Raw genomic sequence first — 72,089 nt, forward strand, 5'->3', positions numbered from 1 at the left:
GGGTCCTGCAGGATTGTCTCGGAGCAGGGAGCAGCAGCACAGAGGAGCTGATGGAGTCCTGAGCCTGGAGCTGGTTTCTATTGTCCCTGGTAATTGGATTTGGTCTGGGAGGAGAGATGGCTGCCCGTGAGAGGCTGCGATCATTAGGTGTGAATGAGACGTGTGGTGCCAAGGCTGTACACACACACACACACACACACACACACACACACACACACATGCACACAAATTGATATTGTACTGTTCAGTATAAACCAAGTACACAAACGTGTCCACACTAATCCAAATTAATCTGAAATTGCTGTTTTCTGGTCAAACATTATTCTTCCCAAATGTGTCTTTTCCGATGATATTCTAAAAGCTCTCCTTCACAGTGAAATAACAACACAAACAGGTCAACAGCTTAACATTTTCCTCTGCAGCACCTTTAGTAATCTGCCATAATAACAATAAAGACAAAACGCACAGTAAAGAGAGATGTTTCATGAAGCAACATTCAGTTAATACAGACTAACTCGACGTTTTTGCAGGGAACTTGCAGATTTAAATAAACCTGAGAAAAATTACCATGAAAAGTTATTCCTCCAATGTACGGTAGCCTGGTCCTGTTCAGGTAAATTGCAGTTTAAAAGTGGTCTTTTTTTATTGGCAACATATTGTTACTCTCCCTCAACTTCGGATCAACAGTAAAACACAAAGAGGGTTTTACGTAAAAAAGAAAAACTTTTACTTTGGAAGAAATCCAACTCTGACCCCTGAAGCTTCATATTAACTTCAGATAAACTTGAAATGAGGTTTTCCACAAAACAGGGAATAGCTTTGCCACACGGGAAATGTATCATGTACCAGAGGCTTGCAAATGAGTGACAATCACAAGAACATGGTTAAATGTGGAACTTCCTTCCACTGACCTGCTGGTGGAACATCTGATTTTTAACTTTTTTTTTTTCTTCCGGAGCCTGTAGCATGCTCAATTAAGAGGCTAAAGAGAAGATACTTATATCATATGAAACTAGAAGATACGAGGAATTCAACGCATGTCATGATACCATGTCCAAAAGGGGAAATAACACACCAGAATTAGCATTAAAAAATCACCAGCATGCCTTCAGGTTTTCCCCCTTTTTACACACATGCCTACTTTATGATGATATAATACAGTTTTAATTATTTTTACCTCCTGTAATAAGTTTGGTTTAATTCATTAATTAAGTCTTTTTGAATTGACACACAGTGCTGATTAATATTCAGACGAGAAAAGATGCATAAACACAGAAGACCCATTTTCTATTCCCTTTCATTCTCCATGTTACTATCAAATAAAGCATGAAAATGCCACAAAAAATATTTTTAAAAAGTCAAATTACCTTTACTGAAGAGGATATTATCATACATATACAATAATTATCATACATCGTTCATAGCTGATGAGGACTCTAGATTTTTTTTCACCCATAACTTCCTTTAAAAGCGCATAGAGATCTTTTCATGGCTTGTATGAACAAAAGGAAAGATAAGAATAAGTTTCCAGTTTTAAACAGGTACTGAGGATTAAAAAATTGTGAATCTCTCCTTTAAATAGTGGGCGCTATAATAACAACAGCACTCTAGTATTTATAGTAGAGTTTCAATTATCAAACCTCTTTGTTTATACAAAGATCCACGATACAGCATTTGCATATAAAAAAATTAACCTGTGCTTTTGTTTGTGTGTGCGTGTACAACTAATCTGAGCGAGGGGAGAAACATTTACTGAAACACACACATCCACGCGCAGTGTTTCCATGGGAACGAAGCAGCCACTCTGCTCTTCAATAGCGGGCGAGTGAGTCGAGGTAGATGGCTATTGTGTCGTGTGTGTTTGGGGGGTCGGGGTGGCGGTTCGAGAGGGGTTAGAGGGGGCAGTATTAAACAACGCACTAGACAGATGAAAGCACTGCACATCCTGCACATCCTTAAATCTAATCATAATTTAGTCATCACTGAAAGATGGTATAATCAAAATAAAGAAGGAAATAGGCGAGACTGGCAGGACAGAGGGAGACCTGAGTGCATGAGTCAAGGGAAAGGGGATGTGAGATTGCTGTTAGATAGAAAATGATGAAGCCTCATGGACAGAGATGGTCTTATTCCTCAAGTTGATGCTTATTTGTTGCATCAATCCCCTATATCCAGGTACAGGCACTTAGCCTAAAAGGATTTCTAAAGCTCAAATGCAACAACGCTGCTGCAAAGACAGTAGAGCCAGTCATACCTGGACGTCCACTTGTGCCTTTTCTCATGTAAAATTATGACAAATCAAATTACAAAAGCATGTAATACAATTTCCTTCAATAATTAAAAGGTTTTCTGTGCTCACTGAAAATAATATTTGTCCATAGAAACTCTATGATGAACAGAATGAAAGTCAAATACTAGAATAAGAGGTTCGCATGTTTCGATAATTAATACATTCTGAATGAATGAAAGAAAAGAACAAATAAGAAGAATATATATATATATATATATATATATATATATATATATATATATATAATATATATATATATATATATATATATATATATATATATATATATATATATAATATATATATATATATATATTCTTCTTATTTAAGAGAAATGCAGGAGGAGGAAGAGGAGACCTGGCGAGGGTTTTCTCAAATAGACTCATGAAAACTGATAATTATATATTTTTGGATTGGTGCTTTGTGCTGATAATTGGAATAATCAAATTTACGCTTAACCTAACAAAAATCCAGAAAAGGTTTAGGTATTTGAATGAATTCATCTGAATTAATTATGCCTTTTATCATTTATCATGTTCAGGACCGCAGAGACTGTTGATGTTTTTAAAAGGAGGCTCAAGACCCACCTGTTTGGTCTAGGTTTTAACTGATTATTTTACTATTGATTTATTCACCTATTTATCTATTTACTTATTTAGATGCTCATCACATCGTTTGTATTTTCTTTCCTGTTGTATTTTAGTTTTTATCAGAACCTGTTGTCTTTTAGTCTTTATCCTGTCCTGTTGTCTTTTAATCTCTTAGTCTTTTAGTTTTTCTCCTGTCCTGTTGTCTTTTAGTCTTTTTGTTTTTATCCTGTCCTGTTGTCTTTTAGTCTTTTTGTTTTTATCCTGTCCTGTTGTCTTTTAGTCTTTTAGTTTTTAGCTCCAGTGTTCCCTCATGGGGGCCTCCGCACTGGGAGGTGTGTTGGGTCTGCCCGTGGGGATGTGGTCTTGGAGACTCCCTGGGCCCGGGGGTCTCGGCGACTCTGCACCAGGTGTGGAGTCCGCCCCGGTCTACCTGGGTCCTGGTGGTCTCTGTGACGGCGTCCTCTATGGCTCTGGGCTCTGCCCCCTCTCAGTGTGGATGCTCCCACAGGTTGCTATTTCCTCATCTGGATGCTCGGTGCCCTGCCATGTCTCTAGACTGTCATCAATATATGCTGTGTGTGAGTCTGAGTGTGTGTTTGCGTATGTACGTGTCTATGTGTGTGTGTGTGCATGTATGTGTATGTGGACATACAGATGTGTATGTGGGAATGGGAGGGGTGGCTTTTGTCATTTTTATTGTCCGTTTTAATTCTTATTTTTTGTAAAGCACTTTGTGTTGCATTTATATGTATGAAAAGCACTATATAAATAAAGTTTGATTGATGTTTTTCTATCTGAAGCAAAGCTGGTATGAATCATGTTTAAAGATAAAATAAGATAAGATATTCCTTTATTAGGCACAACGGGGAGATTTCCAGTGTTACAGAAGCAAAAAGTGTTTAGCAAAATTCGAAAGAAGCATCAGTAACATAACAATAAATACAAACAAGCAATATAACAAGAAATATAGAAGTATTTACACTTTAGACAACCAGAAATATAAAATTAGAAACACGACATGATGAGTGTCATAAGTAATTACACCCGTTATGTTTTATTGTTTCCAAGACCAGTGCTCTGTTCTTCTGGTGGAGTAATTCAGATTAAAATGTTGATTTACTTGAGTCTGGATTCCTTTGGTTCCTCAAAGATGGTTTACAATTAATCTGCAAATATTGTCAAAGCAACAAGTCCTTAAATCCAAACCTGTAAATGTGCAGGCTTAGTTACAGTTAGCTGGATCCTGACAAAGATGTTCTCGGTTGAAGCCATTACAATACATTTTGTCCAAACTGACATATAATATGCACAGTCACAACCACAGGAGTAAGCGCTAGATATAATCCTGGTAAAAACTGGTAGTGCATCGCTTTTAAACAAAGACATAACATCGTGTCCAATTCTACAGTACAAGTGTTAAGAAGTGCTTTGTTTTATAAGCCACTATCTATTATGAACCAACTGTCTGTGGTGGCATTCCCAGGTGAAATCACAAGCGTTGCAAGTAAAGGGTTACTAAACAAAGAAAGAGAAAAGGTAATTGACTGTTGACAAAGAAACAGGTGAAAGTGAGCTCACACCTGCAATTACCACTTTTTGCCATAGGACACAACAAAGAGAACTAAACAGATTTTCAGAATTTGAAACTTGATCCTAAACTGATACTGATACTAAAATACAAATGGCTTGTTTACTTGGATCTATTATTAATAAATGCAGGTTATGAGAGATCACTATATGTTCATCACACTTTTTTTTATTACCTACATTGATAAAATATGCAACAAAATAAACGTTTGTACACTAAAATTAGGTCTATAAAGCAGAAGTGACCTTACTCACTCCACAATGTATTTTGCTTGGTGGTTGGTGAACAAACAAACCTGCAACTATTCATATTTCCACAAAGTGATTTTAAGTTTTGAGGTGCAGCAGTGCAGCATACACACATGCATTTAGTTTAAAAAGTTTTTTTTTAATTATTTTTTTAGCCAAAGTAGTGTAGATTCTACCTGCAGCCAGATTTATTTCAGGTCTCGTTCAGATCTAATCAGTGAAACTTTGTGTCTGTGATATTGGAAGTGCCCAATATTGATTCAGAAATATGAGTTGTTAATGAAGGAACAGTCTTTTATTGGCCCCATATATATCGATTCAGCCCATGTTGGATTATAAATTTGAGGAGAATCACTGTGTCCCTGTTAAATGATGGTTCTCTCTGCTGGACTGACCCTCTGGGTTTTGGGGCAGCTTCAAGTAGCCCATTAGGGGGAAACTATTCTCCACCTCTGCTTTGTCCTCCACTCTGCACTCCTTTTCCCACCTTGGTCAGATTCGTCTGTGAAGACGTGTGTCACAACCTTTCTTTGTGAGACTAAATAAATGCGGCACCCCCTGCTATCAGCCGGGGTATTGATCATGTCTTTTCATGTCTCATGTCTTCATGTTTCAGATCATGTCTTAGGGATTTCATGATAATTAAAAGAATAGAAATGCCCTGTGTTTAACTGAATTGCCTTAATACAGAACATATTAGTTTGTGACACAGAGAATATGTGTTAGGAACTGTAAACAAACATCATATTTGGTGAAAGGCTTTTGATCTCTGTGTGGTCTACACATGGAAATGAAAAAAGTGAGGAATAACAAAATTTAACTAAACAAAGAGATTCCTTAGTATATTAGAAATTGTGCTTATAGCAGAATAATCAATAATATAAATGTTGTTAATTGTAGCCCCAATTAGAATTTGAAATCATGTCAATTTTTTAAAGATGTATTTAAAGAATTGCTATAAAATAATAAAGCAGAACTCCAGCATGCTCCACTGTGATGATAATAATAATGTCAGGTGTCACCATATGTGCTGTTTCACATTTGTACTTTGATAAATGACAAATAAATTATATATATATATATATATATATATATATATATATATATTAAATGCTACTTTTTGTAAAAAGTAAAAGAAACATGTGATGTGCAATATGTAAATGTATAATTAAAAATATAAAGAGTGTTGTGAGTTGAGTTTTATATAACTTATAACTTACTGACTTATTTCACGAGTTACTGGTGTATTCTGTATTTACTTATATCAGTTAATTACTGTACACAAAATACTTTATTATTTTTGAATTGGATTATCAATCCTTCTATAAAATACAGATTTTATTATTTATTAGTCAAAACCAGGAATAAGCAGCAGACAGTGCTCAAACGTTACGCGGAACCTTTATCCTGCAGCTGCAGTTGCGTTCAGGACACTTCACTGCTGACGGACTGTCAAAATGACTTAATAAACACAGTAAGGTGAGTCTCGATTTATGTTTTACTGCTAATGAACGGCCTCAGTTTCACTATGACACGACACCAGTACAGCTCCACTGACACATGATGGTTATAACTCGAGTGAGCGGACAGTTTTATTTTGTGTTAAAGTGACACTGATGAAGGATGGAGAGAGAGAGATGCTAGCGTTAGCTGCGAGCTAACTAGCACCGACTCACATCACATTAGCTGTGGATAAAAACAGGCCTAAACAGCTTTCAGGATAGTTGACCTGTATTATTGATGTCACTTAATATATTATGTGTATCGTGAAAAACATGACATAATAGCGAGCTAGCTCACGTAGCAGGTTGATGCAGCTATCGGAAAGGCTGACCGTGGCTTCACCTCTGTCATTGTTTACTGCTCAGCTGCTGACTGTGTGTTTATTGATACAGCAGCTGAGATAAACATAGGCAACAGCACTGAGGCTTCAACCCTGCTGTTTTTAATTTCTGGATGCTTCTAGTCTTATTAAACTTAAGTAGCATTACAGTGTAATGCTACTCTAGGACAATTACAATTTACAGAAACACTTTTTCATGATGAAATGGTAGTTTTATGTTTATTTGACCTGTCCTTATTAAGCTTTGTTGTCCTTGTTCGTAGCTGTCTATTTCTACCTTCCTGTAAATTGTAAATACTTTTCTGCTTAAAACCAGTTCCTCGTATCAGTACACAAACTCTGCCAGTAAAGATGATTCTGATTCATCTCTGATGCTGAGATAATTCAGTCATACTTCCATTGTCTTCATGAGAGCTTTCACTTTCTATTTGAAAAGTTTTAATTGGATTTTGAGGGTTATTGATCTCAATTTTATTATTCTTGATTTAAAAATATAGCTGAATGAAGCATAAATGCTATCAGGAGAAGGATACAAAAACATAAACAACACCTGACGAGATATAATATAATCTAAATTGCATAGATGGACATCCATAAATACCTGAAGCAAGACACAAGTATTTTTCGCAGCACTTCTGGTTGCTGCTAGCCGTATTACTCTTAAAGAGCAACATTTTTAATGTTACTGTAGGAATTAAAGATGAGATAAACACCCACTTCATGTATATACATTCAATATTGATGTCTTTTTGCATTATTTGTGTTGTGTACAGAAAAACTTTTTTATTAAGACATGATATGTCATTGGTCATTGTTGTTTACACACACCTATTTTTTCCTCTAGTTGAATGTAAATAATGGTTCTGTATTAATTTGCACCTACATTTGTTTAGCTTTGTTGTCCTTCTTTTGGTTGTATGTCTGTTTCTATCATCCTGTAAATTGATCTGAGCATTAGTACATTGCAACTTAAAACCGATCCCTTGTATGTGTACACACACTTGCCAGTAAAGCTGATTCTGAGTAAGCTTTCACTTTCTTTTTTAAAAGTTTTTATTGCATTTTGAAGTGTATTGACCTTCAAATGTGTTATCCAGCTTTAAAAGATACAACTGCATGAAGTGTAAATGCTCTCAGGAGAAGGATATGAAAACATAAACAACACCTATCACCTGACAAAATAGATTATGATTCTTTTAGATGTTTTCATGAGTGTGGACATCTGTACAGCATAGTAAAACCCTGAAGCAAGACATAAATACTTGTAAAGAAAAAGTGCACAGTGTAAGCAAGGTTCAGTGCAAATGTATTGCATTTATTTAACTTGAAACGTGTTGGATAGTTATAAGGTTTTCAGTAGCAATAAATTAACTTGAATTAAGCAGTAAACTGCAAGACATGACATGCTGCATTAACAGAGAAAATACACAAAGAATGGGGATTGTAGAGTTTTTGTTGAGAATGTGTACCAGCTTTGTTTTTTTTACTTAATATTATCTATATAAAGAAGGGAGAGATATTTGGGATATTTTTGGACTAATTTATTGTTGTACAGATATGTTTTGAAGTCGTATGTTCACCTCCATCCTACATTGTGCTCATGTTTTCTTTGTTAGTTTATCAGCATTATGAATAGGTAATATGAGTCAAGAGTAGCATTTAAGATAAAAATTCAATTTATTTTGGAAAATTTAGCTTCAGTGTTACCCTTCTTATACAGTCATGGAAAAAATATTAGACCATTGTTTTCTTCAATTTGTTGTTCATTTCAATGACTGGTACAACTAAAGGTACATTTGTTTTGACAAATAGTTGATAACAAAAATGGCTCATAAGAGTTTAATTTAAGAGCTGATATCTAGCCATTTTCCATGGTTTTCTTAATAATAACCAAAATCATGTTCAAGAAAACCATGGAAAATGGCTAGATATCAGCTCTAAATTAAACTCTTATGAGCTATTTTTGTTGTTATCATTATATTTGTCCAAACAAATGTAACTTTAGCTGTACCATGTATTAAAATTAACAAGAAATTGAAGAAAACAAGTGTGGTTGAATAATTTTTTCCATGACTGTACGTACAACAGATCCGTTAATTGATGTCCACCACTCAGATTTTCTTAGTTGTTGAAATATGTTAAGATAATAAGGTGAAACAAAATGTAATTTCAAATGTACCATTAAAGATCTCCATATTTAACTTGGGATAACAATATTCAACCAAATAAGCACTTAATTTGTTGTTGTTTTTTTTTTTTTTTTTTGCTGTTTTCCTTGATGACCACGGCCCCCTTATGGTATATAAGATGTAAAAAAGGAGAATTACGTAATGCTTTGTTCAGTTTGTGTCATCTCTGATGAAAAATATCTAATCTGTGCTTACTCAGCTTGTGTTGGCTGCATTTGCTTGGCAGCATGTGTGAGTCGACAGGAGTTCAGTGGGAAGCTCGATGACTAATTTGATGATGATGCTTACTCAGGTTAGATCAGAGCTTTATCTGCAGGTAGATGATGTCATGGTAAATATGTTACTATATTAGGGCTGGGATATGATGATATAAAAGGATATAAAAATGTCTATTGTATATGTGCTTTTCTGTATAATTTCTATTACAATGTCAAAAAACTAGTGGCATTACGGCCACCCACTTTTGTATGACGCTTTATCTTCTGATCCTGGAGTATTTATTTATTTATTGAATGAGCAGAAAATGTGCTATATCAATATATGAAATGACTTATATCAGACTAGAACATTTTGGCCATATTGCCCAGCCCTATAATATATGAATATACAGGGTGTAATATTAAAAAATAAAAATATACAGTGGTGTTATATTAAAAATATAAACTTTTATACCAAGCTTCTTCCCTGGTATGATTTAGAATAATGTTTCAAATGTAATTCAACAAATCTGACTCAGAAGAGGAAAAAATACATGGAATATTGGTTCAAATGTCATAAAGTTTGGCCCCTTTATTATCCAGACACACATTCTGTTAAGTTTTTTTTTTCATCACAACTAAATTATTTTGGTTTATCATCTCATAAAAATAGACTGGAAATACATTTTGGATAGAAAGTGACTTTTAAAAAGCATGTGATTGTGATTTTAATTCTGCAAATACAAAACATTCAAGCAAGTCAGCAGTTCAGTGTAATGTTGGAACTGTTTACCAGCACTGAATGTCCTGGTGCTATGCAGCAGTGGGCTGTAGCATAATACATATAAGTTAATGAACGGCCAAATAAAATCCATAAAATGAGAGTGATATCCATGATAATTTTTTCCTTTGTACCTTCAACAAATCATCATAGATAACTAGTGAATATTCAATGTATTGCCCGACCTGACTAGAAATTGAATTGCAGTGATGTAATGGCCTTTAAATAATTCATATGTAGAGAAAAGTAAAAGAGGCTGAGCTGTGGAGGAGAAGAAAAATCAATGAGGGCAAGAGAGTACAAATGACAGAGAGAAAGAGAAAGACGTACAGTGTGAGAGAGAGAGAGAGAGAGAGGAGAGGAGGGAATCAGAAGAGACAGGCGGTCAGGCAGATGGATGGAACCCCACCCAGGCCTGCTTCCTCTCTGCCTGCTCAGACCAGTGATAAGCAGCTGAGGAGGAAGTCGAGTATTATTTCATCAGGGCACGTGAGGGAGGAGTATCGTTTATATCTGCTGGAAGCTCCGCTCTCAGTGGGATGAAGATACTGTAGGTGGGTCGGTAGTCGGATGCTTAAAGTTGTTAAACTAGAGTTTTCATTGTCAAGCCTCTTTTTAGAGTTTAAGAAGGCGCCTGGAACACAAGTAGGGGTATAATTGAATCAAAGTATTCTAACTGTCAGCTGTGTTTCCATTCTTTGTTTATGTTCGGCATGCTTCCTCTTAATCGTTTCCTCTTTCCCTCTTCTGCTTTCACAGTAAAACCACCAATAGGTTCCATCCGATGACTCCGCAGCGACCTGATGGGCCAAAATAACCTGCCCTTGAACATCTCAGTCTAAGCAGTGGGATTTTACTGTTCTTTTCATGCCAAACGTGTGTGTGTATCTGGCCAAGTGATGTAGCTTGCCACCCAAAGGCTGCTGCCAGTCCTGTTTAGCTCTGGCATAAACCTGCAGTGGCTTTGCCCCCCGAGAGGAAGCCAACTTTCCCTCCAGAGCTCAAGGCACACCACTGAAAAACGGAAGACTGTTACCTCGGATGAAGGCCTAGTCTTGAGGAGGAGGGGGCCAGGGCTTGGCTGCTTGGATCTTCTTCAACCCTTGTTGGCTTGTCAACAAACCTACAGACTTTACCAGCTGACAGCTAATTTGCTTTGTTGGACATGTGGATGTTGCTAACTGGGTTTTTGTGCCCATTTTGGAAAACCTTCTAGTTGTGAGACTTGTAGCTCAGGGGAAGACCCAGCCATGGAGGGTCTTGAACAGCTTGACATGGTGGGCAATATCAGCCCAGCTCTTGAGGCCACTGAGGACTTTATCCACTGCATGGATGGGATACAAGGCCAAGGTCCGAGCCAAGCTCAAACGGGGACCCTGCAGCCTTCCAGGCAGCCGAAGCAGCTGCAGGAAGTGTCCAGCGCAGCGCTGGGGAAGCTAAGCTCCAGCGGCGTGTGGAGCCTGTTGGCCCGGGAGCAGCCAGAGGTGGGGCCTCTAGGATTGGCCTGGGCCGACAACTTCAGCGTTTTGGGGCTGGGGATGGGCCTGAGGCACGGCAAGAGGAGCCGAGCACGCTCCACCAACGACCTGGCGGCACATTCGAAGGAGTGCACCAACAACACCGCCAACTCCTCTTCCAACTCTGCCTTCAAAAAGGGACACAACCGGTCAAGGTCAGACGTCAACTACCGGCCGTCTGCGTACACAGACAACGGACTGCCAACTGTGGACTGCAACACCCTGAAGAACATGATCCTCAACCACCAGCCAGAGGGTGAGTTCACGTGGTATGATGTAGAGAGTGTCAGTCTAAATCTTCCAGGTCTAAGATAGAGCGGAACTTTTTGAGAGGTTTTGTTGATCCGACAAAACAAAATTTGCCATTTGTGATATTTGGCAATATAAATGAAACTGACTTGACTTGACTAGAGATGCCAAGGTGAAGAAATGTTCCTATTGTTTGATAATCTTATACTTAACAACAATGGTGTTACTGATCAAACATTTCACATTGATTGATAGACATTTCACAAGAAAATATATTTGTCCATTGGGTTTAAGTCAATGCTGATTCACTCAGATATTTCACATATTGACACACTGACTGGGGAGCCATAGGAATAAAATGAGATCCTACCTGACTGGGTAGAGGATTATCCAAAGTAACTGGGACACTTTTTTTTGAAAACACATTTTTCTGTTTTGCAGCTTTGAATGCTTTGGGCAACACAAACTAAAATCCCACTGACCTCCATCCATTTTTTTGAGGTGGTGGCAGAAGTTTTAGTTCCCCTGCTGTCGTTCCAGTTAACCTCTAATTGCAAAGCTAAGTGGGAAATCACATGTTTCCTAATTTGGGTGAACTGACCCTTTTAATCACATTCCCAGTCTCTACCTGTCAGAGACATGCACACCTCCCCCTCCCCCTCCTCCTATTCCTCCTCCCTTTTCGCTCTGATCGACCGTCCATTCAGCGGAAAGCTTTCACAGCCTTTGAGAGGCTTTCGGAGGACAGAAGTCTCTGACTATTTGTGCTGCAGATCGGGGCGTATGCTGTACTTATGTTGAAGCATCCTCAGAGAAAGCAATAATGATAGAAGATGATGATAACTTGAAATGACACAGCTGTGCTATGACAGTCAGTGTTCAGGCGGAGAGCGCGACACACACACACACACACACACACACACACACACACACACACACACACACTATTTGTTTGTGTGTTTTGGCCATCTGAAGGCCTAAGGAGATCCTAAGGGATCCTGAGGGATAATAGCCTGTAATCCTGTCAGCAAATGGACTCAAATGAGGCGAGAGAAGAGGCAACCCAATTACCCGGCCCCTGATACTGGCAGGATTATTTAGTATTAGCATATGTGTGAAAAGGCATCAGGCTATTTAGTTTGGCTCAATGTGCATTGAAAGGAGAGAAGTAGGAAAAGGACTGTAATAAGCAGAAGGCAGAGTGATTTAGCTCGGCCTTGCTATGTCTCTTCATTCACATTGAAAAAAAAAAGTGGCCTGTTTGCCTTTCCATTAGTGACAGCTGGGGATGTTTAGATGGTGAATGGAAATCATCATCATCATTATTATATACACAATATACATGCACATATGGGACCGAACAAGGTTATAGCTTTTTATTAAAGCTCCTGTTTTCTAACATTCCCACTGAAATCTATATATATATATATATATATATATATATTTGTATGTTTCTAGTAAATAATTGGTCTATTTGTGGTTGCACATGTCATTGCAGGCATTCCTCAATCATTTTATACTCCTAAAAGTTCAAGATCCGTACATAGAAAAGAGATTTTAATGTAAAAGTTTTCAACTCTTAAATCGTAAAGCATTTATTTATTTATTTTTAAACTTAACTGTGTCAATATAAAATGTGAGAGTGCTTCCTGGTATTTGAAAATGTTGACAGATTTTGATATTTTTCCAATTTTGGTGTCCCTCAGAGTGCATTGATAAATGATAAAATAAGTACAGGTGTTCCTTACTATCATGGTGAAGAAATCTCTATATATTTACTTAAACGTACACACATATCCACGTGTACAACATAAAACATTGGCCTATCATAATTAAAAATATAAAAGAAAAAGATGCATAAAAAAACTTTACCTTTTTATAGATATATATACACATGCATCCAAAGACATACATAGGTACTTTTGCCTCACAGCAAGAGGGTCCCAGGTTCAAATCCGGTTTGTGTCTCCTCTGTCTGCAGTTTGCATTTTCTCCCTGTGTCAGAATGGGTTCTCTCTGGGTCCTCCAGCTTCCTCCCACAGTCCAAAAACATGCAGCTTAGGTTTATTTGGTGACTCTAAATTATCCCGTAGGAGTGAATGAGAGGTTGAATGGTTGTCTGCCTCTATGTGTCAGCCCTGTGATAGTCTGCAGACCTGTCCTGGGTGTACTGACCCAAGTTCGGATAAGTGGTTATGGATAATGAATGAATGAATGAATCTTCATCATAATTTTCTCTTTCTTTCCTTCATGTTCATAGGAGTTTTTTTCTGCTGACTTTGAATGTTTCCTCTGTGTTTCAATTCCTGTTGATCTGAGCGCACTGAATGTATCATTCATGACGCACATGCTTTTCCCCCAAACTCTGCATTTACACAATGTGGGCACTTCTAACTGCATGCAGACCCAGATGACACACGTACACTCACACTTAATTGCAGCTTTTAGATCATGACGATGACTGATGTGTAAGTGCTTACTTCCAGAAAAAAATACCTCTAAATGAACATAGATGTAAATATGTGAAAGTCCTGTTAAAGCTTCACCCCATAGTGACCCTGAATAGGATAAGATATGTGCTTTAGAAAGGATGGTGCACCTGTGGTTGCTTTCTCATTTGCAGTCTCTTTGTATCCAAGAAGCCGTGGGAGTCTGTTAGATTGTAATATTATGATTTGAGACCTAATCAGTGGGGCAGGCTGCTTGTTTAAGGCTTAAGCGGGTGCTTGATTGACTCTAGTGCAGCGAGACTGGATAGTTTTGCAGCCCTGAAAAATAAAGTGTTAATTCCGGATGAAGGCTTGTATGTGTATGTTAGACTATTACTAGAGTCTGATGTCAAAACCTACCAGGTGGAGATGAAGGCTAATTGAGCAGAGCAGTTTTCTCGCCACAACGCCTAATTCTCATCTCGACCCTCCCAAGCGTGAAGACTGCCAATCAGCCAGTCTCGATTCCGGCTAAAAACTTATTTGCATATTCATTTGTTCCTTTAGCATAAAGGTTTGTTAACATGCAAAGTCTGAGACCTGGAGTGACACCATGTCGGCTGCTGTTTTGATAAGATTGATGAGGCTCTTGACTCGCCACCGGAGCTGTGGAGGATTTTCCTTTTGCCCCCTCGAGTGATTTAGCACGTTAAAGCAACAAAATGCAATATCTGCCAATTAGACCTCTCCTGGTGGGGGTTTACAATTAAAGTTAGTTAAATTAGTGTGTGGGATTGGTGAAGGCGATGGTGATTGTTGTTATTTTTTATGTAAGCCTGTCTTTCCATTAAAATACATCTAGATATTTAGGTCTAAACTAGGCTATATTAGGCAGAAAAGTTGTTGTTTTTTAGATGTCAAGGCACCATATAACCATTGTTTCAACAGCCTTATAGAAACTATTTCAAAGTGAAGTCAGTCCTAGCTGGATGTAACAGAACATTGTTCTAAAATTTCTATTCTTAAAACTGGAATACTGGTCAAAAATAGTAAAAAGCACAGAAACAGTTTAAAATAACAGGCCTCGAAATACTTATTCTGTGTGCATGCGCTAGTGCAAGTAACTTTTAAAATGACACCACATCTTTTTACCTGCACCAAAAAAGTAATTCTTGATTTTTGCCACTGCCGGGGTGAGCTGACTTTTCCTGTACAACTTCAGATTGCATATCGTCATAGCCTGGGACATTCACAAATGCAGTGAAAAGTTCAGACCAGGGAGAGGGTGTGCCTCCAGTCTTCAGATTAAGAAAGTGGGACAGTTTTGCCTGGTGGCCTCCTTCATAATATTGTTTCTTCCTGCTTTGGCGGCAAGAAACGTTCTCAGAGGAGCAGCTGCACTTGCCTGTCTATCTCTTACCAAAACACCAACACTCGACTCAGAGCTGCAAACCTCCAATAAGCCACCACAAGCAAGCCAAGAGGACAAATGATGCAGTTGATTCGGATATCTTGGCCAGGCGTCCCCTGAAAAAGAGGTCTTTGTATCTCATTGGGACCGACCTGGTTAAATAAAGGTTAAATAAAATAAAAATTAATTCAGTCATGATGTTCAATAAATGTTACTCAGTGACCCAAGCCATAGATGCACTTCAGTAAAGGGATAAATCATGGAAAATGACTGTAGTGCATCAACCAGTCTCTACCTGCAGTCTTTAAAGGTGGCTTTGTAAAGTGTGTATCCTGCTGCTTCATGCAGGACGCCAGCAGATTCATATGGAGACCACAAGTCATGGCAAAAAGAATAAACGTCCATAGATATTTCTCACAATTCTTGCTGTATATTTAGTTAACATTGATCTATATGCAAAGAATAGTCATAGCTTCTCCACAACAGACCTAAATACACTCCTTCTGTTGAGTGCTATTATGCCGTTTTAGCCCTGAAGCTCAACCGGAAACAATTTGCAATTATCTAAGCAGCCACTTCTGCCCTGTCACATCAAATTTGTTCAATGTATGTTATTTAACCAAGTCCATGTCTATGTGGAAGAAAAACAACAATTACTCATTTCGTACTGATTATCCCTGTCATGTTTATGTGTCAATAAACCATCAGAAGATGCATCATATTGTTCAGAAGGACAGATGGTGGAAAACCCCGTTAAGAGTACTCCTTTAAACGTGCAATATGTAATGTCCTGCCACCAGATTCTAAAGGATAACAAAATTTGGAACAATGCCGTCATTGCAGTCCGTGTCTCTCTGTTGGCATTCCTTCACTGAATTATCCACAGAGGTCTCTTCCTCTCCAAAACAAAACTGGTGTTTAAAACCAGTGAATAAAGCAATCTCACTTAAAAAAAAATGTTTCTATGACACTGTTCACTGGACCATTATTGTAAATGGAAACCATGTCACCATCTGGCTCTTCACCTATAACCACCATACAGTTTTTGATGCCCAATCATGACCATTTTTCTTGCAAGGGACACAACATCACCATCTGACCAATGTTTGCCTGGTTAAGATCCAGACGTGCCATGACTAAAATCCTTAATCCAGTTCAAATATATATAGTTAAAGATGATCAAAGGTGTGCCCTAAAAATGGGGCTTAAAACTGGATAAAAAAGGTAATTCATGACCACACCGCTGACACATGTGAAATGTTAGTAATTTAAATATATAAACCATAGAAAACAAAACACATGGGTGTACTCACTTTTAGACATTTCAATGCTTAAATGTTACTTATTATATTTTTAAAGCTTCTAACCAGTGACGAGATGTTCGCATAAGGATGATCAAAACAAACACATTTTTAAGACATAGTAAGAGTATCTGCTCTACTATTTGTGTCAACAGAAGATAAAATTAACTATCTGTTTGGCTTGTAAGAAAGTTTTTATTCAGAATGAATATAAATGTTTGTTGTCTCAAACACGCACATTACTTATCTGTGTCTGTTTACTCTGCATTATCCCTCTCCTCTGTGTCTCTGTCCAGCTGATAAAAGCAGCAGTAGCAGCGTGGTGAAGCAGGGTGAGATGGAGCAGCGTGAGGGGCCCCGGGGCCGCTGGGCGCCTTGCCACGTCGAGCTGACATCCTGCGAGCTCCGGCTGTATACTCTGGACAGCAGCGCCAACCGCCAGCTGGGCACCGCCTACTCTCTGTCACACTGCCAGAGCGTCATCTCACCAGCACCCTGCAGCCAGCCCGGCCAGATCACCCAGCCTGCCGATCAACGCACGCTCCAGGCTTTGTTCTTCAACAGCACGCGTCTCCAGCTGAGGGCGGCCAACCAATGGGAGGCCATGGAGTGGAGACGGCTCATGTGGGAGAAAGTGCAGGCAGCCCGGCCTCTGAGGAAGGAGAACCATCAGCGGAAGAGCGGCGTGGAAAAGCAGCAGGTCGTCAAGTTTCCCACGGCCATGTCGCCGTCCTCATCGCCCTCTCTGTCGGGGCTCGACACCCGGCCTGACGGTGAGAGTGACACCTCAGCAGAGGTGTCACTCCAGTCTCACTCTGGTGTCCTGAGCAGACCCACCACCCTCCCCCTGTTCAACCAGCGCTGCCAGGACGTCCTCAGAGCCGGTCTGCTCCACCAGCTGATGGATCAGAACAACTCGCGGGCCTTCACTTTCGTCCTGACCAGATCTTCTCTCCGGGCTTACCCCACAGAGGGCCGCGGGTCCGTGTCCCAACCTGTCCTCCAGTATTCCCTGTCCTCCTGCTCGGCCGTGCAGCACGATCCGGAGCAAGAGAATGGAGAGCCTTGGACAGAAATGGGGGACCGTTTCCAGGTAGTTTTCCCCAAAGAGGTGCTCAGACTTCGGGCGGATGATAGGGTCAAGGCCCAGGAGTGGGTGGAGGTCCTGCGAGAGGCAGTCGGAGCGCAGAGGCCTGCCCCAGCAGAAGGAGGAGAGTCAGGGGAAGGAGCTCCGACCCTGCAGGGAGTGCTGCTGAGATCGAAACCATTCAGGGAGAGGAAACATCGAGAGGCCATGAGAGCCAAGCGGCAGTCCGTCACCACCAGTTTCCTCAGTATTCTCACCTGTCTGGCTGTGGAGAAGGGGCTGACCGCTCAGAGCTTCAGGTGTGCAGGTAAATGAACTTCAGAACAGTATACTATTCTGATATTCATTGGATAGGTATTTGGTTTTCAATTTTGGGGTTCTGATATATGTTTTTTAATACTGTTAAATTGCAGAATACTTAAAAATTAATGCCTTTTAATTAAGCCAAAATACATGCGTTGTAGCCTATTGAGAGTGTTTACCGCATTTTGCTGTCGTTTAGTTTCTCTCCTCTCTGATAATCTCTGTGTTTCACTGAGGGCAGGGCTTTGCACACACATGCTCTGTGTGGAGCAGAGAGATGGGTGCAGTGGCTTCCCTGCAGTCCACTAACTTGTTGCTCCTATTACCAATATTACCTGCTCTGTTTCAACAATGTTTGACCAAAAAAACGTGCATGCCAACTGAATTTCATCTGTCCTCCGTTGGAAAAATACTTTGTCTGATTTGTGTTTTTTTTCCTACCAAAACTTAAATTCTTAAAATTCAACAATTCAGTTCAATTCCAAACAATCCAAAGAAAGCAGGCTGGCCTGCAAGAGAAACCCAATAACAACAGGCTGATGTACACCTCTGCGAATATGCAAATCATTTCAGATAAAATTTAACATCCATGAATGAAACAATCCTACTTATAATAACTTAATGAATGTGTTAAACATTGTTGTACCGTAACTATTTAACACCTTAATTCATTGAAAACATCATCCATATATATAATTTTATTTTCAAATGTCTTTTCCTCATTGAATTTACATGCATTTTAAATATAATTCGACAGAGAAATTAAAACAAAAACAAAAAATACCAATATACAATTTTTTTTGTTGTTTTCATTATCAGTGTAAATGTTATTTGATACCATTGACAGGGGAGCAAATACAATGCATAACCTTGAATAAAATGACAGTTTTCTCTGGGTTTGAACATTGTTTAATGAAAAAAATTACATATTGTACCTTTAACTCCTCATTTAATATGAAGCCAAAAAGGGTTGAAGTGGTTGAACAGACATGAGAAGAGTGCTGCCTCTTTAAATCCATCTACCTGTTCCTGTCAGTCAGCCATTGTGGTGTTTTTCAGTATTTAGACCCTTTTTCATGTCCTGAACCATTACAGCCTCCCTCCCGCCTTTATTATCACCCCTGTGAGTCTCCATACCAGCCTCTTGGACAGCCCCATAAATGGCAGGCGGTGCTTTTACTCTCCCTGGGTGTGAAACGTGGGCTTCCTCTCTCTCTCTCTCCCTTTTAGGAGGGCTTTGAATAATCACCGCTCACCTCCCTTTTTATTTGTAACAACTGGCTTATTAATGCAGGGGCTGTTTGAAAGGCCAGCTGAAACAGGAACAAGGACAGAGGCTGTCTGGGGGCAACTGATGATAATTGGTAGGCTTAAAGCACCGGAGGAGAGGAAAAATGGATGAATGAATGAATGAATGAGAGCGAATGAAAGCGGCCTGGGGATGCTACAGTGGTCAGGCTTGATCGTGGTTGTTTGATTGAAGGGTTTCTGGGTAGAGCTGGATGGGAGGGACAGCTGGATACGTCCATTTTCTATACAGAGCACACCTCAGCTCGCTCAATCCGTTTTATTTCCCTTCTTTTCCTCCCTTTCTCTCTATTTCCTTTCAACAATTCATTCAGACTCACAGCTTTTCCCTCTTTTTGTCTCCCGTTGTCCCTCTGCACCCCCTCTCATTTGTTTGACTGTATCCCTTCTTAGTCTCTTGCAGTGTTACTTAGCAGGTCCTAAAAAAGTATTCTACACCACCTCAATTCAAGGCCTTAAACCTGCATTTAAGCCCACTAATTCTTGTGTTTTTAAGGATTCATAGATTTCATTTATGTGGGTTTTTTTTGGTCTTTAAATTTCACTTTCACCAGCATTAATGTTAAATATTTATATAAGAATCTCAGATGTACCTGTATCCAACCTATCTCCCTCTTTACTGTTTTTCTTTCCACTGCTCTCCTCTCTTTGGTTGCATGCCAGTTTTTTTTATTGAGATGTGGGCTATTTTTTTTGTATTACACTTTAATTATTCTCTGCCAAACAAATAAACAATGGCCTCCAGCACGCTGCCGGGAGGGGGGAGAGAGGACTGAAAGAAGAGCCTGGCTGATATATTGGGTTAGTTATATATTGGCAGTGAAATGCAATATATCTGGTAATTATTACTGAAATTTTTCAAATCAGTCAAAGGTGTCTAAAACTTTCTCAACTGTGGAGAATTGCAGTTTTATACTGTTATAGATAGACAGACAGACAGACAGACAGATAGACAGAGACAGATGGATTATAAATTATAAACTATCGCCTTTTGCTTTTTTGGAATCGGGATTGTGAAATCAAACGCTGAATAAAGTTTTTTTAGGCGACCAAAATGTTTTCATGAACTGAAAACGCACTATGAAAGGGTCAAAGTTATAAAACAACAATACAAACAACACCCAAACACAAGTTCACAGCTATTAATTAATAAATCAATGTTCACACTGCCATAGATATGCACTGCTACAATGAATTGACCCTCTGAAACCCATGCAGTTTCAGGGTGTTTTTTGCTGATTGCTGTCACATTTTACTCACTGTGCCTTATTTTTCACTGTAATATTTTCTCATACACCTCTATGCAAATGGCACAATCATGACTCGAAGTTGGGAGAACTCAAAGATATCTTTTGTGCAGTATAACACAGTTTTAATACAGTAAATTACTAAAAAGCAAAGGTTTAATTTTTGGGCTTGTATTGATTATTATCTGCAGAACTGGACTGATGTGCAAAGTTTGGCATGGCTCGTAGATGAACCCTCCTATCAGCCCTTTAAACCCCACAGTTCATCAAAAACATTCATCCTTGATTGTTCACCTGGATGCATATATTATATTATTCATATATGAAGCCACTAATTTGAATAAGATCTCTTGATGTTGAGTGTGCTACTTTAGTCTCCACTCTGATTTGTCTTTGAACTTGTTTCAAGGCTGCCCTCTGCATATGCATGCTACGTCCATCCATACATACCCAGTGATTGGTTATTTAACATCAAAATGTGAAATGTATTCAACTAATTACACAGGGGGAACTGCTGTGTTTTTGATTCCTTTTGAAGGAAACAGTTAGTGTTCGTTTGAAGACCGTGACTCCCCATCACCCCTCATCTCACCCACACAAACACACACACACACATACATATACACACCCACACATTGTGTGAGTGTGTCCTCAGGTTTGGTGACCCCTGTCGTTGCACAGGAGCACATTCTCAGGCCCCCGACAGACCATGTGAATCTGTTGGAGGGGGGGGTTCGGGTGAAGTGGAAATCAGTAGATATGAGGGAAGTGAGGAAGTAGGAGGTGGGCTTACATCAAAAGATAGACAGTTTTTCTCTCTCTCACACACACACACACACACACACACACACACTCACTGTCTTACTCCTAGAACTCTCCATTTGTGCACATTTTCATTCGAGTGTTTGGTCGGTGTGAATGAGACACATCAAAGTTTGAGTTTCTCCTGTCTGTCTTTTCAGTTTTAACTCACACACATATACATCGCACACACACACACACACACACACACACACACACACACACATACACACTCTGAGGTGTGGTGGTGGTGGTTTAAAACCAGCGGCGGGCAGATGAAAGCGTGAGCCCCTTTTTTTTTTGCCCTGATGTCATCTCTCTCTCTCTCTCCTTCTGTCTCTCTGTCTGTCTCTCTCTCTCTCTTTCTGTCTCTCCACCGTACGCTCACCCCGGGGAGGTCAAAGTGACCCTCTCTCACTACAGAGAGCCGCGGTACAATCGGTAGACCTTTGAGCTACGTTTGAATTCCCATTCATCTTTTCCCTCTGTCCCTCTTTCTCTCTGTCCCAGAAAGACCCATAAAAGATCAGAGACGAGCAGAGAAAGCAGTTGTTGGTCTGTGCTGATAATGGAGGGGGTAGTTAGCAGCAGAAAGTGTTAATAGGTACACTAAAATTAAGAAAGAGGCAATTATGAGAGCTGTAGTAGACGGACATAAAAATAATGGGTGTAAACTCTGATTGTCGTTCAGTGTTTTTGCTGCAGCTTATTTGTAAGGTCATAAATGAAGGTGTTGTACTGATCCAAGGGTTTCAAAATTTTCCATTCACATACAGAAGTGGGGCACAATTTTAGAAACACCTCCCAATATTAATAGAAACTATTGACTAAAGAACTGGATGTACCCACTGTGACCTCACCCGCTGGTTTGTGGACCTCATTATTGAAGCTTTGAGTTTGCCATATTGGCCGTTAAGTCTTTCCACTTTTTTAACAACCATTAGCTCTGGTTTGGAAAAAATAAATCCTTAATTCATGGAATATGATGTAAAAAAATCCTCCATCCTGCTGGCAGGACCAGCCTGTTTGGCACCAGCAACCATGCCATGTTCAAAGTCTCTAAACTTTCTTCCCCATTCTAATGCTCAGTTTGAACTCCAGCAGCTCGTCTTCACCATGACTACATGTCTAAATGCACTGAGTTGCTGCCATGTGATTGGCTGATTAGATATTTGCATTAACGAGCAGTTGAACAGGTGTACCTAATAAAGTGTATGTACTGTATTGATTAGGGTTGGGCCGATGGATGATGCCACTCCATAAATAAAAATACATATATAAAAAAGGAAGCAAAAAAGCAACTTATGTTAGAAACTGTAAATAATACAAGAGAACAACACCCAGAATATTAATAATAGACGTCCCTTTTTTATTTAAAAAGTATATTTCTTTTTATTTTTAGTATATTTATTGAATTTTTGCTTTTACAGTTTAAAAAGAAATTAAAAACATTAAAAAAAACAGTCCCCAATAAAACAACATCCTCAGCAAAGGAAGAATAAATTAATTAATTACGGAAAAAAATTAACATTAAATAGAAGCAAAAACCCAATTGATATTAAAAACTGTAAATAATATACCCAGAATATTCAGAACCAAATAATATATAAAAATAATTAAATTAAATGCGTATTTATGCACACGGATATAAAAAGAACAGTGACTTAATGTTGGATATATTGTAGGTGCTGCAGCACGTCTTGTGCCATATGATTTGAGTAATTTGGATAACTTGCATCCATAATCTTCCCTCTTGATGTTTCACTGTAATCATCGTCATATGCCAGTTTGGTAACATCGCCCAGCCCGATTATATACACATCACACTCTGTCCTTGTTGGTTCGGGCTACTTAAATGTTCTCTCTTCAGAGGTTACTCCCCAAGGTTGTTTTGCTGCTGGAGAAGGTTTTGGTCAGGATCCGATTTATATGTGTGGTGTTATTTTATCCTTTGTCTTCTTCCGTAGTCCCACATGCATTATCTGTTGAGGCTTTTCTGCACTTTCTTACTCTACAGCGCTCATTACAGACTGCCTCAGCTCTGGTGGAAGTACATTTACCTCACAGTGTGTGTATGTGTGTGTGGGTGGGTGTGGTCTCTTCTTGTCTCATGATATAGAATTTGAGGTTAAGGTTAAAGGTTGTTATTTAGTTTGCAAATGTTTTCTGGCTACATATGTGTCTTTGTGCCTCTGGTCCCAACAGCAGCAGACCAAAATCGAGGCCACAGTTGGCCAGAAAGCCGGCCCGGTGGTCAGCTCTTTCCTCGAAGTGACATAGTGTTTCTCTGACTGTTGACCATCCCCTCTGCCTGCTGGCTCCCGACCGGTTGACTGTGGTTTTTTTGAAAGAGCATCCACCCCAACAACAGCATGAGCTCACTGCTGTAATTAGCCTCCAGAGCTACACACATGTATCCCAGCATGGGTCCTTCAATAAGATAAGACTTTGTTGTTTTCCAGCTTATCTACAAGCAGTAATTTTAAGAAAAAAATGTTTAAACTTTGGCAAATGACGAAATTAATGATTTATAGACGACTACCATGCTTAGCACTAAGCTCTAAAACAATGTGTCAGAAAGTATTACAATCAGAATACGATTAGAACCACCAGACCACATCTGGAGGTGCTCTGACTCACACTGACGGATATAAACGCAGTTTGTACAGTTTAGCCACATTGTAAAGAAAAATATTGAAGTTAGAAGGGAACCCAAGTCAGGCAGGCCTTCAAAAAGCTCCCAACAACCCCCTTCTTGGCAAAGAAAAAAAGTCAGTAGAGACTTTGAAGCAGCAAAGCGCAGCAAGATCCTTGGATGGGTGATGTGGGTCAGGTGACAGAGAGGGGTTAATAACTTAGCTCTAGGGATCTAATAGAGAACTTATTTCTAGTGACTGGTCTAAAACAAAACGAACTGGCGGATTTAATCCAAAATGGTAGGATGACCCTAGATTTAGCGGATGGCTATTTAATGTTCCGTTAGTTAGATTATTTACATTGCAGCGCACATAGAGAGTCCGGCGGCTAATGGTGCGTTCAAGGTCTACACGAATGTCAGTATTTTCGACGTTGTTCCAAGCTCCAAGCACTGACTTTCAGTGTAAATTAAACACACCATAAGGCGATACGGTAAGAACGTGTTGTCACAGACTGACCAACAAAGTATTCAGTCAAACTGAACTGAACTGATATCAAACATGCAGTGCAACGTTTGCTCCGGTGTGACTTTCATGTTCTGCTCGAGTCTAAAGAACGTGAGACAGACGCTTCCAGTCATCTGTCACACAGTGAGCCGTTATAGTCACATATGAATCTACTGCCCGCGACGTCCACGCAACACAAGTTATCGCAAGTATATCTGCTGTTCCCAAACTTTCCTCAACTTCAAGCTTTACTGCTGTGTATAGCTTTGATACGGCTGTGTCCGTGAAATAACGTTGCGACGGAGTCACATACCTGGTTCCAGTGTCTTTAGCATGTAGCTAAAACCATCGTTTCCACAACGTTGTATGGCCTCAAGTCTTTGCACATGAAGCAAGCAATGGATTGTGTTATTTCCTTTGCGCGTTCTGAATTGAGAGGAAGTTTTGTCGGCTGGTTTCTCGGTAGCGCTGATGTAGCATTGGCTTTGGCGTCATCAGTTAATGCGATCTCAGCATGGTGCCGAGTTAGATGAGCCCGCAAGTCCGTTGTATTCCCCGAGTATTTTATTTTCATGCGGCACTCCTTGCAAACTCCATGTGTCATTTCTATCTCATTCGTCCCTTCCTTGTTAAAAAAAATCCAAAATAAATCCACACGCTTGACATTAACGCGGACGGGGCTCTCCTTATTTATTATCTCCGGTGCCGCCATCTTTGTTGTACCAACTTCTTCTGTCACGCTGACCATCACCTCTACTGACCTCACCAGAATAATACTCAACAGCACCATCTAGTGGATCAAAAAAGCAATTGATTTCATTTTAAGTACCAAAGAATTCACTTCATTTTTTCCATTAATTGTGACAAAAAAATATCGATACTTGCCGGCCATGAATAGATATTATATCGCCACGCAAAATATCGCGATACTATGCTGTATCGATTTCCCCCCCACCTCTACAAAATATGATGCCTTAAAAAAAAAAAATAATAATCCTTATTCTCCTTTACAATAATTCATTAAAATATGCAATGATTAAGATGGAATAGTGATATTAGAAAGAATTTATGCTTTTAGGGCAAAAATGTTCTCTGGGGGAGCATGCCCCTGGACCCCCCTACTTTGTTTGGGTCCCCCCCATCATAGTCTCAGAAAATCTTGTGGGAAACACAGGTTCTAAAGGCATGACAGACTGTACAGACAAGAAATTGCCCAGCAGTATGTTCAGGGTAATGAAAGGATTAGAGATGTTTTGGGTCCTCCATTGAGTCAGCTTCCAGTCAGTACATTTGTTTGGCTGCACTGGGAATTTCCTGTATATATGTTGGTTGTTGTTTACACTACAGTTAATTTTTTTTTTTTTTTAAATAAAACATATTTGGGTTAAGGAATGGAGTGGAAAATAACCCATTGAGTTGAAATCATTTTTCTGACAGCTTCTACATTGATTGTATAAAGTTTAATATATGTATAGTGTTAAATATTATTTCATAAAGTTTTATGTTTGAGAAAGTAGTTCTTAGTTTTTAGTGGTGTAAAATTGGTGCACAATCCACATAAAAGTTCTATTTTCATTCCAGCTTAAAAAAAATACTTTCTGCCACCATATCTGTTATCAATTAATTTCCCCTTCTAAATTCAGTATCGGCCTCAAAAGTCCCATATCGTTTGGGCTCTAGTTCACATTCATAATTCAGGTTTAGCGTGCAAGTTTTATTTATCGAGCCAGCTGACTTTATTGATTAATAGCATGTGATGTTGCTCGTTGTAGTACGTCAGTTGAACACAAGAGAACCAAACTAACTACAGATCCCAGCAGCTGTCAGGTTGTGGCAGGTGGCGGCCAGGAGAACACGACGGGGTGGAAGTGAGTTCAGATCAAAGCAGCTCTCCACAGCATCAGCAAAGACAGTATATGTCAATATATAATGTACATTCATGAAATAATATTAATAAAGCTTCATGATAATAAATGTCTCCATCTGTCACTTGCAGCCCTCGCCAGTAGTTTCTCTTGACCAGGGACACAATATGTTTATTGATAAGTCTACCTAACTAATTTGCATAACAAGATTGGAAAAATAGAGATTAAGATGACTCTTATTGTTGTCAGGTTTAAGTGCAAAGGCCCATGACTTTGTGTCAAGAGGAGGTGGACATTTCACAGATCCAGACGATTTATCAGTGCTGATTAGACTATTGTCCGTCTGTTTCAGGCGTCAGATTCTCATCCATGATAGAACAGTACTTGACTTAACTTCTCTTTATTGTCCACTTTTATCTGTTCTCCTTTGATCTCACTCTTCTTCTCTTTCAAGCATTTCCTTCGTCCTCTCATCTCTCGATAGCCTTTTACTCATTCTATCTTTTCTTCTGTTTCCCCTTTGTCGTCCTGTGTTGTTCGTCTGTCTTGAAGCACCACTGACAAACAGGCCGACACACGTCTCTCTTCCTCCGTCGCTCTTCTTCTCTGTAGCTTTCTGTACCTCTGTTTTCCAAACCCAGATAACAATCTTCTGTTTCTTTTCTTCTCTGCCTGTCTCCACTCGCTGTTTCCCTCCAGGCCCCGTGTCCTTTGAGATTGTGTTGGATAAGGGACACCTGTCATGGAGCTGTGGCGCTCAGCTGTTTGTGTGTGTAATCACAGACCAGGTCCGGGTGTTTGGGTGAAGACTGAACTTTAAAGAGTCGAGAAGACAAAGCAGACAGTAGGGCAGCAATCAGGCTGAATAGAACTGAGGATCTGTTCGTCTTTTAGGTCTACAAAACACTTCTTATTGAAGTTTGCTGTGTTGTGACTACTGGAGGAATCAAGGCTTGACTATCTGAGGGATTATTTCAAGGGAATTTGGCAGATAGATTTAGGAAAACCATCACAGATGATGCACAGAACAAGAATTATTGCAGTAGTTATTGACAACACAAAGATTTGATAAAACTTTGTAGGAGGTGGTTTTAGTCTTTTTGAAAAGTTGTTGATGCACTTAACAGGAGATGGAAATTATTTTCCAGAGTTCTGACGTAGCGAACATTTAACTGACTGATCATGCTTCCACTCTGCTGCTCTTCTCTCTGTTTTCTCTTGTGGGTGGCCAAAGTTGTCTGATTAGCAACATCTTGTTTTTTTTTTCCTTGCATAATTTCTCCTTCTATCTGTAATACATTACACTGCCATCTTCTGACCACAGGACATTTATGCAGCTTTGTTTATTCGTTCTAAACCAGTTGATGGCAACATCCCTAATTTGCATTTTCCTTAATGCATCATTTGAAAATGTCTTAAATCTTAAATTTTGCTTCCATTTTAATGGAAACTTGCCTAGTGTTGGATATCTTGAAGGACGTACGTGTGGTTTCAGGAGTTAAATCTACCGCCAAAATCCGAAAGATCTGTTTTTGTTTTTTCCCACATCTCCAACAAATAACATCATGATGAAAGTGCTAGTCATCAGAAGCCAAATCTAATGTAATTCATGCACTTATTTATCTATATGATACTAAAAGTTGAATCTGGTTTAGTGGTCAGACTCCGTTCTGAAAGCTCCCAAACACACAAAGAAATCTGTTAATATCACAATTATTGATAACAGGAACAGGTTTGGATGTTTCTGTGTAACTCAGTGACTTGTTGTGGATGTGGAGCTTACTGTTTCAAGTTTTGCTCATGTTTTAGTCAGCATCCAACTATTTTTGTGTGCATGTTTTCAGTCACAACTGTCAAACTTGGAACATGATGACATTATACGCCTTGATATCAACAAACCTCTCCTTTTAAGGATTTCTCTACAATCAGCTCATCAGTGCAATAAAATAATATAATGTAGCAGTTCTTTTGTTCAGTTTATGTGGGCCATGATGCAACAGGTTATGCTATTGGGGTCAGAGTTCCCTTTTAAACTTTGACTATCTTGTTTATTATCCACAGGTTTACTCGGCTGGATTAGTGTGGTATTTAGTGAGGGGGCAGTAAACTGACACATCTTAACAACAAAGCATTTAATCCACAACCTTTGAGTTCTTCTGACCTTTACTGCAACAGACTATTAACACCAAAATATGACTTGTGTAACACCTTGGGGCACATAAACGGACACATCAGCAGTTTTCTACTATTATTTGCATAATTTGCTGTTAAATAAGTCAGAGATTTATTCAACACAGGGTTGTAACGCTACAAGATTTTCACAGTACAATAACCACCTTAGGAAGCTTCACTATATAACAGTATTACACATTTATTGTTTTTTAAAATAATTTTATTATAAATTAAACCTTATACAATATTTTTGTGGAAAAATGTGTGAAAAGTCTGTTTTTAAAGTAAATAAAATACATTTTAATACTGTAGATAAGCAAATATCCACAATATGATCATTTTCATTTTTATAACACATTTTTATACCAAAGTCAAACTTCAATTCCGTAATATTGCTGCAGTTCCACACAAAGACGAGTTTAATGGTTTGAATTCCAATTTTTATACTTTCTTAAAAGTGAGCGATATACACACATATATGTTACTAAATAAAAATCAAATAAAAATGGTCAGATATATAAAATATGATATTTATTTACCTGTACAGAGGTTTAAACCAATTCTAAACGAGCTGGGATAATCAAATTGTGTACACAACTTTTAGTCCTGCTTCCAAATTTTAAATGGTTTCCTCAAGAATTCAGAGACATTAAAACACTCTTGTGTATCATAAATGTGTTCATTAATAACATATAAACACACACACAAATACTTACCCAGTGACTTTCTCCTCAGGTTGCCAGCGTCCGGTCGGTCTCTCCAGAGGAAAAGCGAAGGTCTGCTACTACAGCGGCTGGTACTACTGCCAGAGCTGCCATCAGGACAACTCCTTCCTCATCCCAGCACGCCTGCTGCACAACTGGGACACCAGCAAGCACAAGGTGGGAGAACAACACACTGTACCAGCTTTGAAAGTATTTTAGTTTCTCTGTTTGAGAGACTGGAGCAGGGTGTCTTTGAGTTTTAGAAATCCTTCTTTTAGGATGCATAAAAACATTAGGGCGACATTAAAGAGCCACTGTTTCCTTTTTGGCTGTCCTTAGTTGCAAAATCATGTTTCTAAGTATTATAAACCTCCATGCAGTGTTTCAGCAGCTGATAAACCTTCAAAGTTGTGGGTATTTTTCTCACACTGGACTTTAGGTCATATTTTATTTCTTACTGATACCTAGAACAACCTGGCCCTCTGCATTGTTTTGAAGAAGGGAAATCTTTCTTGATTGATTTGCATATCGCTGCAGATGAGAAGAAATAGCTCAACATTTAAGAGAGTTAGATGATGAAATTTAATACCACTCAGGTTTGTCCACCAAATACGAAGTTACAACCAGGATGTTTTAGTTCAGCTTAGCAAAAAGACTGGAAACAGCAAACATAACTCTATCTAAATGTAAAGAAAATTAACGAACCAGCACCTCTGAAGCTCAGTATTTAATATGTTACCTCTGCTTTGTTGTCTCGGAGGCAGCTGTACAGCTTCTCAGCCCCACATCTTCCATTACAATCATGGAACATACAGCTTGTTTGATATTGTCCCTCCTATATCTGTTCTCCTTGATCCTGATGTACACTCTGATGTTCTCCTCCAGGTGTCCAAACAGGCCAAGGAGTTCCTGGAGTTTGTCTATGAGGAGCCCCTGCTGGACGTCCAGCAGCTCAACCCTTGTCTGTATGAGCACTGTGAGCCTCTCAGCACGGTGCTGCGCCTTCGTCAGCAGCTCCAGTCGCTGCGGGCCTACCTGTTCAGCTGCAGGGCGACCATCGCAGAGGACCTCAGGCGAAGGTAGGCCAGCGGTAAAGTCCAGCGTGGTGGAGAGTTTAGTTTCCCATCAACTCCTCTAAAATAGTGATACCCTCAGCTAGGTACCACTAATTCAGAGGGTTGAAACACAAATCAAACCCTCAGGACAACCATGATTACAAAATAGTTGGGACACTGTGCATGCATGCTAGAGTTTTAATCAGTTTGAACATAAAACATATCGTCTTTGTCCAGTTTACAGTTGAATATACGTCAAAATAGATAAGCATTTAAAGGAATAGTTCGGAATTTTGGAAATAGGTCCTCATTTCCAACTTAGCCGGTGTGATATAGGTCGGTGGAGACCGTTTTCAGCACATTTTATGCAGTCCTTATAGTTGCACAAGTCACTGTTGCTAAACTGGTGTTGAGCTAGCGCACGTCAATAGTAACATTCAGCCTGTCACTAAAAGCTTTACCTGCTCCGCAGAACACCCGAGACAAATGCATTATAACGTCAGACTATCGATGTACATGTCTGTGTTGATAGAATAATTTTAGAAATTAAACCAACCTTGCATTTTCAATGTTAAAACATTTTGAGGGACTAGTTTCTCAGCAGCAGCGGAATTTTACTTTGTGGGTTAGTAGTAGTGCGTCAAAACGAAACCAAACTGGTATGGCTGATTTGATAACACAAACTCATCTTCGTCGTCCTCAAACTCCGAAATCTCAGCATGGCTGGCAGTGGCCATAGTGTCCTGCTATCCTGTCTCCGCTATGACAGCACCTAAATAAACTCGCATGATTGTCAGCGAAACCGAAACCGTCTTCCACTGTAGCCTCACTAGCCTGGAGATAATATCACTCCGCCGCTGCCGTAGCCTAAGCAACAACAGGGAACAAAGTATAAGCTATTCCAATGCTATGCAAGGTTGGTTTAATTTCTAAAATTATTCTATCAACACAGACATGTACATCGATAGTCCGACGTTATAATGCATTTGTCTCGGGTGTTCTGCGGAGCAGGTAAAGCTGTTTTTAGTGACAGGCTGGGTGATACTATTGACGTGCGCTAGCTAAACACCAGTTTAGCAACAGTGACTTGTGCAACTATAAGGACTGCATAAAATGTGCTGAAGACGGTCTCCACCGACCTATATCACACCGGCTAAGTTGGAAATGAGGTCCTATTTCCAAAATTCCGAACTATTCATTTAAGCAATGTCCCAACTATTTTGGAATCATGGTTGTAAAACTGAATAAAACTTTATCAGAAAACAAACAAACTACATCTCGCAAATGTGAAATCAGAATTGTTATAAGGCTAACTAAGTATCGTTAGTGATACTTAGTAATCTAAATGTCCAATACAACAAATATGAAGAAAACAGTTAGCAATATTAAGGCAACTAACACACATATTTTACACATAAAAAATGGTCTTAAAAAATCTAAAACACATAGATAACCTACAATGAGCTAATAAAATCATCTCTTGGAGTCCTACTTATAGGTTTCCTGCAACTTCTGAACACTATGGCTGTTTTGTCTCTGTTGCAAGTTATTATAGAGACAAAAAGGGCTGCAACAATAATCCCTTTTCTCTCGTTGAATGGCAGTATCAATTGCCTTTTAGTAGGCAGTAGTGCAGAGGTTGGATGGGATTAGGACCTTTTTTTTTATCCTGGACACTTGCAAATTAAAAGGGTTTGTTCACCCAAAATCACAAAAAAGAAGCATCTTAAAAACTATCTGCATGGGAACTTCAATTCACCATAGACAAAGACATATCCAGCCATTTTTAAGATTATTTTCTATCAGCTACTTTGATCATGTTGCAGTCACACTGACTGATGGACTACAATATTTGTAATATTCCTGTTGATTGATTGATTAAACAGACTGTTAACATTTCCCCGGATGATCCGTGTTTACATGTGTGTGTCTGAGTGCCTGCATGTACATCACCATAACTTTTATCTGCATGCATTCCTGTGTGTATATACTATGCTGCATATACATAAAAAGATGTGTGGATGTGTGTGTGTATGTTCATGTGTGTGATAGTCAGGGGGGGATGACTGTTTATCTGAGAGGGGTCCCGCACTGAAAGCCTTGTCTGTGAGCTGATGGATGCTCCTCGCCCTCCTCCAGGTCACTAATACACTCTGATCCCACTTTTTCTAAAGGAGAATCGTACACCTCAGCAGACAGACTGGGATTTAATTAAAACTCTATCAGGATCATTTACAAAACATTACATTTTTGTTTACCAGTAACACTTTCTAATTATGCCAAGATGTTTGTTTATAGTCTTTTGGTAGAAGGTAGTTCCAAAGAAAATGTTCACAGCTGATTATCAGGAATAACAGTCTTTTTCTTAAACAAGTCTGTTGGATGTAAAACACTACAAGCACCTCTATATTACTAAAACAGCAGTAAAAGAAAGATATGCAGCTGGAATTTTGTCAACTATTTAGAGGTAGAAAGTGTAAAAAATGCTGCAAAATCTTAAAATGAAAGTAAAACCTGAAGTTTATTGTTAAGGAACAGCAATCAAGTAACTCATTAAGACTCTGAACTTGACATATTTTACTTTCATGAGTCATGTTTTTATATTTTTTGTTAATATACACTAATTGTCATTGAATCTCTTTGTGAGAAGCTTTAACTCTACAATCGGATCAATAAAACTAATTCTTTTTGGTCTTTTTGAAGTGTTTTAATGTCCCAATATTAAATGTTTTTCCTCTGGTTTGCCAAGCAGCTTCAAACTCAAACTCCTGGTATTCTTTTTTAATCAGCCTTTAAAAAAACAACAACCCATATTAGTCATACTGTGTTGCAGCACCGAGACGAGCAGCATCATGTCGTTCTATGTTTACTTCTGTCCCATTAGCTAGTGCCGGCTAGTGCCCCGCCACTTCCAAACACTGCAGGATTGATGAGGGCCGTGGCGCTAAAACCTTCCCCTGGTCATCAGTCTACTTCAGGGGAGGATCTGAAGAGAGATGTCTGTTGCATTCATGCAAGAAAGCAATGGAAACACAATCGCACACACAACCACATGAGACACTAAAGGCTGGGAGTTAGAGAGTGTCCTATGCAGCAGATCTCAAACACTGTCAGTGCATTACATCTTTCACAGCAAGTCAAGTTAAAAGCTGCCCTCTGTTATTAGATTGTTAAAGTTCAGTCAAGAGGGGATCTGAGTAAATAAACCTCACAGGTTATTGTGTTTGTGGCAAATGAGGCTATCCTGATGTCCATGCTTTCATGCATGTATTGCATTATGTTTACTATGAAATTAGTGCCACATTTACCATTGAAACAATGAGTAAGAACAGACTTCTCATTTGTAGCCAGCAATCATCAATTTCATTGGCTGAAATGACAACAAGGGATTTTTTTTTTTTTTTTTTAGCAATTTCTTTAACCTTCCTGTTGTCCATGAGTCAATCAAAAATTTGGGTTTCTTTCATCTAATTGCCTTAAAACAAATGGATAGTTCCTCACCATGGTCTTTGTTCATGATCACAACTTTCATTGAATTTTGGATGTTTTATTCAAATTTGTCTTCTTTGTGTAATAAGGCAGTTATAGGTGTGTAAACCTGATTTCATCACAACTTTTCCCTTAATGAGGACCGAAGCTTCCAAGCAAAACACACACACACACACACACAGACACACTATATATAATATAAGGGAGCTCATAATTTCTGCTTATTAACTCAAAAACTAGAGGTAGAATTTTAAACGAATTCCATGACAAATATGAAGCCTATTGACCACAGATTTTAAACAGAAGTGTAAGACTTGAAGAATGAATTGGAAAGAAGTTGGCCAAAAATGTGTAACACAAAATTGTGTTGATTGTCATAGTTGTGGTTAATCTCTTTTTCTGTAGAACGACAATAGCTTCCAGTTCAAAAACTTCATCCTTATCCAGCTCATGTGTGTAGATGAGGGTTGACTAATTATGAAAACATTTACACCACAAGTTAACAGCATCTAAAAACTTGTATCAACACTCCTGTGACACAGTGCCAACGCAAGTTGAACGTTATGTTTGGCAAAGATAAGATCTGATTTTTACTTGGCATTGGTTTGTAATATGTTTAGGTTATCCACCCCCTACACACACACACACACACACACACTTCCTACAACGGCTGCTTCACAACCACACACTCATGTCGGACCCGCCTTCAGTACACGATCGTAATCACTGAGTGATAACAGAATTTTAATCAAAGGTGTGTCTGGAAATACACTGAGGAGAGAAATATGGGATAAAATACTATCAGGTCTTAAACAAATATTATAATTTGTTGGTATGTGTGTGTGTTTGCATGTATGCATGGATCTGTTTGTGTCATAATCCTAAAGTGTAACAGTTCTCAAGCACTTTAATCAAGATTGGCACACTTTAAATGTGTGTTCACCTGGGCAACAACCGCACAATCAACAAGCAGCCAGAGTGTGTTTTATTATTGGACACAAGTGTGTGTGTTTGTGTGTGTGTTGTCTTATGTGTGCTCGTGTGGTAACCACTGGTAACGTACTAAACAGTGGTGCCTATCACCATGAGATGTCTGGATCACACACACACACACACACACACACACACACACACACACACACACACAGACACACAGATATGAATACATAGATACATACTTGTGTTTTGGTGACACTCATCACAGCTTAGACAGGATTTAACATGGTGCCATCCATCTTAGTGGTCTGAAAGGAGGCCTCACCACACACTCACACACACACACACACACACACGTGTCTATGTTTGCCTTAATATTATTGCTCTGTTTAGCAGCGTGGACTGAAAGGCCGGTGGTTAAACATTAAATCAGTGCAATGCTCATGTTTATAGTATGTGACCTGTATTTATATGTTTGAAGATTGAGCCTATTATTATTATTATTATTTAAAAACTGGCCCGTGCAGTTCCGCTTATTAAAAGAAACTTTGCATTTAAGCTTTTGCAGTTTGTGTGGAATCAAAATAACATTTATTGTGGCAGTTAGTCCACTCGGCCTGATAGGTAATGAATGGGGCTGTAAGTCACAAGTTTAATCACAAAGTCTGCCACGATACCATTTTGATTAACTCAGGGGCCTTCGATCAATTTGAGACAATTTTGAGATGTCAAATTTATTGTATATCATGGAAAATATGCACATCAGTATGAAATTGGTCTTTATTATTATCATACATTTAATTTCATCATATAAACACAACAAGAATCTTACCACTGTTTTATGCTGTTTTTGGGTTTTGTATCCGTTTTGAAATTAAAGTTTCCTGCCTTAGTGAGACAAAGTCTATTTGTTTTCTGTTTTGTGTACAACGTAGCAAAATATCACAAGTTGGTTCTGTAAGTTGTGACCTGCTTCACACAGAACGATGCATTAAAACTTTTTGTTGTGTCTTTTCACAGGATCTTCCCCAGGGAATACCTGCTACAGCACATTCACCTGTACTCCATGGCTGACCTGCAGCAGGTACACACACACACACACACACACACACATACACACACTAACACGCACAGACACACACGCACAGATAGTTTTTAGTTTCAGACCTTAGGTCGTCCAAGCTGGTTCTTTTATCTTCTGTTTTTTTTTTTATCACAATATGTAGTCGGGTTGTCCGCCAGTCTTATGAACACAACACTTTGAGGCAATTTCGACAGAATTGTCCACTTGGACTCAAAGGTGAACTGATGTTTTTGCAATAACTCAAGAATTTATACACTACTCATGACAAATTTTACAAATACTGTCTTAATCAGATAAAATAATGACGTGAGGCTATTTTATATCCAAAAAGTCAAAGGTCAACTTCACTGGCATCATTATCTTTTGCAAAATGGCCTTTCTGGCCATTATTTAATGCCATCACTCAGGCTCAGAAGGGAAGACATTTGTTCGGATTGGTGACACAAATCTTTGGTGTTCACCTTGAAATTGTGGTGATTGAAAAGATCTTCTGAGCTGCCGGGTTAATGAAGTGTGTGAAGCATCTAATTTTAGAATTTGAAGCTTTTTTGAAGCAGCATCCATTTTTGAAGTATTGTCTGCTGTCATGGCTACATGTGAATCTGGACAGACATGGATGTAAACTGCAGCTTGTCTGGTCTGTTGAAGCATACAACTGTGATGGGGTAATTCTAGTTTAAAAATAAAACTTTATATTTATGACCTGTTTATAAAGATTTTCATTCTTTGTGTGAAGTGTTTAGACTGGAGCTGAAAATGTCGGGAGACAAACTAAGTCATTGTTGGATTTGGACTTTTTATTGGATTTGTTGACAATAAGAAAAACATATAATAACGCTGGCCTTATCCTTTAAGCAAGCACAGCCTCTCCTTTGACTCTTTGGCAGGTGTCCATGTCATGACAGTGATAAGAGAGGGTAATACCCTCTAATAGCCCTATTTAGAACAGGGTTAGCTCTTTCAAGTGTCCTGATCCAAGAAAACAATGGTGTCGGTGGAAAGAATTCATATCTGGCATCGTGGAAACCTTTAACTCTGCCGTTATCACTTATCTAATCAGCATATTTTCTTAGCAAATGACGTATCTTTATCAGCCGTTAATACCAGTCACAACGCCCAACTTCACAGTGTTTAAATCTGTTTTATTTAATATGAAAGTAGAGGTTATTTATTTTTTAGCATAGATCATTAAAATCATCCTGGCCTTCCAGTAGTTCGGTATCTCGTCGTCGAACTGAGTTTGGGGGTCAGAGGAGAGCGACCACAAATGACTGAAAAGTTCTTTTGTTTGTCATTATGTTCATTATATTGTACCCTGCCCCATTTTTTTTTCTTTCAAGCCTCCCTCTCTGACTCAGAGCTCGGCCACAGACTCTCACGGTGAAAGAGATTGGACCCCCTCCTCCCTCTCCTCCTCCTCCTCTCACACACTCTGTGTCTCTCTGCTTCACTAATTGGTTACATTCAGAATCAACAGGCAGAAAAACAAAGCGTGACATCCCTCCATTCTTCCCAACATCCCCTTGGCCTCACACACGCTCTGCACACATGTGCACTATAAACGTGTGTGTGTGTCCTTTACTCTCGCTTTCCCTGCTAAACTCTGTGATTTACTCATAAACCACAAACTGGTGATTTAGTACTAATTTTAACAATAGTTGAGAGTCCGCACCGCTACCCCCCCCCCCCCCCACCCCCCCTCCTCTCTCTCTCTCTCTCCCTCCCATCTCTTGGAGATTCTCAAGCACTCTGCCTCCTAATTGGTTTTCCATATTAACAAGCTTGTTTCTTTTGATTCACCTCCTGAATAAAATGACGCTCTTAATCAACGTGGCTTTTTTTGTTCCAGCTCAGAGGTCAGTGAAGGCTAAACTCCCCTGGCTAAACCTTGGACCACATTAAGTCTATTCACCTCCCGACAAATAGCCTCCACCCATATCCCCCATTAGGAGCCAGTTCATTTGGAGAAAACATATGTGTTTGTCTAAGGACACTCTGCCCTTTTCCTCTGCTGGTTTTAAGGATTGTTTCTAGGGTTTTGTGTGAGGGCTAAAGTAGTGGGAAAGTACGTGTGTGCCGGTGTGTGTGTGTGTGTGTGTGTGTGTGTGTGCGCAGCAGGCTTCCCACAGTGATACTCTGGCATTCCCTCTATGCCAGGCATGCCTCTCCACTCACACTTGTCCAGACACACAGAGGCCTCTTAAGTAAATGTTAAAAGTTCTCAGAAAGATTTGCAGTTTCTGCTCATGGCTTTCGGGTTAGGTGGAGCTACCTAACCACTGTCTGTATGTCTGTCTGTGCTGCGATTTTCTCAACAACTGTTGATCCGATCTGACTCCACAGTTGGCGGGTGTATTGCTGAGAAGTTCAGTGTAGTCGCGAGCTCTCAACATCTCCGGGACTTTTTTTATTAGCAGTGTGTTATGTACACATTAGGAGTTTTTGGGCCCAACAGTTCTGAGAACTAAATACCTTCAAGGGATCTTTTTGTGTTTGTATTAACACCAATTACAGGAACCATAAAGTTACATAGGCTGGTCAGTGGTTGACAAGTCATATTCTCAGTAAAGCCTGGACTCCACTCTAGGTCCATTTGTCCATGTTTCTCTCCATTTTTTCGTTAAGAGCTGTAGTTTTGCCTTGTTGTATGTCTGTTTTTATGGCTTTTGAGTTCTTAAAAGTGGAGGTTGTCTGCACTGCATTGGCTGTTTTTGACAAATCAACATGCACTCATGTCATGCATGGTTCCCGTTCTGCTGGGAGAGTACCTTCTCTGAAAAAGGAGCTTAAGAAAAATCCTCAAAACAGTGTTATAAAAACTAAGATTGTCCCTAGTTCTTGCAGTGTGGACTCAATAATAAGAGCACACATCAACAAGACTTTCAGATTAACTTCTGCGTTATGAGGACTTCACATTGTGATGTCATCGAAGATTTTTAATTCGCTTTTCTCAGCTCACCTTCATGGAGCAAGAAATCCTAATAGAAGGAGTCATACTGACCTTGTTAGCAGTTCAAGGTGTCCTGTTAACAGTTTTACAGACGTCTCATTTACAATGGAGGTCTATGAGAGGCTTTTTGGCCTGCAGGGGGATTTTTTGCTGCAATAGTGACCACAGGCCAAAATTGGCTTGTGGCGCTGTCTTAAGTTCTATAATACAGCCATGACTACACTACAGAGTAAAAACAGCGATCGGAGAGGGATGACCCCCCACCTTGACTCCCCCTTTATTATTTTTCACAACATCCAGATTTAGCAGTTTTTTGTTTATTTATCAATTTAAAAAACAGGCATCACCACTACAAATTTGTCCATATTCTCATCTGGTAGTTTACTCAGAAATTTGGGGAACTCCCTGATAAGGCAGACTCCAGCACGCAGACACTGACAACCAACATTTATCAAGTCGTCTGTGTGTGTTTGTGTCTCAGAAAGAGAGAGAGAGGGAGAGGGTGTTATCCAAACAGAGCTGGTCTTTCCAGCCATGTAATCCCAGCTGGCTTTCTGGTTCCTCAATGGAGCTGCGGTAGTCTGTGTGTGTGTGTGTATGTGTGTGTGTGTGTGTTTCTGTGTGTGTCTGTGTGTGTGTGTGTGTGTGTGTGACAAAGAAAAAAAGAGAGGAGGGCAGGCGAACGGCTGTTAAACAGCAGTTTTAGGGGATTAGGAAGTTTTGGAACACAAAGACTCTGCGTGGAGCAGAAAAAGAGGTTGAACTGGAGGGGGAGGAGTTTAAGAGGATGGATGGAGGGAGAGGAGTGTGTGTTTGTGTGTCGGGTGTTTGGAGGGAAAGGAGGGTTTATCCTAGTCTGCTCCAAAATCATTCTGTGAATATGAACCTGTGATTATACAACTATTTGCAAATTCCACAATATTTTTTAATCCTGGGACAAATATGGCTGCTGCTGTTAATTTGCACCTCCTATGAAAGCTGTAATAGTGTAATCTGTTGGAATATTAAGGGTTTTTTGTCCTCAACATAGTGTTTTAGAAGTTCAGATGGATGCACATACTTTCTGTCTGCTCTGGTTTGCAGCTCTGGCTAACAATGCCAATAACTGAGTCTTGGTTGAACCCAAAGGAGAAATTTCAGACCGCTCTTTTAACCAAATAGTTCCAGGAACTATTGAACCACAGAAACTAAACTCAGGAACTAAACTTGTTCTTTGTTCACTCCTGTTGGTGTTTGTACCACATCTGGACGACCGCGAAGATTGCCTGCCAATTTTAGTGCAATGAGGGAAATTATGATTCAATTTTCACACACAACACAAAGTCATTCTGTTGTATTTTGTATTTAGTTTGGAGACTTTGATGTTTTAGTTGGATTTAATGAATGAATGAATGAATGAATGAATGAAAAGGAAAAGGAAACATAAAGAGGTGAAAAAGGAGAATGAAAACACCAGAGCACCTGTCACCAAAGTGGATAATAATAAGGTTTTTGTGTCTTTTTTTCACTCGTTCTTTTTCTATTATCATTTCTCTCTTTCTTTTGTTTGTTCCTTGCGTGGGGTAAGTGCCCACGAAACAGCCTAAATAGACAATTTTTGTATGTGGCATATTGATGTCTTAAAATCTGTAATCCAACTGTTTTGTGCTATTGCACAAAACAGCTTGCATTTTATTTAACATTCTGGATTTTTTATTTTAATAACTTTAGGTACTTGAAGAGATAAAACTCTCCAGAAAAAAGCAGGTTAGATGAACATTAGTCGAACAGAAATATATATTTTTTTCCTTTCAATTTTGCCTCTTGTGCTAACTTTGAGTCCACATGTCCCGGAGGGAGAAGTTAGTCCGAACCAGCCGACCCTGAACGTCCCTCGGAGCACTAAGAGGTCTGCCAGTGGCCTGGCTGCTGGTTGGCTCAGACACTCAGGACAGCCATCAATATTTGGCTTCATTGTTGTCTTGTTGGAAGTGGGCAAGTGTAGAAATTAAAAGGGTTGAAGTTGGAGGTTCCTGTCTGAATGATTGTCCCAGTGTGACCCTGCTGGCCAGTGCAGCAAATCAAATGGTCACTGGATATTTATAACAGCGGAGATATGGGAGTTGAGAGAAAATGGAGGAGTACGTTTGTGAATTTAGAGAATTAAATGCGTTAATATTACTCTTAAATCAGTCTTGCCTGGGTAATTTAGTGTTTATAATGTGAGATTGCAATCAGACAAGAAGTTGCTATAACACTCTTTTCGCCCGTCCACTTACTTCTGTCACCCTCCATTCATCCATCTTTCTGTGCCTCGATCCTTCGTTCCCACCGTCCCTCCAGAGTACCAGTCAGCCACCAGAGCTGTGCTGCCAGTCGTTTGATTCTGCCCAGTCCAATTATAGAGGGCCTTAATTACTGAGCCTGTCAGCCTCCATCAGGAGAGCCATTTGTCATGTGGACCGGGCTGGACCGGACTGAGCGGGGCTGCTTAGGTTTAGCGTGGGGACACATATATCTGTCTGTCACTCTCAGTACCTGTCTGTCTGCCTGGAAGCATTTATCATCTGTACTGGACTGGGCTTGTTTTCACATATAGAAGAACATTGAATTACTTAACTTTCTTCTTTCTTCTTACAACACATTCTCTGTTTTCTTAAGCCCCAACAAACATGTTGAAGCATTTCCTACGTAATAAAAACCTCTATAGAGACCGAGTTCAGATCTCATTGCATCAGCAGCCCTGTTTAATAGTGGGCTTAGAACAACTTTAGAAACTGTGTATGAACTCCTAGTACACACGCAAAAAAATCAAATATACTACACCTGGCTGTTAGCAAAGAATATTGTTAAATTCTACAAATTTCACAATCTGCTTGCACATGAATAGGTTCATTTTAAGGCTACAACCTTTTACATTATCAGTCATAATTACTTTTTCAATTAATCAGTTCAGTGGTGGATATTCAGTGGTGTAAAAAAGCAACAAAATAAACTGATTTTCATTAATCAAACAGCATATTTGGTTGACAACATCCCATTGAAAGACCTAGTTCCACTAATTTAGTCAGTTCAGTTTTAAATTAAACTCTACTGAAAATATTGATAATTTGTGCAGCCGCACTGTTGGGTACCATTGGAGGGTCTTGAAAGTTTAATCCAAAATCATATCTTCAACTATAGATAATAATCTATGAATTATGCCTGCATGGTTGCCAAAAAAAATTGAAGTTATTGTGCCTTTTAATTGGTTTACTTATAGCTGAACTACTTCTAACAGTTTATCTGTTCATGTGGTTTTAAATGTACTTTCTCACTTTCCAAACAGAAGATGAAACTGATAAATCTGTGCAAAGCAGAAAATAATCAATTTCGATTGCGATTAGATACACGATGAACATTCGTGAATATATTTATTATCTATATATCTAGAATAAGGCTCAGGGGATAGACCATTAATACATTTGAAAATTTAAGAGAATGAGTGAAGCTCTAAAAGCTAAGTAATTTATGTTTTTTAGTATGTGACAAAAACAGCTGAATGGTCTATTATTTTCAGTGCCTGATTGTTTAGGGATACTATGACTGTAGATGGTGATGTCTTTACCCAGAGACTTGTCTTCACAGTGAGGTTTCCAGTTGACCAGACCTATAGACACAGAAGTGCCTCGTGGATTAATAAACCGTTAATTACCTCTCCCTGAAAACCACAAATTATTGCTTTGCTATTAGTGTGATGAGTTATATATGTGTCAAACCAATGTCAGTTTTACCTCTTTAGAAGCTCTGGTTGTGATTTATAGTGTTTTTCACAAAGATGAAAGAATTAAGTTCAGTTCAGTCGCTTTTTTTATGGATGTAGCCATGTGTGTTGCTAGTTATGAAGGAAAATGACAAAAACAGAGATATGTGATTGGATAATTCTTTCTCCAGCTGCTAATGATGTAAAAACACTGTAAGTTTTTGCATCCAGGAACCAATCAGATCTGGGCAGTGATTTAGAAGTCTGGACTGATATTAGGACATATTATCTTGCATAGTGCACAGTTTATTTTCTCATGTTTGGACTCTTTTAGTAAGATATTGTAGCCTGATGATATCATATAATCGATTGTACTTAAAGGCACCGTAGGCTGGCATGGTAAATGCCTTCATTAATCTCAGTGTATGTTTAAGTGTAAACAGGATCAGTGTACCTCTGTGTTTCCTCTGTGTGTGGTTTCTTCCTCCTCTCTCCATCTCACGTCCTCCTCTTCCCCTCTCGTCCTCGTCGTGTAACAAACAGCATGAAGGAGGTTATAATTGGGAGGTCCAGAGCTCTGCCAGGTGGAACCACTTGTATCTGAATACAGGCTCTCGCTCTCTCTCAAGATCTCTCTTGTATTTTGTCTGTCTACCACTCTTTCTCGTACTTTATTTTTCTCTGTTACAGTCTCACGTACACTCTGTCTGCATTATTAATTTGATACGACAAAGCTGTGCGACCATATTGAGTTTTTGTTTGTCACAGATTCTGCACAGCTTTTCTTTTCACTAACTGTTTTTCTCTGTGAGTCATCCACTGTCTATTCACTACAATACAACTCCAGCCCCCCGTCGCCAAAACCCCCGCCTCACTCTTTAAAGGAACTTTCCAAGCGTTGCCATTACAAGGCGTTCACTTCATTTGCCGTCTTCCTCCTTCCTTCCTTCCTTTCCTCTCCTCCTGTCTCCAGTCTTTCCTCCAAGACAAAGAGGATTCCTTCTCTTCCGTGATCAGTTTTCTGATCATTTTATCTCATTAAAAAACATTTTTAACTGATCTTAAAACCGACCAGGGAGTCAAGTTTTGCTACATTTCCCCCTGATGTCTCTGTACATTCATGAAGAGTTGAACCGTTTCCGAACAAGTTTGAATTTATGGGCTCAAGTTCATTACACATTATTGGACATTTTCATGTCTTTGCTTCATTTCACACTGCCTCTAACTAGTCTTTGGGTTCACAGAATCAGAATCAGGTTTATAGCCAATAGGAGTTTTAACATACAGAAAAACCTGATTTGGTATTTTGGTGCAACAACTAACTTTTAAAAGTATTTGAAAACTGGCAGTATTTAAGGTACTATGTAGTTATACGTAAGCCTAAAATGTGACATAAAAAATCTTTTTTTGCAGTAAATTTGTCTCTAAAACAGATCCTTTACATATGCATGTAAACACATGTGCAGCATTGTCAGAACCCCCCCCCCCCAAAAAAAGGAGTAAAAACTGCTGCTATTATCTTAATAAAAAACTCACCTGCCCAAAGGTTTGTATGGGATAGGGTTAGAGAAAAAATGTTTTTTGAGGCAAAGCTTGTAATAGAATAATTGTAAAGCATTGCACAAACATGCATGTATGAGTCTTCAGCTAACAAGCTCTAATTTCTGGAAAAAAGTGCATGTGTAGAGGCTAAAATACAACCGAAACTGCATCATTTCAAACAAATCAAAAAGTTTCTAAACCTTGCCCTTACCTGCTGGTGGGCAGGTGGGTTTTAAGAGGTTAAAGGAAGAGTCTTTGCTTTTAACAAAGTCTTTAAATTAGGCTCCTTAAGTGGAGTTTCAGTTTGATCCACATAAAACAGACGCATGAGTTACATTTCTGAACATTTTTGTTGTGTTTGACTATGTTCTTCTTCATCCTCCTCCTCCTCTCCCCGCAGGTGATTGATGGGAAACTGGCTCCCTTTCTGTCCAAGGTGATCAAGTTTGCCAGCTCCCACGTTTTTAGCTGCAGTTTGTGTCGAGAGAAAGGCTTCATCTGTGAGCTCTGCCAAAATGGACAGGTCATCTACCCCTTCCAGGAGAACGCCACCAAGAGGTACAGATCATCTTCAGTGACCTTTCTATCATCATTGATTATAGACATGATGGATTCAGATTTAATATGATCTAAAAAACTTGATCCAGTGGAAAGTCAGACAAAACTTAATTAAATTTAACAAAGCAGCGATTCACTTTACTGGATGTGGAAAACTGGTTATTAATTCCATACGTGATGGATTTAGATTTGATATGATTTGAAAAAGTAAAGAAAAGTCAGACAAGATAGAAGGTAGACAGACACTCATTCACCACTGTTTGGTGCAAGACTTGATTTAATGGCATCGAGACAAACAGAGGTCACTTTTTATTATTTCTGAAGATTTAAGTTCCACTCTCAGAAAAATAATTCAAAATAATTCTACCTAAAATCATTGATCTTTCAAAGATCAAAATTCACATTTTTTATTGTCACATTCACAAAAGTCACAGTGAAGAAGTCATCAGCAATGAAAGTTACAACATACTATGATTTTTTTATGTGATTTTAAATAAAATACTATACTATGACTTTTTTCTCGAAATTTGAACGACATACTATACTATGACCTTTTTTTTTTTTTTGTAATATATTTTATTGATTTCACAAGAACTAACAACGAACCATACAGCACAGACATATATAACCAAACTGCAAAATGAAAAATACAGTAATTCGCATATATGAATTGCACATCATACAACATACAAAAATTCACATGGGGACTATACTGAAAAGGGAGAAGAGAGAGAGAAGAAAAAAAAAAAAAAAGTATTCTATGACTTATTGATGAAGGTAAAATATGGTCGCCCTTTCTGCAGCAGGTCAACGAGGTCACCAGGAAGGTGATTCAACAGAGGTTGCCAGATACCATAAAATAAGTCATCATTGCCCTTTAACGAGGCACTGAGGTGTTCCATAGGAAAAACCTTGAATATTTCCCTGTACCACTGTGTAACTGAAGGGGGTTTGTCTTTAATCCATTGAAACAAAACACATCTCCTCGCCAAAAGAAGCAGCTTGCCCATTAATATAAGCTGTCCAGCGGGTAAAGAGAGCTGCCCCTTATGTATATTCAAAAGAAATAAGATTGGTTCCAGCTTTACTGTTTTGTGAAAGATTGAGCTGAGTTCCTTAGCAATATTTTTCCAATATCTGGCTATCAAGGGACATTGCCAAATGCAGTGGTAGTATGTCCCTACCTCTTTTTTACACTTCCCACACAAAGGGGAGATCTGGGGATTTATTTTATTTAGAAGGTGAGGGGTGCATTGTAGCCTGTGTAGAATTCTGTACTGGCTTTCTCTGAGTCTATTACAAGTTAAAGTTTTCTTTATAGATTCAAAGGCATCTGACCATGCGTTGGCATCGAGGTCAGCCTCCAAGTCCCTACCCCATGACTCCATATACCTGCTGGTAGTGACAGGATTCACAGAGTATAGTTTTGCATAGAACAGGGAGATGAATCTTTTACTGTTCATGGCAGTTAGATTAAAATTAAGGAGGAAACTTTCAACTGGGCTGACTAATGGTTGGTCTGTTGGGAGTGTAATACTATGACCTTTTTATGTGATTTTGAACAACATACAATACTATTACCTTTTTGATGAAATTGGACGACAGACCTAAAGACAGATCCTATGACTTTATTTCATTTTGAACGACATGACTTTTTTTCATGAAATTAAACGACATATTGTACTATGACTTTTTTTATGTGACTTTGAACGACTATGATACTATGACTTTTTTTTTTACATTGTTTTGAACAGCATACATATTATGACTTTTTTATGTGATTTTTAAAGGCATACTATGACTTTTTTTCATGAAATTTGAGGACATACTATACTCTGACTTTTTTAAATGTATTTTTGAATGACAGAATATACTATGACTTTTTGCATGCGTGCGTGCATGCATGTGTGTGTGTGTGTGTGTGTGTGTATGAGGGGTATTTTATGCCAGCACACTGGCGTGTGTAAAAAACGCGTGTACAGCGCCTATGACATGACATCAAACCTCTAACATGCGCATGTAAATTCCATTCACTTTCAATGGACAGACGAGCGTCACGCAGGTGCTCTCCGCCCTACATCATCATAAACAACACAACGTAGAGTTCCAGGGTGTGGAGAGGCTCATCCCACACGTGCCGGGTTACAAATACAATCATACATTTATTTCCTTTCTTACATACATGTTTATATTTTTTGTAACAAAATATGTTTTTATCAGACTTGGCTGGGTGAGTAAAATGGGTGGGTCAGGCCTATTACTAGCTATGTGTCCACTATGTGTAACAGCTGATCTGTGTAGGTATGCTGCAGAACATAGAAAATGAATAACTGTCAGGTCCTGATGATCCAGTGAACCTTGTGCGTAAATGCGCACAGCCTCTTCCTCAGTTTGGTGTCCGAGCAATGGTCCAGTCCTGATATACTGTTATAGGTGTACAGGCGTTATAGGCGTTAACACGTGTGTGTTATTGTCCGAAAGCCAACGCTTCAGACTCCTTAACGTGTGCATGTGTAGACTTGAAACAGCCTAAACTGTCTCATCGATTTCTCTTGGTAATACATGAACTGCTTTAATTGTGAAGCGAAGCGGCTGTTAAACTCAAAATTTGTCATCATAAAGTAAATAATAACCCCTTTATTATCTGGTGTACTCGGAATACGCGTGTCTGTACACACGCCTATTTATCAGTCTTTATGCAGGCATAGGCAACGCGTTTAAGGTGTTTCAGTATAGTGCGCTGGCATAAAATACCCCTCATAGTGTGGCTGTGAGTGCGCGAGCGTGTGTGTGTGTGGACGTTTACTTGCGACACGGACAGTTAACACAGTCCAGAGCCTTGTCCTCGTCACTGAAACTGAGAGACAGACAACAGAGAGATAAGAGCCGATCAGGACTGATTCCTAGAAGAAACACTGGCACACTGTCTGTGCTATCACTCACACACATACACACCTTCCTTGTTGAGATGTGTTTTATGACTTGTGAAGGAAGTGTGAAGTGGTAACTGATAGCAGCTGTATCTACTGTACTTACTGGAACTGAGCGGGACTCTGTTGACTCTTCATCACTTGGACACAGGGTGCAGGAAATTAGCAATAACTGCATGTGAATAGCACCATAATTAATAATTTCAGTCAATTGACAGGTCACTGAAGTCTCTGCATTGAAATTGTAATCACTTCACTTGCCCATTAAGTTGTCTTTCACATTATAGTTTATTTTTTATTCTGCAAGAAAATATTGTCTTTTTTTTCTTAAAAGGTGAATTTTTTTGTTAGTCTTGCTTTCATAGTGATAACTTACTTAGTTTAGTAAGTGAACTATTGTGGAAGTGAAATTGAATTATGTCATTTTTGTTTTCAAAAGTTACTTTTTATTTTGTTTTATTCATATTTAACAGGATTAACACTTGAAAATCCAGCAAAAAAGCAATATGTGGTACCTAAAGCTACATTTTAACATTCTTACCTATATACTGGTTACAGAATGTGTTTTCAAAGGTTACCGTTTATTCAGTTTCTGTCTAGTTTTCGCTGTGAAAAATGGTGGTTGAGAAATAGTTTTTGTTGACAGAAATTAATACTAAAAGAGTGTTTAATACTCTTTTATAAAATTATTTGAAATCGTTTCGGAACTGTATGTTCAAATATGTGACAAAATGTTTTGGGTTTAACAGATACGTGGTTTTAACCCATTGACGCCTAAAACTGCCTGTAAAACCTCTGGCCGATTTTAAAATCAGCCCCTAAAACCGTAAGAAAAAAAAATTTTTTTCCGGAAATTCAACAGAAGTGTCAACGCTTCTACTAAACAATAGATTTTTCAGCCTCTGTAGCAGATAGAAATGAAATTCAAAAAGTATTTAAGAGCTTATACAAATACTACAAAACGACGTATCCGCTTTCCAGGCTTCAATGGGTTAATCCTGTTTTCCCTCATGAAATAAAAAGGTTGTAATTGTGACTCACTGAATAAAAAATGCTTATTGATCTCTGTGTGTGCAGGTGTGACGGCTGCGGCGCCGTGTTCCACACCGAGTGTCGACAGAAAGCTCAGCCATGTCCTCGCTGTGTCCGCCGGGAGCTGCACAAGAGGCCGTCCTCCTTCTGGTCACCTGACGACGACAGCCCCGGGTGCTTTCACCTGCCGTACCAGGACACCTGAGACACCAATAACACACACACACACACACACACACACACACACACACACACACACACACACACAGAAGCATTAACAGTTCAGGTGCTGCCAGGCCATGACGCTGGACAAAGTGCCTGCTTTATAAGATTGTGCGTTTCTCTCGGACAAATTCTGTGACAGAGTTCGGACCGCCTGATGCATCGTCAGGTTTGTGTTTTAGTTTGTGTACCTGCTAAGAGACACACACACACACACACACACACACACACACACACCTGAGCCCAACCCCCTTTTGTCCTACTGTAAAGAGCAGGGAGAATACCAAGTGAAGAACTGCTGCGCCAGGCTTCACAGACTCAAACATCACGTCAAGTTCATCCTCCGTCATCTTCATCACTCTTCCACTTCACGACACGAAACTAAAAGTTGGAACATTTTAATCTAACCAACGTCTTCCAGCACAAGTTTGGTCAATGGACACAAAACTAACAATTTAAGCGATTGATTAATAATTTACCAAAAGGCAAAGCACCCTCTGGTTCCAGCCTCTCAAATGTGAAGATTTGTTGTTTTTCTTTTGTTTTTTTGTTTCCTTTTTTGTCTTTGTTTACAGACTAAATGATTAGTTAAGAAAAAAAGGACTAATCTATGATGAAAGTCAACATTACAGCTCATGGTAAAGGCACCCATAACTGTTTCAAGATGAAACTCTGGCACGCTGTAGATTTGAAATGTGGCTGTGAAAAGTTTGTATTTTCCTTTTTTACAGAGAACAGCAGCTGTTGTCGGTGTGGATTCATGTCTGTTACGATGGAATCAAAAATTAAAGGATATTTTCACATTTCTCTGTCTTAAAACAGAAATCTTGTTCTCATATGAGCAGTGACACAGGTTTTGTCTGCTGTAATAAATCATCCTGTTCATACTGGCAATTTTAAAGGATCAGTTTCTAATTGATTTCAGTGTAAATTGATATGAGGCTTCAGCAATTTATTGTATTTTAGCAGTCTGGAGTTGCTTTTTGTAAATGTGTAATGAGAGTGCCTGTTATTTATTTAGCACTTTCCAACGAAAGCTTCTCAGGTGGTTCTGTGTAACAAATCATTCGGCAGTATCTAGTTACATCAGTCAAATCAAGTTGGAATTTCCAAAGTTTCTGTCTGTTTAGAAAAATATTTTGTGTTTCTGTATCAACTCAGTAACGAACCGTAACATTTTGTTTAAAAAAAAGACACTTACAACTATACTTAAAAGTAAATATCATTGATAGATTAAACTCAGATGGCTTAAACCTCATAAAAACTTTACATAACCTTTGAAAATACGAAAACTGTGGAATTCATCCTCTGACATTTGCATTAAATCTCTGATAGCAAAGCATCTTTTAATGGCCAGTATGAGCAGGAAGAAATGATTACAGCAGAAAAACCCTTTACATGAGGGTGTGTGAGGAATGTTTTCAATTGAAAAAATGCTGGAAAAAATGTGTCCTTTAATCAGTTCATCAATAGAAGCTTGTCAAACTACTCCTGTAGCACAATCCACTATTTCCTCATCAGACCTGTGAGACACAATCTCATTATGATTCACCAGGAGTGTATTTAGTCATATTTTGAGGAATGTATGAATGAACATATTATTCAAGCTTCTGTGGAGGTTTTGATGATTTTTTACCACCATTGTAACTGACTAAATCCAAACTTTTTACAGCCATATTCAGATCTTCATTGAGGGGTATTTGATTACATTAGATTGGGCTGTTATACCAATAATAATAATATAATAAGTAGTTATAAACAATTGCTGTGAAGTATAGACATCCTTTACCTTAAACAGAATTATTTAACTCGTAGATGTGGAATGAAAGATGTTTTTACTCATTTTAAATCAGTGTTCTTTTAACGTAAATTATTTTAAAAAGGGACTCTGTCCGTCTGTCTGAGCACATTTTTCTTCCCTCCATGAGTCTAATTGTAAAATAACAGGGGCAATAATCTACTGTAACTTCTTTCATTGTTGCCTTTCACCTCCTCTCTCCCTCTGTGATTCTACTTCCTGTTGTGCTTTATTCATGCAAAATCTTTCGAACATGATAGCAGCTTTAGCTTTTAGTATCTCTATGCAACCTAGATGGCCTTTATAACCCACTGCTTTCACGTGTAAAGGTCTGGAGACACTTTAGTTTACATTTTCACTGCTGCACCAGCTATGTTTCCATCCAGTTCTGAGGCAGATTTTACTGAAACATTAGTAAAATACATTTTGAGTAAACATTAGTCAGGTTTGTAGCTGATGAATCAAAAAACAAAATCAACCAATCAAGGAAAACTGAAAATAATTTTATAAAATTATGCTATTTGAAGGGTTTTGCTTTTATGACTTTGTTTATATATATATATATATATATATATATATATATATATATATATATATTGATTGATTGATTGATTGATTGATTGATTGTATTATTTGTTATACAAATAAAAATAAAATGTTTCTCCAAACCCTAACTGTTTGGAGGAAAAAGTTCTGCCTCAGCTGATCTTTTAAAGCTGCAGTCCCTGGTTTTGTTACAGCTTTTGAACATTTTCAGTTCAAGTTGATTTTAAAGATCCACAACAACATTTTGGGATCTTTTTGGCTTTGTAGCAAAGTCATGAATTGCAGCTTTAAAGTTTCCAGAATTTATTAAAAATCTGGATGGAAATATAGCCGCTTTTTCTTCCTGCTAATTGTTTACGTTTTTGCACTTTTTGTTGTGTCAAGTCTTTGCTCGTCTGCCTTTATCATTATTTTCCGAATTGTTTGAGCCATAAAAAAAATGTGTTAACCTTGAAGGGAATTTATGTGCAAATGAGCTTCTGCGATCAGCAGTGGGTTTATTCGTGAATATGTATTTTTGACATTGGATTGACAGATATTCATGTTTATGAAGCATGTAGGATACTGTAGACCAAAACTAAATAACCCTGTGTAGTTAAAAAATATGGCAGGAAAAGTGCACCGATGTGATAGTTGATTACACTTTATTTTGTTTATTTTATTTTGAAGGTCATATCTGCAGTCATGTCAGCTGATATTAAAAATGAAATGTTTAAGTTATTGTTGACTGATTGATCCTGCTGCTTAAAAAATGGATGGAAAGGTTGAAAAACCTTTCGTTGAAGTATTTTTGATATATATTTTCACTGTTTGAAGTTTTATTTTATTTTTTACCTGGTTGCTTATTGTTTGTTTTGTTTTTAATCATGTTATTCACTTGTTTTTGAAGCCCAGCAGGTTTCAGGGATCTTCATTTTATACAAAATTAAAACTAAAATTAGACAATAAAAATAGGTAGTTAAAATATAAAATAAAAGTCAAAAATAATGAAGAGGATAAAAAAAAACTGAATTGTTTTTTTTTGTTGTTTTTTTAGAAAAATCGGTTATGAATTAAAATTATTAATTAAACATATATCAACTAACTAAATAAATGTATTTTCACATTTTATTTTATTAATGATAATTTTTTTAATTTTTACTATTTTTTATTGTTAATTGATACATTATTATAATTTGTGAGTAACTATTTGGTTTACAGGTCAAACCAAACTGCAAGAAATTGAATATTTAATTAACACATTGCACCAAACTGTTTGGCACAAATAGTTCCTGTTGTATAGGAAATTGATGCTTATTCAACATAATTAATTACTAATTTGTGCTCACAAATTAAACAAAAAAAAAACCTGCATTACCTGCTGGGCTCTGTAGTCTGCCTCCATGTATCTGCAGTAGTTGACTTGTAGACTTGTGCATCTGTTCACTTTAAAAGTTTTTTTTATTTATTTGGTTGTTTCATGCAGCATGTTCATCTGTTTATTCATACGATGAAGGTTTTTGTTAAGTTGATTTTGTTGTGAATGATGTTTACCTGTTACCCTCCATGCTCAGACCTGTTATATTTTGGTGACAACAGAAAACTTAAAGAACAAATCTTTTCTAAGTGTTACCAGGATGAAACATGAACAAGTCGTCACATCAGGAGTGTGTGCATGCAGTACTGAAATAATGTTTATGTTGTCGGCACATTTCGATCACTGCAGTATGTTTAACTTGACGTGTTTGGAGAAGAATATATTGTACAGTATTTAAGCAGAGTAACTGGACTGAAACTCTTCTCTCTTTTTGCACTTTTTAAGTTATTGTTTCTTTCTTTCCATTGCAGCCAAACTTCTTATGCAAACACAGGGAATTGTTTTTGTGATTTTATCCTCCCGACTGGTTTTTGTTCAAATTTGTCCGCTAGCCACTGATGCCAATAAAGACAAACTTCTTAATAGTGAAAGTGTTTGAATCCTGTGTGGAGAAAGTGTTCACATTTGGGTTTGTCATTCTTTCATTTTTTATATTTCTCTGTGCAAGTTTATTTTGTGTACTAATGCAGGATGTTCATTATTTGTTTACAGTTTTTCTCAATTGCTAAAACACATTTTTTGAATCCTCCTGTCCTTTTCTCAGAATTCTAAACACAAAACTCTTTTCTCACACAACATTCACAAAACCTCTGATTCTTTTAGCAAAACCATCCCATCGCCTCAAAATAGTTTTACCTGTTCTTAAAACCAAACAATGTTGTCAGATCTTGAACTAATTGGTCAAAATAGAAAAACTGCCAAGCAGTCATTACACACTACACCACAAAATTGAAAACAGTGTTCAAGGCATGTAGCTCATGGAGAAATGTTTACTGGTCACATTACATTACAGTATAGCACATGCATTTTGCATCTCAAAAGTAAAAAAATAAAATAAAATTAAAAAAGATTGCACAACTCAGTGGATTCAGCATTTACTCTGCATTGAAACATAGGTACTGTGAAAAAAATCATCCTGAAATTTACAATTATAAATGAAAGTGTACAGCCTAAAATGCAGCGGAGAAAAACTCCTCTATCGCATTGAGGAATGGAGAGTATGGTGGCAAGTATAGGTTACAGAAATTTGGATTCATATTGACTCATTCTCTCACTCTGACAGCATGGTGAAAACACAGCATGGTGTGATCAATTTTGAACTGTTGTGTTCACTGGATGACCCATGTGTTTCATTTGTGTTCATGTTTTGTCATTTGTTGTTACCATTATGTATCACAAGTGCATCACAGTGACAACTGTGTCTTATTGCAGGAGAATTGTGTTTAGAGTTTTGCAAAAGGAATGACTGAGATCTGCAAATAGTGTTTTACTAGATAAAGATGGTTTTGTCAAAAGGATGTTCGATTCAGGGAATGAGTTTAGACAACTGAGCAATTGATTCACACAACTGGAATTATTGTTTTAGCAATTGAGAAAAACTGTAAGGCAAAATATTTTTCAGAATACCATTTTGAGGACAAATCCCTACCGAAACTGAAAGAAAACCACCTCAACATTCACTAAACACTTCCTGCTTCATGATGGCGTCCACATAAACCAGCAACCCTGAACACAACAGCAGCTCTTGAAGCATCTTTGGCTCATTGTTTACACATCTATAACAAAAGGAAAACAATCTGTTGAATCACAATATCACTGGTGCACATGCAAGTCAAAGTAAAACTGTATCATTACCTCCCATTATGTGAAGCTTCTGTTGAAATAAGAGTTCGGTGCAAATCATTAAACAGAGATCAGTCTTAATAAGCATGGTGGACGATTGTTTTACAGAGAAAATCAGAAAAAAGAGAACAGAATGTCAGACTTTATATTTATACCCATTACTGAAAATGAATTGTTTTCGAGGAAGTTCAACCATCCCGTTCATCGTTACTGATGTTTTTGGTAGAGATCAGATACTAAAATCAGATGAGACGAGACACAATATTGGGTTCACGAGACGAGATTTTAACAGACTTTATTTCACGTTATTTCACCGAGTTGCACATGCATTTTGGAATGTTTTATTATAACTCTTTACATGCATGATGTAAGCATGAGCTTTTGATAAACGTATTCTTCCACAAATTGAAACTAAAACTAAAACTTATAAAAGTTCAAATAAAATAAATAAAATTAAATATTTCTCTTTTTTTTTTTAAGTGCAAGCAATATAAGCCGTGTTTCCTTTAGGGGGAAGAGGGGCCACTGGGAAAGTCTCAGGCCACACCCTCTCAAATATCCGCTCACTCTGTGTGTCTCCATTTCAAAAAGGCTCCAGAGGGATTTTCCATCGTCACGTAATAGCTTAGCAACAGTTTTGACCGTGATTACATAAGCGATGGATTAAACACGGGAGAAGCAACGGTGGCCACCGCTAACTGTGCACAACATCAGCAGCTGATCAAAACATAGCAGCATGGCTAATTATGCACAGCATCTCTGCTGATCATAAACATAGCGATCTTGAATTAACCGGCATCGCTAACTGTGTGCAGTGTCCGGTGCTTGTTGTAAACAAACAGGTTGCTAAGTGAACACCTCCTGCAGCAGCAGCACATACACAGTGTACTGCTACAGAGCTAACTGTTAGCCTCTTAGCAATTTGCAGACTCTGGCTCTGCAGCTGGGAGAGACTGCTGCAGGAGGACTGTGCCGCTTCGATTCGTTCTTACTCTTGTGAAGGAGCCGCCGGCGACGTCATTCTGTCTGCTTGCTGCTTCCCCTTCTTCAGGTCACAAAAGAAGTTGGATAGCTCACAAATCTCGCGAGACAGATTTTTAACGCAACGAGAAATATCGTCACCTTTATTCTCGCAAGATCTCGTCACACCCACAAATTCCTGTTTGACCAACTTTTTGCTTAATTTAGCTACATTTTCTTGCTTGTAAAAAAATAACATTTCACGTTCAGGTTATCAGAGCAACTCAGAGCGTGACGTCGTTATTGCAAGAACCTGCAGAGCTGTTTGCTCCACTGAACTCAACAAAACAGCCTTCTCCTCTTTGTCTCTGCTTTGTTAACGAGCAACTGAAACAACAGGAAGTCAATCACTTGCAAAGTCATGAATACCAAATAAACAATAGCTCAGGGGTAGCATCTTCTCAGGCAGAGCTGGATACCAACCACTAAGAAGTTACTTTCTTACATTTCTTTAACCCCAAACCCACCCCCAGGTAAACAGAGTAGGAAACTTTTTCCACTTCGAGCACTGATTAGACCTAAATGGGCTAAACATCAACACTGTGATTGCCACCAATTTAGAATTAGCTTTGAGCTCAGGTACAGCCCCACAGAGCATGCACACAAATTTTAACATTTTCTTTCCACTACAATTTCATGACAACAAGAATAAACTCAATCTGCAGAATAATAGTGCATGATGTGATTGAAAGCTGCAGAACAGCCAGCCTAAATGGACCTTGTGGTGAGATTGTTGTGTCACTGCTGGTTCCAAGAATGAACCTCCAAACTGAGTTCAATGTTTGTAGAGATGTCACAAGATAATTTGTCAGTTTGCTTGTCAGGTTTGTCTCAAACTGAGCTGACAGAGAAAAAACAAATTGATGTGAATAAAAAGGTGCATGGAAACCTGCCAGAGTGAATATGCATATTGTCTGAGAGCGCAGGGAGCTCAGGGGCTGAATTTTTTGCCTGTGATGTATGTTGAGCAGCAGGCAAATTGAAGCTGAGTGTCGACCACGCTTAATTGTCATCGCCAATTAGTGCATTGTGGGACGCCCACAATGGATCAACTGTAGCGAGTAGAACGAAGTCCTTTGTGCTTCTCCAATGGCCCGCAGGCCAGTCAAGACTCATTTAGGGACCGAACAACGACGGAGCAGAAATGCCAACGAAAATGAAAACAAAAGACAGTTTAAGGAGAAAAAGAGGACGGAGGAAAGAGAAAGAGAGGATGAGGGGGGAGGTGGACAACGGTCGCAGGGGAGTGAAGGACTGGGCCTCTGCTCTCCCAACATGAGAGGAGGGTGCATGGCTTTGACACACACACACGCACACACACACACACACACACACACACACACAGAGTGCCCCCCCCCCCCGACATTTAGCGAGCTGCTTCACAAAAGCTGGCAGGGCCCCAGTGTTCCCAGTGACCCGGTTGTTCAGAGGCTCGTTTGGCCACGTTGGAGCTTTCAGCAGGTTTCAGTAGAGCAGATTGTCTGTGTGCTTTTGTCAAAGTTATACACTGTTTTTCTCCAGCTCAAATCCTTACCAACATGTGTCTGCAATTAAGCATAAAAACAGCTTCCTGACCAGGATTTAGCACCGTACAAACAAGGAATCAGTGAAGCAAAAACAAGGAGAGATTAGTTCTTCTAAAGGTATATTTTAATCTCTCAATTAACAATTTTGTTTTTGTCTCTTTGTTCAATAATAGTCATCAGATTTTTATTGGCTAAAGTAGAATGTATATGCAGTGGTGGAAGAAATATTCAGATCCCTTAATTAATTAAAATACCACACTGTGAAATTACTCCACTACAAGTAAAAGTTCTACTTTCAAAACTTACTGAAGTAAAAGTAAAAAAGAATCGAAAAGTATTGAATGTTATTCGATTCATATTGTTGATCCATTTATGTAAGCAGCATTTTAATTTGTCAAGTTAGGGCTTATTTTAACTATTTAATATACTATTATGATGTTTATTTAAAAGTAAAAAAGTCTAATCACTTTAAATTGATCATGTTTTTATGTTAAAATCTCGACCTGAAAGTAACTAAAGCTGTCAGCTAAATGTAGTGGAGAAGAAGTATAAAGTTACATAAAATTGAAATACTCAAGTATAGTTCACATACTTCAAAATTGTACTTAAGTACAGTACTTGAGTAAATGTTCTTAGTAACATTCCACCATTGTGTTGTTTTATCAGTTAGATTTTATTTCAAATGCTGAATTGTTAATCAGCACAACAATTAAACTACTGTCAGTTTCAGATACTCACATCAGAGTTGTTAAAAACATCTATCCCTCTGTGGTTTTATTACTCCTCCCTGTCGGCTCACACAGGTGTCCACACACACACACACACACACACACACACACACACACACACACACACACACACACATACACACACACACACACACACACACACACACACACACACACACACACACACACACACACACACACACACACACACCGTTGATAACTCTGACAAATGTTTAATTGTAATCGACTTAATCTGTCATTCATAAATCACTGATATCAGTTCTATTTGAATTTTAGATTATTGTTTGGTTTCTTCCAGCAGAGGTGGAGCTACAGCATATCAGCGATAAATCAGCTATTAATGTTTAAATACAGTCAGTTCTTCCATGAAAATAATCTTCTAATTTTACTCACTGTGGCCTTTTGTGCAGAATAACAGTTATGGAATAAATCATCAAAAAAGAAGAAAAAATTACAAGTTGAATTTCTCTGACAATTTTGTTTTTAATTGGAATACAAGTATTCATAAATTGTTTATATAAACACAAAAAATCTCCACATGCCAGCCTTTGTAGCAGATTTTCAGTGAATATTTATCACGTCACCGTCTCAGCAGAATCAATCATGGCTTCACAGTGTCGCTGAGGAGCAGAATTTAATGTTTTTAACAGGATCTAGTTATTCCAAACAATTTTTATTGCAGATGTTATAAATGATAGGCAGGTTCAAGCCCCCCCTTCAGACAGTGAATGCCTGTGGGGTGGACATCGAGGTGGTGCCAAGTTCTAAGTATCTAGGTGTATAACTGGATAATAAGTTGGACTGGTCCCTAAACACAGACGCTCTATACAAAAAGGGGCGGAGCCGCCTCTTTTTCTTAAGGAAGCTCAGATCTCTGGACATCTGTAGTAAGATGCTGCAGATGTTTTATCAGTCTGTGGTGGTAGTGTGTTGTTTTATGCTGCAGTCTGCTGGGGAGGCAGCATCACACACAGAGATGCAAAGCAGTGAGCTTGCTCTGTGATTGGAGCTAGGTTGGACACACTGGAGGAGGTGGTGGAGAGATGCTCAAGATGTTCGAGTCTATCTTGAAATACCTGGATCATCCGCTACACAAAACCTTTATGGACCAAAAAAACAGCAGTGGACATCTCCTCTCTCTCCGTTGCAGGACGGAGAGATTCAAAAGATCCTTCGCTCCTACAGCCATCAGGCTGTCTCACTCTTCAAGAGACTCTACCAGACTAACTGAATTTCCCCTTGAGCATAAATAAAGTAATTTTGAATTGATTTTGATTTGTAAAATAAAGTGATTTTGACAGAAATGTCACAATTTTAAGCTTTGTTTTGATTACTTTGTCTTACGGAAACTTTCGTAACCTATGAGCCATAAAGGGATTGTCAGAAAGTTCACATTTTGACCACACCTGTTTTTGCAGTTTCTTTCTACTAAAATCTGTGTGTTTTTGGTTATCTTTTAAAGAGGGTTAACTGCAGTCGCATATTTATTTGCATTCTGAAATCTTTTTTGATTGACTCTTTGTTTCCTGTCCTTGATAAAAATGCCAGTAAACTCCATTCAAAACTGATTTTTGTGTTTCTAACAACATGTAAATCAACAATACAATACAAGTAGTATTACACAATGAAGTAGGGGGCTTTCACAACTCCTGAACATAAATTAGAGCACTTCATTCACTTTAAATCAAAGGTATGTCACTTTACTGCTTTAGTTATTATATTGTGTTTTCTTCCCTTTCAGACAGCTGTTAATTTCCATTAATTTCACCATAACGTTAAAAAAACTTGCAGGGACTTAGTGCAGCCAGATGTAAATACAGATTGACTTAACAAAAGTCTGACACAACAGCAACGTAACTCAAAAGCAGACGTGATGTTTGCTCACTTATGACAGATTGTCTCATTCAAACAAGCTCCAAGTCTCTGCACGCTGCTTTTCATGCTGCGCTGACATGAAAGTATCTGCCACACAATCTACTGTATGCTTTGGAAAAACAAATGTTCTGTTGTAGAATTTTTTTTTTGCATCATTTGTAAGTAAATAGCTGAGAGGTGTGTTCAGACACAACACAAAGAGGTTTAGAGGCTCAAAGATTACAACAAAGTCAACAGAAAGCCATGTGTGGGTACAGATTTGTCTGCCAATTCAATTAAGAACACTTTATTTGTTGCCGGGGGGGGTTTTATTGAGTCATGTAAAATAATGCAGTTACACAATATAGGAAGATGTTTGTTTCTTAAATCTGTAAAAATTCATTAAGCTGTAAAACTAGTATAATATGTGAATGCAAAAAAGAACCTGTGCACAATATGATCATAATGATAATGATATTAGAATGGTAATATTAAAGCAAAAATAACATTAAATATAGCATTACAGTGCCACGTGCCAATGTGTTCTCTCTGTCTCAACTGTAAAATCAACAAAATGAAGAAAACAAAAGGAAATACTAGTAAATAAATTAATCTGAACAAAACAATATGGGGATGTGTTTAACAAGTGTTGTTGACTGCTGCTATATAAAAAAAAGTATTTTTTTTAATTGCCTCAAATGATTCTGAGGACTGAAGGCTAATGGTTTGAAAATTAAACTTTCCAGCATAATACAACTGAATCTCTGGTCCAGTTTTCTGCAGGCCAGTTGCAATGTGGGTAATGTAGGCAGCAGTTCTTGACAAGGTGGAATTTTTAAAAAATCTCTCTGGTTTTGTTGCATACATTTTGATATAAAAACAAAACAAAAGCACAGCTGTCTGGTCCTTAATTTTAGCTCCTGACGTGACTCTTCTCGATTTACACCAACTCCCTTGGCTCCCTCATCCACTCGCATGGCTTCTCCTATCATAGCTATGCCGACGACACCCAGCTAATCTTCTCATTTCCCCAGTCTGAAACACGTGCAGCAGCACGTATCTCTGCATGTCTGGCCGACATCTCCCAGTGGATGTCCTCACACCACCTCAAACTCAACCTGGGAAAGACTGAGCTACTTTACCTCCCAGGGAAAGGCTCTCCCACCACTGACTTCCACATCACTGTCCAGGACACAGTGGTTGCCTCCACAGAAACCGCCAAAAACCTTGGCGTAACTCTTGACAACCAACTGTCCCTCTCCACAAACATCACCGCTACCACCAGATCTTGCAGATTCTTGCTGCATAACATCAGGAGAATCCGCCCGTTTCTCACCCAGAAGGCAGCTCAGGTCCTGGTCCAGGCACTGGTCATCTCACGCCTGGACTACTGCAACTCCCTCATGGCAGGTCTGCCTGCCAAAGCCATCCGACCTCTACAACTCATCCAGAATGCAGCTGCTCGATTGGTCTTCAATCTTCCCAAATTTTCACACACAACACCCCTCCTCCGCTCCCTCCACTGGCTACCAGTGGCTGCTCGGATACGCTTCAAGACTCTAGCTCTGGCGTACTCTGCTGCTAACAGTTCAGGTCCTACTTACATCCAGGACCTTGTCAAACTCTACACCCCTGCCCGTCCTCTCCGCTCTGCATCAGCCAAACAGCTGGCGACTCCCACCTTACGTGGGTCAACTCGCCTCAAAACCACTTCCAGACTTTTTTCTGTCTTGGCTCCCAAATGGTGGAACGAGCTCCCCACCAACATCAGGACCTCAGACAGCCTGTACATCTTCCGCCGCAGGCTGAAGACCTATCTCTTCCAACAATACCTCGGTTAAGTCATGGTCACCTAACAGATATATATATATATATTAAAAAAAAAAAAAAAAAAAAAAAAAAAATTCTTCTTCTTTTCTCTTCTTTTCTTCTTTAACATATAGCACTCCTTAGCAATGACAGTTAGCTCTTAAAGTTATGTACTTACTCGATTCCTATGGTCTATGTCTAGTACCATCAGGTTGAATGCACTTATTGTAAGTCGCTTTGGACAAAAGCGTCTGCTAAATGACATGTAATGTAAAAAATGTAATGTAATGACTCCAACGAGTTTAATATGAAATCTGCATGGACCCGTCTTAGTGTCAGTGGACCCCATATTGAGTCTGAACGTGAAGGTCAAGAAACTCCTTTGAACATTTAACATCATGGTGAGAGCTCCAAAAACATTTGGTTTAGCATTTTAAGTAATTTATATCTAATTAAAAGATTGTTTTGCCCAGCACCGTGTGTGTGTATGTGTGTGCTTGTGTTCTTCTATCTTTGTGAGGACCAGTTTCAGTATTAACTTAAATTGTGAGGACACGTCTGAGTAGTTTGTTTCTGGTTTTCTTCAATTGGCTGTTTGAGGGGTTTTAAATGAGCAGGTTAACAGTTAAAAGACGAGGTGATTTATTGTGTCACTAAGGGTCCTCACAGGTATAGAAGTACAAGTGTGTGTGTGTGTGTGTGTGTGGTAGTGATTACCTGATCATCAAGTGATGGCGGTCTCTGTGTGTTTTCAGTTAAAGCTGGGAAAATCACCACAAGTAATCATGTGTGTGTGTGTGTGTGTGTGTGTGTGTACACTTGGGAGATTGATGCCATCCAGGCTTTTACACACAAACTCCTCGCTGTTTGCTTTCATTTGTCAGAGTAACCTGTGTGAAGGTAAACCTGACTGAGACAGACTTGTCTTGGCTGATATGTTGAACACACAGCAACACACACAAACACACCCTCTGAGACCTTTGTCCCCTAGAGAGCTTTGTGACCTTTGTCTGATGTGGGTAATGGCTCGTTGTGTGTGTGTGTGTGTGTGTGTGTGTGTGTGCGTTTGTGTGTCGACAGAGCACACCAGATTTTTTTGATTATCTTGACTTTGTTGAGTTTTATACATTAAGCAGCCAACACTGGCAACATTTACACACCTCTCCACACATTTCTACATGTTGTGAATTTAACTGGGGATTTAATTTAATTAATTATTTTTTAAATCTGCAGTTTCTAATCAGACCAATTACATTAAATTGTGATATTAACAGGACCCATTTAAAGACAAAAACAACTAAACCCAAGGACTGTAAATAGAACTGACTGTTTGATACAAACAAACTGTGTAAAATGAGATTATTGGATAAAACATTACGAATAGCAGATTTTTTTCAGAGCAAACAAAGAATATTAAAGAAACTAAAAATAAATCAAGATTTTTAAGGGAAAAAAATGCCTGCAAGAGTGAGAAAGGTAAAAAAATAAATAAATAATAACAAACCCTGGATTAATTACTATAAGATTTTTTTTTAAAATGCCACTGAATCTACCTGTGCGTGCGTGTGTGTGTGTGTGTGTGTGTGTGTGTGTGTGTGCGCGTGTGTGGTCGTTTCGTCGGGTGTCAGTGGGTGGAAAGCCCTCATCAACCATTCGATACCTTCAAGCTCTCCTGGTAAACTCCAACCTCTAATGCAGGAAGTCATAAATACAACTCACTGATGCGTTCAGGTGTTGTCAGTTTAAGGCGAGCACAACATCGAGTGTGTGAACTTCAGATTTCAGGCTTCACTGATCTGGAGAATAAAGAGGAAAGAAGAAAAAAAGAGTATGTTTTCAAGATTATACTGGAAACCAAAACTGAATTATAGTGATTAAAGTAGTTATAGTATCTAGTAGTAGATATACATAAGGAAAGATAATCAATAAATACCACATTAACAGTACTCTAAATAAATCCTGCAAAAATGGGCTATTATTGGATTTTTGTTGTATTAACGAGAAATATGCATTTTAATGTTGTAGATGGTTGAGTCGGACCTTGACTAGAAACAAATATGAACACTAGTTCAATTAGTAACAATTTGCTGGTAAATTAATAAGTCAATTAGCAGAACTGCAACTGAAGATTAACTGCTAAAGAGCTTAATAACTGGAAAAGTTAAGTTGTGTATCAATAAAAACTGTCAATATGATATGAAACAACACAGAAACAAAATGTTAACACTAAAGTACATATACCTCAAAATTGTGACAATAAAGGACTAGAGTACATATAGCTACTTTCCTGCAGAAATACAAGAATATTTAAAAAGTAAATAAATCACTTCACGATCAATTAGCCTAAGAATCAGTGTATTGCCTATGACTGCACTGAAATGAGAATTCATCTGTTAATTTTTGTGTATTTTTTATTCAGTTTTTATTATCTAAATGTCACTCTTTTTGCTCTACAAAATGTTTCTCTTCAATTGTAGTAATAATGTTTTTTCTTTGCTTTATATAAAGAACTTAACCCACAAAGTTGGCCCATGTGATAAGGGTCTAATAAGTCATAATTCTTAAATTAATTGAGTAAAAATATGTTCCCAAATATTTATAATATCTCATCTTCCACATCAGGACCGTTCATTTGTATTAGTCATTATAAATTAAATTGTATTGACATTTTTATACTTGCAACTTATTGATATTTTAAATGTCTTGCACTCTCTTTTATTGTGTAGTGCAACAGCTGCACAACAACTTCTAAAATAAAGTTATAGCTTATCTGATATTTTTCCATAGTGGGATTTTAAAGAAAAATGCTTATTTTCCTGTGGAAACATTACATCTCTTCTGCGCGCTCACGCTCGAAATGTGACATTTCCGACAGCCCCTGAACGCAGCAGTCCCCGTGTGTGGTGAGGAGGTGTTGCAGCTCCACACGGACTTTATTCCGTCCTGGGGCTCCGTGAAGGCTGCAGCCGCACGCTGCTGCACTTGATAACACAGGGAAAGTTTTTTATATTTTAACCTGAAGACGCTTTGGAATATACTTGTGTTTTATTTTGTTTTTCAGTACAGAGGACACATGTGAAACTTTGAAAAGAAAAAAAACGAACATGTGCCTGGACGCTGTTTTAATGTTTCTGAGGGAATAAAAATCAAGTGGATTTTACGCACCAAGCTCCGGATTTTTCACTTTAATTATATTTTTTTTAGTATAGGCCTATTTTCCCGGACTGCTTTTATTCTTTTTTTTTGTTTAACCGACTGTGAGTCTCATAATGCGACTTCTTCTGGTGTTTGCAACCTGTCGGGAACAACCAGTGCTGGTAAAAATGTTACAAGGCAGTTAAATTTATTGGAACGTGACCACCGGAGATGAACTTTCTCCGTAATGATTGCGGGGCTGTGGTGAATGATTGACAGCGGGGGCTCGGCCCGGAGCTCTGTGGACCTTTATGGACAAATCGGATATACAGACTTTTGTTTTAATTAACAAAAAGCTGAAAGGAACAGAATGAAACTCTGGTCCTGATCTATTCAGCAGAGAAAGAAAGTTTTCATCCAGAGATGAACTTAAGCTGATTTCCCTCTTTTATTATTGTTATTATTATTTTTTTTTCAAAATTAATATTTCTATACTATTTTTATATGGCATCGATGGTGAGGCACGCGCCGTGCAGCCCGGTGTTCCCGCGGCCCCTCATGCTGCTGCTGCTGCTGCTTCGGTGTCCTGGTCTCACGTTAGGAGCCTCCAAGGATCTGGTGTGTGAGCCCATCACCGTGCCCATGTGCAGGGGCATCGGCTACAACCTGACCTACATGCCCAACCAGTTCAACCATGACACCCAGGAGGAGGTGGGGCTGGAGGTGCATCAGTTCTGGCCCCTGGTCCGGATCCGCTGCTCCCCAGACCTACTCTTCTTCCTGTGCAGCATGTACACCCCGATCTGCCTGCCGGACTACCGGAAGCCGCTGCCGCCCTGCAGGTCTGTGTGTGAACGGGCCAAGCGAGGCTGCTCCCCTCTGATGAGCCAGTACGGCTTCGAGTGGCCCGAGAGGATGAGCTGCGAGCAGCTGCCCCAGCTGGGCGACGAGGCCCTGTGCATGGACCAGAACAGCAGCGAGACCACCACTATAGCGCCACCGTTCCCAAAGCCGACCCCTAAAGGCCGCACCAGACCCCCAAGCCCACCGCAGTGTGACAGGGAGTGCCGCTGTCGAGACCCCCTGGTCCCCATCAAGAGGGAGTCCCACACTCTGTATGGCCAGGTCCAGACCGGCCCCCTGCCCAACTGTGCCCAGCCCTGCCACCAGCCCTACTTCTCCGCCAACGAACGGGCCTTCACCAGCTTCTGGATAGGACTGTGGTCGGTGCTGTGCTTCATCTCCACCTTGACCACCGTCGCCACCTTCCTCATTGACATGGAGCGCTTCAAGTACCCTGAGAGGCCAATCATCTTTCTGGCTGCCTGCTACCTCTTCGTGTCTTTGGGTTACATCATCCGCCTGGTGGCAGGTCATGAGCGTGTGGCGTGCGGCGCCAGCAGCAGTGTCGGTGGCGACCAGCTGCACATCCTCTACGACACCACGGGCCCCGCTCTCTGCACCCTTGTCTTCTTGTTGGTGTACTTCTTCGGCATGGCGAGCTCCATCTGGTGGGTGGTTCTATCCTTCACCTGGTTCCTGGCTGCAGGGATGAAGTGGGGCAGCGAGGCCATCGCAGGCTACTCTCAGTATTTCCACCTCGCCGCCTGGCTCATCCCCAGCGTCAAGACCATCGTGGTCCTGGCCCTCAGCTCTGTGGACGGGGACCCTGTGGCTGGAATCTGCTATGTGGGGAACCAGAGTCTGGAGAACCTGCGGGGATTCGTACTCGCACCTCTGGTGGTCTACCTCTTCACCGGCTCGCTCTTCTTACTCGCTGGCTTTGTTTCCCTCTTCCGCATCAGGAGCATCATAAAGCAAGGTGGCACCAAGACGGACAAACTGGAGCGACTCATGATCCGCATCGGGCTCTTCACGGTGCTGTACACCGTCCCCGCAACCATCGTGGTGGCCTGTCTGGTCTACGAACAGCACTACAGGCCCGGCTGGGAGCGAGCTTTAGCCTGCTCCTGCCCGGCTGAGCGCCAGCGCTCGGGCATAGGCCCGGACTACGCCGTCTTCATGCTCAAGTACTTCATGTGCTTAGTGGTGGGAATCACCTCAGGGGTCTGGATTTGGTCAGGAAAGACCTTGGAGTCCTGGAGGAGGTTTGTGGCTCGTTGCTGCCCCTGCTGGCCGCAGAAAGCCACTGCACCACCCTCCATGTACAGCGAGGCCAGTACGGCTTTAACTGGACACACTGGAACTGGGCTGACATCAGGGATCTACCACAAAGCAGTTCCATCACATATATGAACTGGACCACTTCTTTTGACATAAACTAAAGTATCCAAACATCATGAGTGCTGACAAAAATCTACAGGACTGTGTGCATCAATGTGCTCTGAATTTCAGCTCTCACAAAGACAAGTCGACTGTGACAACTTGAAACTCGACGGACTAAAATGATTCAGAGCATGAAAAGGGAAGAATTTAACAAAACAAGCTGGGTAAAAGCAATTTAAATAACAGAATATTAAAAAGAGTCTGTTATGTAAAACGTTACTCCAACAAACGAAACTTGTGTCTTTTCCAGCTGAAACAGCCGACCAAACTTACAGAGAAACAATCTCCAAACCTCACAGAGTTACATGGATCCATGATGGAGTCACACATGCTTTTTCCTGTCTGCTTACCCTAAGCACTGAGAGAGAAAATAACATATTTATTTATGTATATATTGTATAAATTTGCTGTAAAAAAAAAAAAGACAAACTAGGTGTATAGTGTGATATGTTTAGTTTCTAACCAACCAATGCCACTGCCACAAACTGAGAGACACAAATCTTGTCTGATTTGAATTGTATAAACTTGTACATAAATGTGCCGTTTCATGTTAATATTTGAGTGTAATATCTGGTGTATTTTGTATGGTTAGAAATGGAAACAAACTGTCTTTGTTGAGGTTTTCTCAGACCTGGAAGTCATGTACCAGACACCGTTTTGACCCCTGAGCTCTGTTTTTTGGCTGGATCCCATTTAAAGTCACTAAAGTCTGTTTCTGAACTGGTTTTGTCCGTGCTGTGTGAACTAACAGGCAGCGATTAGGTTAGAGCAGCAGGATGAAACTGACCTTGGCCTTCACCCCCATCTGCTGGTCGACAGAGGAGCTACTCACTTTATGTTCTCCACATTACAGATGAACATTAGACCACAGACCCTCTGTCCAAAACTGTCCAACAAAGGTGCAAATTACAGTAAAATTATGTTAACAGTGAAATCTAGTTTTGACAAACATCAGAAGATTATAAAATAATGAAAATGATCATTAGTTGCAGTCCCATTTATTGTGTTATATTGGTGAGAATTGAACACTACTTTAAAAAAAATCTATACCTATTATGTCACTTTTACATTTGTTTATTGGGTATTTGACTTAAATGTTTGTGACTTAAAATCTGATTAAATTACTCATTTAGCTGGAAACAGTGCTGAAATATTTAGTCCAGTAATTAAATTATATAAATACTAACGATAATCCATTGATATGAACACTTGATAATCATTATAAAATCACAAAAGACAAAACAATATTTGCTATTCAATCTATTAAGGCTTTTGGGATGTTGATTGGACAAAAGAAGCAATTTTAAAAGTCAAATGGGAATATTTGTCTTTTTTTTAAAAACAATTTATAGCATAAACAAGCACTTTTTGGCTTCTGGAAGATGCTGATTTTCATCACTACTGACTTTATTCAAAGTATGTATTCCAAACTAGTATTTTCATCTGTCCAGTTGCATGTAACAACCTTCTACAAAACAAAATCTCAGATGGGATATGTGGCCTAATATAGATCATATGTTTATTGGAGGCATGACATCATAGAATGATGGAACCTCCTGTCTTCTTTGAAAAGTCTCATTTGTTGTTTGTTTTCTTAGTTCAAGAGTACAAACGGTTTTAACATCAGTGGTGATCCGAGACTCTGGGGGCCTGTTGTATGTCTGTCAGATGTCCTCAGTAATGGTCCTGTATCAGTCTGCCATAGGGCAGCCAGAAGGGACCCCATTTAGGGGGCAGTGATGGTGTACTAGAGAATAATTTATTTGAGTTTTAAGGGTGTTTATAGTTGCAAAATGTGCCAATATGAGGCCATTTAGGGCACCTTTTCCTAACATTTACCTGGTTTGCCTCTTGATGGAGGCTCCCCTGCTTGGAAGACAGAATATGTATTAAATGGCTGAGATTTGGTGAAAATGAAGCCCACTTATTGTTTCCTGCTGTGATGCTCTGTAATATTTCCATGATGTGATATTTCCATTCGATGCTGTTGGCCAGTTGTGTTCTTTAGACGACTCTGTGCCACCATGCTGATATCTTTAATTTATTAGCCTGATTTGTGTGTGAGCGAATGCTATTGTAAGAGTGATGATGAATGCCACAAAGTGTTGGTTAAAACTGACATTTAGGTTTTTATTTGTTCAAGTGTAAATCTGCTTTCTTATTGATAGAGCTCCTCAAAGGATATTAAAAAAAATATTGTAGATTTCAATTGTGGAATTAAAACTGAGTTGACCTCAAGTTTGGTGCACATGTCATGTATGTCTGTTTCTGTATATTTAGAGGATTTGTAGACTTATGGCTATTTTTCAGCTTAATTTATCTTTGTGGGCACATTTAAAAAAAAAAAAAAAAATTAAGTAACTTGATTAAAAGTTGTATTTGGTGCACAAACCTAAACATGTTTAGTGGCCTAAACATGACAACAATTTAAAGGAATGTATATTCTGTTCCAATATCAGGTATCAGAGCATAAAGAGGAACAAAAAAATGGTCTTAAAATTAAAGTCTTACTCACTTTATATAGGCTTCTGTTTACTTCAAATAGTATCATACTGTCGCCAGCTTGCAGCCCCGTCCTCTAGCTTTAAACCAGACGCCTCATAGACCAGAATACAATGCAACAAGAAAACTCACTAACACTTATAGTTTACTCTGCAGTTAGCAGTAAATTTAGATTTGACATTCATGAATTCTCTTTACTGAGTAGTGATGGACACTCAAAAGAAAAAGAGAAATGGATGCAAATAGGGAATGATTTTCAGACAAAACCATCTTATACAAAGTGTTTTTTGTAATCTACTAAATTGTCTTACCATCATATACAGTAGTGTTAAAAAAAATAGCAGTCCAATGTGACTAACCAAAATAATCCAGGTTTTTAGTATATTTTTTATTGCTACATGGCAAACAAGGTACCAGTAGGTGCAGTAGATTCTCAGAAAACCAACAAGACCCAGCATTCGTGATATGCACGCTCTTAAGGCTGTGCAATTAGTTGAAAGGGGTGTGTTAAAAAAAAAATAGCAGTGTCTGCCGTTGACTTTACAAACTCAAAACTATTTTGTACAAACTTTTTTGTTTCTAGGATTTAGCAATCCTGTGAATCACTAAACTAATATTTAGTTGTTTGATCACAGTTTTTTTTTATAACTGCTTCACATCTGTGTGGCATGGAGTCAACCAACTTGTGGCACCTTTCAGCTGTTACTTCCACTCCAAGATTCTCCAACAACATTCCACAATTAATTTACATTTCTTGGTTTTGCTTCAGAAACAGCATTTTTGATGTCACCCCACAAGTTCTCAATTGGATTAAGGTCCACTCCATAACATCAATGTCGTTGGTTTGGAACCAAGATTTTGCTGGTTTACTAGTGTGTTTGGGGTCATTGTCTTGTTGAAACACCCACTTCAAGGGCATGTCCTCTTCAGCATAAGGCAACATGACCTCTTCAAGTATTCTGACATATGAAAACTGATCCATGATCCCTGATATGAGATAAATAGGCCCAACACCATAGTAGGAGAAACATGCCCATATCATGATGCTTCACTGTCTTCACTGTGTACTGTGGCTTGAATTCAGAGTTTGGGGCTCGTCTCACAAACTGTCTGCGGCCCTTGGACCCAAAAAGAACAATTTTACTTTCATCAGTCCACAAAATGTTCCTCCATTTCTCTTTAGGCCAGTTGATGTGTTCTTTGCCTAATTGTAACCTCTTCTGCACATGCCTTTTTTCTAACAGAGGGACTTTGCGGGGGATTCTTGTAAATAGATTAGCTTCACACAGACGTCTTCTAACTGTCACAGCACTTACAGGTAACTCCAGACTGTCTTTGATCATCCTGGAGCTGATCATTGGCTGAGCCTTTGCCATTCTGGTTATTCTTCCATCCATTTTGATGGTTGTCTTCCGTTTTCTGCCACGTGTCTCTGGTTTTGCTCTTCATTTTAAAGCATTGGAGATCATTTTAGCTGAACAGCCTATAATTGTTTGCACCTCTTTATAAGTTTTCCCCTCTCCAATCAACTTTTTAATCAAAGTACACTGTTCTTCTGAACAATGTCCTGAACGACCCATTTTCCTCAGGCTTTCAAAGAGAAATGCATGTTCAACAAGTGCTGACTTCATCCTTAAATAGAGGCCACCTGATTCACATCTGTTTTTTCACAGAATTGATGACCTCACTGATTGAATGCCACAGTCAACGGCAGACACTGCTATTTTTTTTTAACATACCCTTTTTTTTTCTGAGAATCTACTACACCTACTGGTACCTTGTTTGCAATGTAGCAATAAAAAATATACTAAAAACCTGGATTAATCTGGTTAGTCACATTGGACTGCTATTATTTTGAACACTACTGTATCAATATAGAATAGTTTATTACCTAGAATGGAACTTGGAGATGGCACAGCTCTGCCAAATGCCCTATACCACAATCATGGCTGCACAGTTTGGAAAAGTACCCAATTGCAACAATTAGGAACATTGGAGGGATTGATTGTTTTTGCATCATTATTATTTTTTTCGTGGAGATTTTGTTGAAAGGATTATGTTGTGAGTTTTGCAAGAATCTCTTCCGAACTGAGATTTTTTCTTAAATCTGTAGAATATAATTTAAAGCGCGGGACATCTCTGCAGCACCACAATACTTAATTCAGAATTAACAAACAATGGGCCTCATTCACCAATATCTTCTTAAGAATCTTCTTAGATTCTTTCTTAAGTCCTTCTTAAGAAGATTTCTAAGAAGACCCTTCGTCAGATTCATCAACGTGTTCTTAAGCCGCTGAATTGTTCGCAGCAGTGTTCTTAAATTGATGAAGGCCATCTCCTCGTAATCCGTTGGGGTACAGGTAAAAAGAAAAAAAACGTTAGCAGTTCAGACCTAGAAGTTCTGCTGCAGGAGGAAGAAAATTAAATTTAGTGCAGGTTGCAACAACACAAACAATTTATTTTCTGGAATAATATATAAAAAGCATGTGCCCTGTAAGGCAGGAGTTTATCATAGTGTGTAAGCTCAAAATGTGTCTTAAGTATTGGACTGAGTTGCAGAGCCCTCCTGCAGCAGCAATATATATATGCCATTGTTTTGTAGGCCATGGATGGAGAAATGCCACCTATAAATAGGGTGGTATCACTAATGGACGGCATGATTTCCAATTTACTTGATTCATGTTAAAGCGTTGGCACATTTAATTTAATTAAAATGAAAAAAAAAAAAGAAGAAATTAATAAATACATAAATATGACGGAAATTTCACTGTAATGTATTTTATTGAACTTAACAAAAGAAGACAACACAACCATGCCAACATGTCAGCACAGAATTGTGCTTAAGAGTACTCCTGAGTGTTCGTAGGATTTGTTCTTACCTAA

At 39.0% G+C, this 72,089-nt stretch overlaps 2 protein-coding genes across 2 annotated transcripts; both read left to right on the forward strand.

Annotated features, from left to right (window-relative positions):
* Positions 1-6,134: 6,134 nt before the first annotated feature.
* plekhm3 (pleckstrin homology domain containing, family M, member 3) lies at positions 6,135-48,765 on the forward strand. Its single transcript, XM_059343612.1, has 8 exons — positions 6,135-6,195; positions 10,486-11,499; positions 16,930-18,027; positions 29,295-29,440; positions 30,149-30,342; positions 35,764-35,827; positions 44,441-44,598; positions 48,606-48,765. The coding sequence occupies exons 2-8, from the start codon at positions 10,977-10,979 to the stop codon at positions 48,763-48,765; spliced, it is 2,343 nt and encodes a 780-aa protein (XP_059199595.1). The 5' UTR covers positions 6,135-6,195; positions 10,486-10,976.
* A 15,467-nt stretch (positions 48,766-64,232) lies between these two features.
* Positions 64,233-69,006, forward strand: fzd5 (frizzled class receptor 5). Its single transcript, XM_059343611.1, has one exon. It carries the CDS (start codon positions 64,923-64,925, stop codon positions 66,672-66,674), a length of 1,752 nt encoding a protein of 583 aa, XP_059199594.1. The 5' UTR covers positions 64,233-64,922; the 3' UTR covers positions 66,675-69,006.
* Positions 69,007-72,089: the final 3,083 nt, after the last annotated feature.

This window comes from Centropristis striata, chromosome 10, assembly GCF_030273125.1.
Source record: "Centropristis striata isolate RG_2023a ecotype Rhode Island chromosome 10, C.striata_1.0, whole genome shotgun sequence".
Lineage (NCBI taxonomy): Eukaryota > Metazoa > Chordata > Actinopteri > Perciformes > Serranidae > Centropristis > Centropristis striata.

Coding starts and splice junctions, on each gene's coding strand:
- plekhm3 (XM_059343612.1), top strand. CDS start 10,977: ATGGAGGGTCTTGAACAGCTTGACATGGTGGGCAATATCAGCCCAGCT. Junction 11,500..16,929: donor CCTCAACCACCAGCCAGAGG/GTGAGTTCACGT, acceptor GTCTCTGTCCAG/CTGATAAAAGCAGCAGTAGC. Junction 35,828..44,440: donor CCATGGCTGACCTGCAGCAG/GTACACACACAC, acceptor CTCTCCCCGCAG/GTGATTGATGGGAAACTGGC.
- fzd5 (XM_059343611.1), top strand. CDS start 64,923: ATGGCATCGATGGTGAGGCACGCGCCGTGCAGCCCGGTGTTCCCGCGG.